Source organism: Syzygium oleosum, unplaced genomic scaffold (genome assembly GCF_021117445.2).
Source record: "Syzygium oleosum isolate NSW1041296 unplaced genomic scaffold, Sole_v2.1 Sole_v2.02, whole genome shotgun sequence".
Taxonomy (NCBI): domain Eukaryota; kingdom Viridiplantae; phylum Streptophyta; class Magnoliopsida; order Myrtales; family Myrtaceae; genus Syzygium; species Syzygium oleosum.
The window spans coordinates 12,573,983-12,646,067 of NW_026607486.1; the positions used below are offsets into that span (position 1 = coordinate 12,573,983).

A 72,085-nucleotide genomic window follows, 5' to 3' on the forward strand; every position below is an offset into this window, starting at 1 on the left:
TCTCTAAGAGAGTTGTATCTAAGCGATAACAAATTAAGCGGGACCATTCCAGAGAGTATTGGGCGACTATCAAATCTAAAGGTACTCCGAATTAGGAATAATTTATTACATGGAGTTGTAAGCGAACTTCACTTTGAAAATCTCAAAAGCTTGACTAGGTTAGACATTTCCTCTAATGAGCTCATATTAAATGTGAGCTCTACTTGGGTTCCACCAATCCAAGTTCGCGAGATAGAATTGTCATATTGCAAGGTGGGGCCTAAATTTCCAAAATAGCTTCACACACAGAGGAACATTACTAGATTGGTGATGTCAAATGCAAGTGTCAGGGCCTGAAGAATTGGATCGTTCCTGAGGTTTTTTGAACGATGGACCGTGACCGACCCTTGGACGAGAAAGGCGGGCCCCGAGTGTTCTAGTACTAGGGTTTTCTTGATGTCTTCTAGAATACTCCTGGGGGCGGGCGATACAGTAATTGTACCCTTCCGTAATAAATGCGGTAGGTGGGGTAGTTGGGGGAGTACGATTTCGACCGTTGAGATCGGGGAGAGATCTACGGATACGGTCAGCTCGATACTTGTACATAATGGGGTCTCCTCCCCCTCATTTTATCATCTCTCATTTCCAAGAAGCAATACAAAGTTCAGAGCTTCTCTTTCTAGAGTTTCTCTCTCTAAAATTCTTGTGAGTGTGAGTGTGGGAAGACTTACTTGGGGAGAAATTCCTAAGGCCGCATGGGTGTGGGAACGCTAGATCAATCGACCCGTGACAAGTGGTATCAGAGCAACGATAGGCAAAGGAGCGACGGAACCACGATCCGATGTATCGTCCCAAACTGAGAAAGGTGGAGGCGATGATCGTGGGAGGGCTCCCGAGAAGCAAGGCGCCAAGGCGAAGAAGGACCGTGCTAGCTCAAGTTCAAGAGATATGGTTGGTGATTTAGAGACCCGCATGGCGAAGGTGGAGATCGCCATGGCAGACGTCCAAGGAATGGTCGAGGATATGTCCGCACGCATCGAAGGAGGTGAGACTGGAACGGGGGAACTTGAGGCCGAGGTGCTGGAGCTCAAATCCGAGTTCGGAGAACTCCGAGGGGAGATGCTGGGCAACTTGACCGACACCACCAATGAACTTCAGCAACGGGACAATGCCTTGGAAGCCTTGGTGGAGGTTATGCACGCAGAGACGGCCGAACTTAAGGCGAAAGTTGCCGAAATGGAAGGAGCACGCGTGAACGAGGTGATCACCGTGTAAGCCAGTCCACGAATGAAAGCCCCAAAGCCAAAGGAGTTCAAAGGCTCACGGGTGGCCAAGGACGTGGACAACTTCCTATGGTACATGGAGCAGTACTTCCTAGCAATGGGGATCACCGACGGGGCGATTCGGGTAAGTACTGCGACTATGTACTTGTTTGATAATGTACTCTTATGGTGGCATCGTAGGAGTGACGATCGGAGTGGTGAACCGATCACTACATGGGAATTGTTCGTCGAGGAATTCCGACGACAATACTATCCTGCTTATGCGGAGGAAGAAGCTCGAGATGAACTCCGTCGCCTTGAGCAAAAAAGAGGAGTCTGTGATTATGTCCGGAAGTTCTCGGAGTTGCTACTCCAAATTTCATCCATGAATGATACAGAGGCCTACCACCAATTCATGGGTGGCTTGAAATCATGGGTTAAGCAAGAGTTAAAGCGATGTAACGCGAAAGACCTTTCAACGGCCATGTCCATGGCAGAGGCCTTGGTGAAGTACAAATCGACTCCCGTAAGCAAGCCGGACACCCGACCGATGGACAAGGGCGTTGGTGGGGGAGATCGTAACAAATTCCACCGCCCAGGTGGAAGCAAACAACCAATGGCCCCTCCAAGGGCGAGGATGGAGTCGAGCAGAGGAGAACACAAGAAGGGACGTATCTTCAAGTGTTTCTTGTGCGACGGTGTGCACATGGCTCGTGATTGCCCAACTCTGGGCAAGCTAGCGGCGCTTGTCAAGGCACACGATGAGGAGCGAGAGGGGACGTGACTCGGTTCGTTGCGAATCCTAAGTTCCATAAAGTCCAAGAAGGCAAATAAGCCTAAGGGCTTGATGTTCGCGTACGTGACGATCATAAGAACCACGATGAGTGCACTCGTCGATACGGGGACATCCGATCTATTTATCTCAGAAGAAGCCGCGAAGAAACTCAATCTTCAGGTTGAGAAGGGGGCCGGTTGGCTCAAGACGGTGAACTCCAAGGAAGTCCCTACCAACGGGTTGGCTAAGGATGCGGAGTTCCAACTCGGACAATGGAAGAGCAAAGAGATGATCGAGGTAATTCCACTTGACGATTATGACTTTGTCATTGGCTTGGGATTCCTTGATAGAATAGATGCTCTTATTGTCCCATTTGCCGATTGTATTTGTATCTTGGACGCACGTTGTCAATGTGTGATCCCGGTCAACCGAGAGTCGGGTCGTGACCAAAAGATAATATCGGCAATGCAAGTTACTAAGGGAGCAAGGAAAGGTGAAGCTACTTTCTTGGCAACTTTGAAGGTTGAGGATCCAAATGATGAAGGGAGTGATGTCCCGACGGAAGTAACCCGAGTCCTCGACTCTTTCAAGGACGTGATGCCCCCCAAACTCCCGAAGAAGCTTCCACCTCAAAGGGAGGTGGATCATAAAATCGAGCTCGTGCCCGACGCTCAACCACCCGCCATGGCACCCTACCACATGGCGCCTCCCGAGTTGAAGGAACTAAGAAGACAACTCAAGGAGTTGCTCGATGTGGGGTATATCCGACCATCGAAGGCTCCGTTTGGTGCCCCGGTTTTATTCCAAAAGAAGCACGATGGATCACTCCGGATGTGCATCGACTATTGGGCATTAAATAAGCTGACGATCAAGAACAAGTACCCGATCCCTCTCATTGCCGACTTGTTCGATCAACTTCGAGGAGCACGATGGTTCACCAAGCTTGATCTTCGATCTGGATACTATCAAGTGCGGATTGCAAAAGGGGATGAGCCAAAGACCGCTCGTGTAACGCGGTATGGGTCATGCCATTTGGCTTGACAAATGCTCCGGCCACATTTTGCACACTCATGAACAAGGTACTCCGCCCGTTCCTAGATCAATTTGTAGTGGTTTATCTTGATGATATCGTGGTGTATAGCCGGATACTCGAGGAACACATCGAGCATCTCAAACGAGTCTTCCGAGTTCCACGGGAGAATGACTTATATGTCAAGCGGGAGAAATGTGCCTTTGCACAACGGGAAGTTCCATTCCCGGGACACATCGTCGGGGGTGGACGTGTGCGGATGGACGTGGCCAAGATTAAGGCCATTGTAGATTGGAAGCCGCCGACCAAGGTGACGGATCTAAGGTCATTCCTTGGCCTTACCAACTATTATCGATGGTTCATCTGAGGATATTCAAGTATCACCATGCCACTCACTGATATGTTGAAGAAGGAGAAACCGTGGGAGTGGACGGCCCAATGCCAAAGGGCGTTTGATCGGTTGAAGCAAACCATGACCGAGGAGCCGGTGCTTGTGCTACCCGATCACACCAAACCTTACGAGGTAGAGACCGATGCTTCCGATTTTGCTATTGGTGCTGTTCTTATGCAGGATGGACACCCGGTAGCATTCGAGTCGAGAAAGTTGAACGATACCGAACGATGATACACGGTCTAAGAGAAGGAGATGACCGCGGTGGTACATGGCATTCGTACATAGAGGCATATCTCTTGGGATCCCAGTTCGTCGTAAGGACGGACAACGTGGCTACGAGCTACTGCCAAACCCAAAAGAAGTTAAGCCCGAAGCAAGCTCGTTGGCAAGATTTCCTGGCGGAGTTCGATTATATGTTTGAGTACAAGCCTGGGAAGGCGAACTCCGTGGCCGACGCTCTTAGTCGAAAGGCGGGGTTGGCGTCGACCCTAACTCGTCCCGAGAATCCATGGAACGAGCGGATCAAGGAAGGGCTCAAACATGATCCAACCGCCAAGGCACTCCTCGACCATGCTCGGGAAGGCAAGACCCGGCAATTTTGGTGTGAAGACGACTTGCTTTACACCAAGGGACGACGGTTGTACGTGCCCCTCCATGGGAAGCTAAGGAAGGAAATCTTACGAGAGTGCCATGATTCCAAGTGGGCGGGTCATCCGAGGATCCACCACACTATGGTGCTTGTGGAGGATCGATACTTTTGGCCTCACTTGCACGACGACGTTGAGGCATATGTACGGACATGTCTTATATGCCAACAAGACAAGCTTGAACAAAGGTTGTCGGCGGGGCTTTTGAAGCCACTTCCCATCCCGGAGCGTCCATGGGAAAGTGTCTCCATGGACTTCATTGTCAACTTGCCAAAGTCCGAAGGGTGTCTGACTCTTATGGTCATGGTGGATCGATTTTCCAAGTACGCGACGTTCGTGCCCGCATCGAAAGATTGTCCGGCCGAGGAGGTGGCCAAGCTATTCTTGAAGCACGTCGTCAAATATTGGGGAGTGCCACAAACGATCGTGAGCGATCGCGACCCTCGATTCATGGGTAGGTTCTGGACTCAACTCTTTAAATTATTAGGGTCGAATCTCAACTTCTCCACCAGTTTGCATCTCCAAACTGATGGACAAACGAAGCGAGTCAATGCACTCTTGGAGTTGTACCTCCGACACTATGTAAGTACGACACAAGTGAATTGGGCAAAGTTGATTGATGTAGCCCAATTCTCCTACAATCTTCAAAAGAGCGAGTCCACGAACCAAAGTCCGTTCGAGATCGCGACGGGACAACAACCACTCACTCCAAGTACGGTTGCAACGGGCTATAAAGGAAGTAGCCCATCCGCTTTCAAGTTCGCCAAGGAGTGGCATGAGCAGGCGGACTTGGCGCGAACGTGTCTACACAAGGCCTCGAAGCGCATGAAGAAGTGGGTTGACAAGAAGCGACGGCACGTGGAATTCCAAGTCGGGGACTTGGTGTTGGCCAAGCTACACCTTGTGCTCCGATACAAGCACGTACATAAAGGGCTTATATGTCCCTACGAGGGGCCATTCCGAGTGTTGCATCGAGTCGAGAAGGTCGCATAAAAACTGGAACTACCACCAAAGCTTAAGGTACATCCGGTATTCCATGTGAGTATGCTTAAACCTTTTCGTGTAGACGAAGAGGACCCGGATCGAGGGGAGTTGCAACGAGCACCGCTTGGAGCAAAGACCTCCTATGATCAAGACGTCAACTTCATCATGGTGGATCGAGTCATACGGAAGAGATATCGTGCGCTGAAGTGAGAATACTTGACCCAATGGAAGGGTCTTCCGGAGAGTGAAGCAAGTTGGGAGCCCGAGGAAGCTCTTTGGCAATTCAAGAAACATATCGATGCTTTCCATGCCGAAGATGCGACGAGGGCGTCGCCCGAATAGGTGGAGGAGAATGTCACGGCCCGAAAAATTGGATCGTTCCTGAGGTTTTCTGGAAAATGGATCGTGACCGACCCTTGAACAAGAAAGGCGGGCCCCGAGTGTTCTAGTACTAGGATTTTCTTGATGTCTTCTAGAATACTCCTAGGGGCGGGCGATACGGTAATTGTACCCTTCCATAATAAATGCCGTAGGTGGGGTAGTTGGGGGAGTACGATCTCAATTATTGAGATCGATGAGAGATCTACGGACTTGTATATAATGGGGTCTCCTCCCCCTCATTTTATCATCTCTCATTTCCAAGAAGCAATACAAAGTTCAGAGCTTCTCTCTCTAGAGTTTCTCTCTCTAAAGTTCTTGTGAGTGTTAGTGTGGGAAGACTTACTTGGGGAGAAATTCCTAAGGCCGCACGGGTATGGGAGCGCTAGATCGATCGACCCATGACACAAGCATCTCAGATGACATTCATGATTGGCTCTATGACATTTCCTCTAACATTAAATATTTGGATGTCTCAAGCAACATGCTTAGAGGCCAAGTTCCCCAAGATATTGGAGACAAGATGCCACGGTTAGTAATGTTGAGACTTTCGGGTGATAATCTCACCGGTGGCATACCAAGTTCTTTGTGTAAGTTAAAGAAGCTAAATGTCATTGATCTTTCAAAGAATCAACTGTCTGGGAGGCTTCCTCAATGTTGGAGAGCATCACAACCGTTGGGACCGTTTGCATTTGGGGAAAACAAGTTAAATGGTCAGATTCCAAAATCTCTGTGCCATTGTCAACAATTATTCGCTCTTAGCCTACGGAGGAATGGTTTTAGTGGAGTAATCCCAAACTGTTTGTCAAATTCATAGAGTATGGTGATGCTTGATCTCAGCGAAAATAAATTCACGGGTAGGTTACCTATATTTGGGAAACATTCTCAATCACTGCAAGTGATCAATTTAGAGAAAAATTGCTTTGTTAGAGGCAATCGTCCACAATTTTGCCAACTTCACAGTCTCCGTTTCTTGAGCCTAGCACAGAATTACATATCTGGATCCATTCCCAATTGTATTGACGGGCTCTTGGCTATGGTTGATGATGTGTCAGGTCCAGTATTTATTTTCCTTGTCGATGTTATTGCTACTACAAAGGGAATCAGCCGAACATATGATGGGACGCTTCGGTACTTCATCTCAATCGATCTCTCTACGAACATGTTGGATGGGCAGATACCAGAAGAGTTAACTAGGCTAGTCCAATTTCAAAATTTGAACCTCTCTCAAAATAATTTGAGTGGACACATCCCCTCAAACATTAGTGACCTGAAAAACTTGGAATCTCTTGATCTTTCCAGAAATAAATTGTTGGGTACCATCCCTTCGAGCATATCCAACATTGACTTCATTAGTCATCTGAATCTGTCCTTCAATAGACTCTCCGCTCCTATTCCATCTGGCAACCATTTGCGCACCATGGACGATGAATCTGTTTATCGCGGCAACAACGAACTCTGTGGACCTCCTCTTTCTAAGATTTGTCCAGGAGATAAGCCATCTGGTATTGACGGTGATAATTCGAGTGGAGATAAGCTTAGTGAAGGCAATTTGGACATCCGCAATTGGTTCATTGCAGGTTTGGGACCGGGTTTTACAATCGGATTTCTAGGATTTTGCAGCTTCTTGCACTTCAAGCGATCTTAGAGGGTTTTTAACTTTCAAGCGATGGACAGGGCCATCAAGAAATTCTCAATGACAACGATGATCGCCATGCTTTGGTTCAAGAGAACATTTCGACGACGAGAAAAGGAGCTTGTTTAGCACGTAAAACTGGCCATCTTCCTACTAATCGATTACTTGCATCTTATCTAGGTCAACGCCATTATTGATTATATTTGGCATATGTAACAGAAAAGTCGAGAGCTGGAGAGACTTGCCCAACTTTGATGTTTTGTGTTATCATATGGATAAAATATGTGTTAGGTATTCAGCTTATCTTTTTCTTTCCTTATCTTTGTTTAGTATGTGGAAGGATGATTGTGTTGAGTTGCATTGACCGGTCAGCTTGGAAGGAACTACTATGGAAGATACATTCTTCTTATGTTTGATGAACTTCACTTGAAATCCATATCATCTAAGGTTTGGGAGGGTATTAAGTGCAATACACATATAATGCACTGTCACAGTGAGTAACACTTTGATTTAGTAGCTAAAGAAGATAATATATTTTCGATAATTTCTTTGAGTAACTCACGAATCTTTTGACGATGCCATTAAGAAGTAATAGGCATCTTCCATTTTCACGCACCAACTTGAGGGCGATTACTAGAATAGTAACTTCCCTAGGTTATTTATATGTTTCTCCATTTTGAACAATAACTAGGATTGTGCCAGTATAAATCTCTATTGCTATAAACATGATGCTAAATATGTTATTCGATTTTTTCTGACACTAATACCATTAAAATGCCAAATTGGTATAGCATGCCACATTTATACGAAACTAATTTTCTTATTACAAAAAAATTCGAACTTGCATTCCATGACACATTTGCCTCAAGATAATTTTTGTTTCACAAAAAATTATAAACCTGTAAAGTTAATGATAAACTATTACCTCGATAAATTAAATAGAGTTAAAATTATCATTTCGAGAGACTAATGCGGGCAATAATATGTTATTGGACTTGACATAAATAAACTCATTATTTTGTTATCAACCTACTTATAATTACATCCATCAAACGGGTGGGTCGAGTCGAAAATGGCTTAATTCAAATAGACCCATTTAACCTGTTTTGACCCATTTCTATGCAATGCACATCCAGTGATTCATACCTGACCCGACACATACCAAATCTGTCACGACCTGAACCGAGATCGTGGCACTTGGCCCTGACCCGTTCCAAAGTCATGATCATCCTCGCTTCAGGGATATTATTGCGACGTCTCGTTCTTTTTATCTTTTGTTATGAACAAGCGGGAGCATTTACGCTCAACACCCAACAACAATAACAACAACAACAACAACAACAACAACAACAACAACAACAACATGAGCTAGGAAACATGTTTTACAAGCACACTACTAATTTACATGATACGTGCTTATGTTACAGGCCCTTCTGCCATGGGCCTTTTTTTCTCATTTACATCTGGATTGCATCCAGTGTCCTACATACTATCCGCGTGGTCAGGGTAGTCCTAGCTTCGGGATAAAGACACCAGAAGTGCCTTAACTTTTGTACGGCGCTCACTTGAGTGCCATAGCTTTTTTTTGGCTCACTTGAGTGTCAATTTCGAAAAAAAAAGATCAATTGAGTGCCACTTCCGGCAAATCATCCTATGTGGCTTTTTTTAATGTTATTTTATTTTATTTTATTGATTTTTTTTGAATTTTTAATATTTTTATTATTAATTTTTTTTTGCAACTTTTTTTTTCAATGCCGGCAAGGGTCACCGGCGACCCTTGCCGGCTGGGAAGGCTTCAACTAGAGTAGGCGAGGGCCTCCTTGCCCTCGGTTGCGAAAGCCCGTGGCGAAGTCATCGCGACCTCGCCGGCCACGATGACCTCGCCGGCTGGCGAGAGCCTTCGCTGCCTCGCCAAGGGCTTTTGCGGCTGCTGGCAAGGCAGCGATGGCCATGCCGTGGGCTTTTGCGGCCGCTAGCAAGTTGGTCTCTAGCAATGCGGCCTTGCCAGATTTGGTGAGAGCCTTTGCCGTCTCGCCCTCGGCCAACGAGGTCGCAATGACCTTGCCGCGGGCTTTCGTGGTTGTAGGCGAGGCCTTCACAGTCGGCGAGGGTCACCAGTGACCCTTGCTAGCATTGAAAAAAAAATTACAAAAAAATTCAAAAAAATTCAAAAAAATATTAAAAAATTGTCCATGTCAGCTTCAGTGAAACCACGTCGGATTTTCCGGTTGCCAAGTGGCAAATGGCACTCAAGTGATCTATTTTTGAAAGTTATGGCACTCAAGTGAGCGTCGTACAAAAGTTAATGCACTTCTGGTGTCCTTATCCCACCTAGCTTCTCTACCGCAGTTCCCTTCACAAAACACAAAAGTAGTCTTCCTCAAGCTTGGTTGGCTATCTACCGCCTGGCCGTGGTCCCCTTGGGCACAGCATCATTGCGGCCCCAGGTGGTTTGCCAAACCCGGGAAGGGGTCCAAGCAAGTCTCCGTCAAACCAAACAAACCAAGTCTTGTAATGATGGGGGACTAGGTTGTTGGCGTCCTCTTGCACCCAAATCGTGGTGGTGAACTTACGATATGTGACTTCCGACTCTACATCTACTATATTAGTTATGGACACATGCATATCTATGGGAAGCCCATGATAAACCGGAGATGGCGTAGCCATACCTACAAATCTGTAAAAAAATAAGGAGTGAGTCACAACTCAGTAAGTAAATTCACTAAACTCTGGTTAGGAGGATGTTTCGTCTTTGAACAAGAGATCAACCATTACCGCTTCGTTTGTTGATGGCAGATCAATAGTAAAGATGCATCTTACCTTGCTTATGCGTTATACATGACACACGCATCAACCAAGAGGATATCAAGCATGGTATTTAAACGTTGCATGCAAGAATCAACACACAGGACTAATTTATTCTTAACCGAATCCATCGATTTTTCTGGAATTCACCGGGCATCCGAAATCCATCGGGCAGCATCCCGAAATCAATCGGTGACAGCTTTAGTCCCTTGTGTGATCATGCAACAAGCATCAAATAATCCGGTTTATTATCTTATTATCAGTTGTCCATGCGTTCAAGGCCCAAAGGCGTGCCGTGCTCATGTAGTGAATGACTTATGATATATATATATAAACAACTAGCATGCCAGACACAGTTTAGGGCTCGTGCCTTGATCCGCCACACCAAGCGTCGACTTGGAGCCGAGCTTGGCCTGGGTCTATACGCCTCAATATCAACTCACAACCAAGCCAGACTCGGTCTATCACACCCTTACATGCGTACAAGTCCATGTGGTGCCCTGTTTCGTGGCCCGATTGTGCCTTGACTCACGGCCATCATGCAAAAATAGACAACACTCATGCAACACAAGTAACGACAAGTAAGGTCATCACTCAAGCCACACTACGCAACACAACACCCTAGCCGAGAAGTAGGGAATTCACTTACTACTAGTGTCAAGGGGTATTCCTAAAAGGGGTGTTCAGTGATGGCAAGTGTGCGGATTTGAGAGTGGCCGAAGGGGTGATAGGAAGAGGAATAGTGTGCATGATTGAAGGAAAGAAGAGAAAGGGACAATGACCCCTCCTATTTATAGCCCAAGCCTCAATGATGATGTTGCTAAATGGATCAATTATTGGCTATAAGTTGGTGCCTAAAAAGGGTAGGGAAATCTTGCAAGATCTTACACCTAATTATTGTTGGCTCACTTATCTTACTTGTGTCTTACTTGCTCTCCAAACCTCTCATTAGAGTCATCATGCCCTGAGTTTAGGGTGTATGAATCATCTTCTTCATTAATGGCTAGAAGACAACTAAGTTTCTAATGATGACTCTCCAATAATTTTCATTGACTTGGTCTCCAATTCTTCATGTTCTCCAAGCTTCTTGGGCATGTGGCATGTCTTGTCCCCTCTAGAACTCTCAAGAACACTCAATTATTGAGTAAGGATAACTAAACTTAGAAGATAAGATCTTTTTTTAATGATTAGCCTCCATTTATTGACCTAAGTTTGACTTGGTATTCTTGGCTTCTTGATCCCCAAGTTTGGGGCGTGTGACACTTGTTCTTGCCTTTCAAGGACACTCAATCATTCACTAAGGATAACTCACTTATGACTCACTTTTTTCATTAAGCACAAACCTCCAAAACTTAATATTACATTAGTAAAGGTGAACTAAGCTAAGGCAAAAGAGAGTTTTATGTGTCCATTAACGATTGACCACCTTATTCGAACTGAGGTTCGATGTAGAAATAGACCCAAATATGACCAAACATAGCCGTGCCAATAACCGAGCTGATTAGCACAAGTTCAGGCCAGTCGGATTGTCCAGGCGTGAGGCCTGTCTGGTCGGGTCTGACCGACCACAAGGTCGGACTGAACGGGCGCTAAGCCGGCACTCAGTCAGCCTGCATGGACGCTATGCCGGGAGATGAACGGGTGCGGGGCCAATCTGCACGAGCGAGGGGCAGTTGCACGGTCAAGTACATGCATTGGCACATGACCGGGCACAATGCATAGCCCATGGCCAATCCTAATCAGCACTAGACCAAGTTTTGGCTAGAACTGACAGGCACACGACCTGGCATAGATGTCAGGCACATTGATAGGCATAAGGCTAATTCACGACCGGCACAAAGCTTAGCTCATGGCCTAGTCCTGATCGGTTCTAGGACTGGGCACACGGACGAGGACAGGGCCAGCTCGTGACCGAGCGGCAAGGCCTTTGGTCGGTCCGTGGCCTAGTTCGACCGGCACATGAACTGTCACATGGCCAGGCACAGGGCTTGGCTCAGAGCCGAGCGACAAGGCCTTTGACCCGGTTCATGGCTCATCCATGGCCTATTCCAAATCACTATAAGATTCCATGGGCGGTTCACAATTGATCCATGTCCGATCATTACGACCCATGATCGACCCTCGATTATCACGTAGTTACGTGGAAATCGATTTGTGACCAAACCACAGTCGCATGGAGTTGGTCCATGGCCACTCGTGACCGATGCATGGCCGAGTGGAATTATCCACGATCGGCACATGTTCAGGTGGCATTGATCCATAACCTTCGGTTAGTCGGCTTGGTGCGTGAATGTGCCATTGCCAACCCTTATGGTCAAATGATCAATCCATAGTCGAATCACATTGATCGACTTATGTGATTGGAGGGTTGTTCCTATACCGATCCTGTAGCCAATTCTCAGTCATCCATTCCAACCAAATTACTTAGCCTGTGGCTGACCCTTGGGTCGTCTATATGCCAACTCTTTGGTCATTTCCTTTTGTCGTGCTGCGTTTTTTGGCACGCTAAGGAGGTACTTCCATTTGTCACAAATGGGGAAACTGTCCCCAAATGGGTTATTAAGGTCTGATACGGATATTTCACCTAAACGTCCCACAGACATCCTATCACTAGACAAACGAGAGCTTCTCCCAAACCATACCTCACGTAACGGTAGATTGTAATTTCTATCTTTCTATTCAATCTAAATTTTCGATTTAAAGTTGCCACTAGTCATTATTGGTAGGTTGACTAGAAACCTAATCGAGTTATGAGACAAATATCATGATTCTGCGAATAAGAGATTCTGAGTAAGGGGACTTGGTTATGCTAATGATCCCGAATTGCGATCTCTAATGCCCTTTCGGTACCTAAAATGATACGATGTGTTTAATGTGTCACACGAGTTTCCGAAATCTATCCACTAATTATAATCATTCTAATTGTGGGAAATCAATTAATCATCATTAACAACACAATCAATTGCAATCAAGCAAGGAAATCCTAAATTATCTCTAAAAGTATGCCAATCCAAAACACTCAAACCCTTGTAAAGCCCTAAAGGCTTATTCATTCAACGATTTGTATTGCTTTAGGGTTTTTTAGGGGTAAAAACCTCTTTTAATTCCTAAACTAAGGCGTTTTTAAAAATGCCATTTAGGCACTTCAAAAATTTCTACTTTCACTTGTGAGGCCACGGTGTTTCTAAGCCATTATGTGAATTTTTGAATTTTTTGAATTTTTTTTGAAAATTTAAAATTTTTATGGGATTTTGAGATTTTCCAATTTTTTCATTTTTCCGAAATTTTACATTTTTATTTGATTTTCTGAATTTTTTTAGATTTTTATGAAATTTTCATAAATTTTCCAATTTTCTTTGAATTTTCTAAATTTATGAAATTTTTGAATTTTCTGAAATTTCTATTGAATTTTAGATTTTTTTAAAAATGTTTCAAATTTTTTTTCATTTTTTTATTTTTTTAAAGGATTTTTACGTATATTTTATTGATTTTTACATTTTTTATTATTATTTAAAAAAAAATTCCCCCAAGAAAGCGAATCAGGCCAAACCGGGTTTAAATCGGTCTGACCAAGCCGGACCGACCGGCCACGGCACCGACCGGTGCTCCGATGGGCACGACGCCAAAACGGCGCCGTTTGGCTTCCTCCTTCTCTATGGCATTTTGCCGAGCAAATGGTGGGCACCATTTTGGGTTAAACGTTTTCAAGGCCATCGGTTTGGGCTCAACGCCAACGACCTTCCGATGACTTCCAAGACTAGATTTTAGGTTTTGCTCCGAGCCTATATCATCCTCTATCAATATCAGCTCACTGATTCATCGCCAAACCTTCGTCGGCCGGTGAAAATTGATCCGAAAAGTCCTAACCTAAAACTGATCAGTACTAACTTTTCTAACTTCCAGATAATCAAACAATTTGCCCTAGCCGTTTTCTAGCGATTGAATCAACAACAAAACAATATAAATGCAAGGAAAATTGACTTGAGACAGTTATTGATCGTTAGGGATGCTTCGGTGAGGTGATCTGAGGGATGATCGACTTGGTTTATGCAGATTTGATGGCGCAAAATGCAACAAACAACTAATATCGTGATTGAATCAAGTTTTTAGCATTAATAAACTCAACATCATAAAAAAAAAATTGCACGATTAAGCACGGTAAAGCTCAAACACGGAATCTGGAATTTTGTAAAACTGCAATTATGACTGAACTTTACCTACTTCAACGAAGGACCAATTGGAGTTTCCGAAGCAACTGGCGATTGTGGAGCTCTTCCTCAACACTTGGACTCCAAGCTGGTGGTCTCCGCATCGCCGGAGCACCTTTGAATCGATTAACCGAGGTCGATTTTCAAAGCTTCGTGACCAGATATGTGCTGGTCGCCTGAGGAGGAGATCCTCCCTGGATGATTGATTTGCCGGCGCCGATCACTCGATTAAGGAATCTCCACTCCTCTCTCTATCTTTGGATTTCTCTCTCTTCTCTCTCGAATATTGTCGAACACTTCCTCTGCGCAAGATAACGTTTTTTCTTTCTTTTCTAGCCCGATTTCCTGCCCAAAAATCGTTTCCACCAACTTCTAAATCGGTTATAACCAATTAGCTGCGCCAGCCGGAGATTCTCCAGCTATTAGCATGGTTTAACACGTGCTGATTTGGCTGGGGTAAGTCGGTAAAGTCACGGGTTGGGAAAGATTTTTCTCTTCTTTTCCGCGTACTGCCTAGTCGGGCGAAGGAAAAGGCCAACCTGGGTCAGGTCAGTCGATCCAGCCGACCCGATAGACCTAGGTTGGTCTAATTTTGCAAATTAGATCTCATTTTGACCCAATTTTTCAAATTTAACCTCAAAATTGAATTCCTTGACTCATTTTGCATCCAAATATGGGATTTTTTTTCCAATTTTTAGTACAATTAAACCCAAAATTCCCAAATTTGAACTTAGGTTAATCGGGATTTTTGTTTAATTCAGTATCCAGATGACATGATTGGGCAAAATTGATGCCAAAATTGAATTACCCATGCCTGATTAACCCTAGGAATGATGCTCTCTTGGTTCGAAAATTTCAAATTGACCAAGATTCCCAATTTGGGCTTAAAATCTGTAATTTTCAATTGATTTTTGGGATTTTTCAATTATTTTGTTAAATTGTAAAATTGGACCAACCAATATGCAATTCAAGGTCCTAGAATCATTTGTTGTGAAGACACTATGGCATAGAAATGACTAGAAATGACTCAATTGAATTTTTGGTTCAATTTGGGCATGATTTTACCCAATTTTGGCAAAAACATATTCCCAATTTAAATTTTTCAAAATTGAAGCTACGGTAATGAAATTTGATTTAAAATAAGACCAATGGTTATTTTTATGGAATTTTTGAACTCCATTTGCTATTTTTTTTATTTTCTCTCTTATTTGGGCTCAAAGAAATTAAGGAAAAATTCAGAAAAATTCTAAAAAAATTATTTTTGGTTTAGAATTAGGTTCCTAAGCTTAGCCAAGGTTCCTAATCCTAATTTTGTGATTTTTTAGAAAAATTTGAAAAATATGTTAAAAATCAAGTGTCAACACCCTTTGTGGATGTCACAAAATTCATACCCGACCTGATTCATATTGTTAAAAGACTTTCATATTTAACCTAATCTAGGAATATTCATACTCAAACTAATGTGAGAGTGCAGAGTGAATGAGCGCGAGATCAAGTAAGGGTAAGAGAGAATGAAAAGAGAGCCATTAAGGTAGGTTGGATCTAAATAAATTGTAAACCTTTTTATGATCCATTTCACACCCATATTATGTTTAAACTTGTTTATGACCCATTTACTGAATTTAATTAACTCATATAACAACTCAGCACGCTATATATAAGTTAAGAAATGGATTAAGACCCATTTTGAGAGGTCTACTTATAATTAAACGGCCAGATAATGTGCCCATACATTTTTCTTAGCACGGTTTGAAACTTACTAACGCCTGTTCAAATTTACAATCGCACACAGTTTGAAACTTACTCCATCTCTTGCCTCTTCTCTCTGTCCCCTTGCTCTCTTGCTTCGTCCCTGACCTCCCCCGCAATGGACCGCACCGAAGACTCACTCCGCAAAACCCTCGCCGACAAGCAGGCTGCTATCAATGCCCTGGACAACGCTATCCATGCCCTCAAGGCCAGCAACATGCCAAAGCCGGAGATCGATGCTGCCATCACGGCCCTCAATGACCTCCAGATCGATAAGGCCAGCATCAAAAAGGAGCTCCAGGGCATCGTCAACATGCTCGAGTGCCGCCTGTTCTCCATTCCCTCGTTCAAGATTTACTAGGGTAATGCCAGGGTCTACAACTGCGGCCTGCCCCTGCGCCGTCAAATTGAATGTCTTGGCGTTCTGGCATCGGTTAGTCATGAATTTGAGTTAAATCGATCTAGCCGGTAGAGTTTGTCGTTGTAAATTGGTGTTGAAGTTTTTGTTTTCTCTTCTCGACCTAATTTGAATTTACGAGTATGATGTGTTCGATTGTTTCCTTAATTTTAGTTAGTTAGACGAAGGGAATCGTTTGATGACATTTGTGAAGCGATTTGTTAAAATTCACATCGTCTAGAGCTAAAGAGGAGAATCCGAGTGAAGTAACGGGAAAATACGACCTTGACGGCAATTTGGGTTCAGAAGTGACCATTTCCCAGACTTCAAGGTGAAAATGTGTGATTTGGTTCAATTTATGTGCCCACCAGATTGGTACAAGGGCTGTTTACAACACCGGATTGTTTGCATCAGATCGGGTTTAATCCGAGATTGTGCACCTCCAACAACCTCATATCAAGATCGTCGAGATTGAGATCTATTTTGATAAAGCTTGTCTTCAAAATATAACAATTATGTACACTTAAATTTTTTTTGGAAAATCATCAAAGATTGGTAGGAAAAATACATGGCTCTTGATAATTAGTCATTTCTTAAGAGGACAATGCAATATAAGTATGGGCGCAAAACTGAGCCTCCCGGGGCTCGTTTTAATGTTCTTCCATCACGCTTTCTCACGTCACTCCGTTAACCTAATTAACAAGTCTCCGTTTTTTTGGTTTGCTCATGTTTGTGAATGTTGAGAAAACTTCCAAATAGATTTTGATGATGACAAAACTATCCATAAAGTTTGACATATACTTTTGAAGTATTCTAAGTCCAGGCAATTACATTCTGGAAGTCCAGACTTTAAGAAGAAATCCAAGTTCTACACTACAAAAGACAGAGTTTAAACTTCATACGAAGAAGTTGAAGTACCTCAATTCATTTATTGGAATCAATATATTCAAAATTTACCGAATAAACCACTCTAATGACAAGTTTAGAGCGCAAGAACCTTATTAAGACTTTATCGCTTACTCAGAACGTAAACAACGACTAGTGATCTGGTTTGGATTCCACCAATGGAAAGAATTGATTGATTCGATCTTAGAAGGTTATTTTGCAAGAAATATTTTATAGCAAGATATCCAAAATTGATTGACATTCAAATCCCACGACAAGTTTATTTCTAAAATGGAGAAGCTCTACTTATGGAAACCAAATCTTTGATTGTATGGCCGATCAGATTTAGCGGGATTATGATTTTATCACTCAACGGCTACTCAATTCTTTCTATACTAATCTGTCCAAGATGAAGATTGGAAGATGATCCTCTGAAAACTGTCCAACGGCTAGTTTAAAAGTGAAGGAGTATAAAAGGAGACACATTGTCGAAGAGCAGCAGAAGAGAGAAGAAATCCAAAATTATCAATTCCAAAGTATGAGTAAACTCTGATAAGTTTTTACTTGTCTTAAAATTGTGATCTTGAAAAACTTGTTATAAGAGATATTGAGCGATCCTTCTGAACATCACTCATAACTTGTAATCTCTTGATTGATCATCTAGTGGAATCCAGGCAGTAGAATATTAGCATGAGAGAGTGAATGTAGGCTTGCTATAAGCCGAACCACTATACATATGTGTGCATATTCTCTATTCCCTAAATCTTTTTATTGCATATTTGTCTGTTTGTCAATCAAAGCCTGACTAAAATTTGAACGTTGTTCAGACTTTGACTGAGATCAATTACTTCCGCATTAAAATTGATCAATTTGCATTCAAATCACCTATTCACCCCCCTCTAGGTGATATTTGCTAGTCTCATCAATTGGTATCAGAGCAGGTTGCTTGTTTATTAAAGTATTTTACTGAGCTAATGATCTTTATGGCTAGCATGAGTGCTCTTGGTCTCGTGGAAGGGCAAAGCAATACTAGACTACCATACTTTGATGGCAAAGAATTAGTGTCTGGAAAAACAAGATGAAGGCATTCATCAAATCCATTGATCAATTGTAATGGGATGTTAGCATCAAAGGAATCAATCTGACACCTCTTGCAACTGCATCAAGTAACCAACAAGATGGCGATACACTTGTTGCCACACTATCTCAAATTGAGATAGCCAAAAGAGAAGCTGCAGATTCAAAAGCAATTTATTCATTCTATTGTGCCTTGGCACCTGTTGAATATAAGAAAATTGCTTCTTGTGATACAGCAAAAGAAATCTGGGACAAGCTTTACACCACCTATAAAGGAACAGATCGAACCAAGGAGACTCAGATAAACATATTGCTCGGACAATATGAATCCTTCAAAATGAAGCCAGATGAATCTATTGCTGAAATGTATAACAGATTCACAGAAAATTGTGTATGGTCTCGTATATCAAGGAAATCTAGTTTCTGGACCAATGAAAGTAAACAAGTTGTTGAGAGGACTTTCGGAGGAATGGAACAACATCAAAACATCACTTCGAGAGACTCAAAGAATCATGCCATTATCTGTTGATGAACTCAGTGGAACTCTCAAATCTTATGAAATAGAGCAAATCAATGAGGAGAATGAATCCAAAGGTAATAAGTCATTAGCTTTAAAATCTAACATTGATTCTGATAATGCAGATTTAGATGAAGACTGATGAAGAGCTGGCACTTATCATCAAGAAATTCAAGAAAATGAAAAAGAAGGGAAAGAAGCTCAAAGCAAAGAAATTCAATGAGAAGAAGAAGATTCATGACGAAACAGATGTAGCAAAAGATGTGATCTGCTTCCATTGCAGAAAACATGGACATATAAAACCAAAATGTCCACTTCTGAAGAAAAAGAATGGAAAATATGAAAAAGTGAAGAAAGCTCTCAAAGTAGAGATATTGAGCGACACAGAATGTGAAGACAGTGATGAGGAATATGCAAACATTTGCTTAATGGCAAAGTCTATCTCAGACTCAAATTCTGACTCTGACTCTGACTCTGACTCATAAACCGAAACAGATATTGAGGTAAAGTATCCTGGTATTCCAATTGAAGTATCAAATTATATTGATGAGTTATGTTCCGAATTCAAATATGCTTTTAAGAGGATCTCCGAATTGAAAAAGGAAAATTCATTGCTAAGGCAACAAGATGTTTCACAAAAGGATAAAATAAATTTTTTAGAAAAGGAATTTCATCAAATCAAAGAAAATCGAGATTTACTTGCCAAAGAACATACTGTCTTGAAAAAGGAATTTTCGGATATTACTTCCAAATTTTCGAGCGGACAAAAAACTTTGGAACATAGACTTTCCATACAAGTTCCTTACTAGAACAAGTCAGGACTTGGTTTTATTAAGGAAAGTGATTTTTTGATTGATTTCCCAAAAGTCAAGGAGAGGCTTAAACATAGACCTCCTAGACAAGCCTACAAAAATCATTTTCAAAAGAATTTTGTAAAACCTATTGGCCGAAATGCACTCAAGTGTTCAAATTGTGGTGATCCACAACACTTTGAGAAAGATTGTTCTAAAGTCTGGAGACCAATTCAGAGAAACTGGATTAAGACAGCTTATACTACTAACTTCAAAGAACCCAAAGAAAGCTTGAGTTTCTCTAATTCTTGCAGGTATCCAATAGAAAAAGGAATAAATGGTATCTAGACAGTGGATGTTCAAGACACATGACGGGAGATTCAAACATGTCTACCAAGCTCCACAAATTAAATGGTGGAAGTGTATCATTGGGAGGAAACAACAAAGAGAAGATCATAGGCAAAGGAACTATCAAAATCGGAAGCCTAGTGATAAATGACGTCTCCTTGGTAAAAGATCTAAATTACAATATAATCAGCATAAGTCAATTATGTGATACAAGATTCAAGATCAACTTCCAAGAAAATATTTGTTCTGGCTCAAGCAAAGATTGTTCTCAATCCTTCACCGGTCGAAGACATGGTAACATTTATCTTATTGATGTAAAATCTGACATTGCTCAATGTTTAGTTTCCACCAAAGAAGATACAGACTTATGGCACATAAGGTTGAGGCACATTAGTGTGAAACAAATTTCAAAGCTATCTACAAAAAGACTTGTTTGAGGACTGCCATAATTGAAATTAAAAAAGATAGAATTATGTGTAGCTTGCACTTTGGGAAAACAGGTCAGAAGCTCTTTTAAATCTATATATCACGTTTCTACTAACCGTGCTCTACAACTTCTTCTTATGGATCTATTTGGTCTTACACGGAACAAAAGTATTGGAGGTAAGAAATTATGCCTTGTGATTATTGATGACTATACAAGATTTACATAGGTATTCTTCATTACTCATAAAAGTGAAGCTTTCTCATATTTTTGAAATTTTGCAAAAAGAATTCAAAATGAAAAAGGTTATGCAATTTCTAGCATCAAAACAAATCATGGGGGAGAATTTGACAACCAAAATTTTGCAGATTTTTGTGATGAAAATGGTTTTCAGCATAATTTTTCCTCTCCATATACACCAGAACAAAATGGTGTTGTTGAAAGGAAAAAGGGCACTTTATAAGAAATGGCAATATCTCTGTTGATTGAAAGCAAAATTTCATATCGTTTTTGGGCAGAAGCTGTGTCTATCACCTGTTACGTCATTAACAGAATATTCTTGAGACCAATTCTTGAGAAAACCCCCTATGAGCTTTACAAAGGCAGAAAACCAAGCATTTCACATTTTCAGACCTTTGGATGCAAATGCTTTATTCTTAAAAATGCAAATGACCATGTTGGTAAGTTTGATGAGAAAACAGATAAATGAATTTTTCTTGGCTATTCAACAAGCAAAGCCTACAAGTCTTCAACAAAAACACTCAGATGGTGGAAGAGTCTACGAACGTCAAATTTGATAAACAGAAGTAGATTCAAGATGATGAATCTGAACAACCTCAAGTGATTGAGCATATAGAAGAATCAAAACAGAATTCATCATAAGATGCTCAGCCTGCAGAAAATGACAAAAACAATGTTCAGACTCAGCCAACATCTTCAGAGGCTGATGGTGAGGAAAATGATAAATACAACAAAAACTAAAAACACAAATCTAGTCATCCAAAAAATCTCATCATTAGAAGAGTAGAAGAAGGCATCAAGACAAGGTCAAAATACAAGGAGAACGTCAGTACATTGGCACTTATATATGAGATAGAACCAAAAGGAATTGATGAATTACTCTTAGATGAAAGCTAGATAGAAGCAATGCAAGAAAAACTCCATCAATTGAAAATCATTGAAGTATGAGAACTTGTACAAAGACCAAAGAATCAATCTGTGATTGGAACTAAGTGGGTTTTTAGAAACAAACTGAATGACAAGGAAAGGTGACCAGAAACAAGGCAAGACTAGTTGCAAAAGAATATGCTCAAGAAAAAGGCATAGACTATGATGAAACCTATGCTCCAGTTGCCAGGTTAGAAGCCATAGGGCTACTCCTTTCCTATGCTTGTTTTCATAACTTTAAATTATTTCAGATGGATGTCAAGAGTGCATTCCTAAATGGATATATCAAAGAAGAAATATTCATGAAACAATCACCTGACTTTGAAGAACCAAGAAAGTCTGACCATGTGTATAAGCTAAAGAAAGCTCTATATGGTCTGAAACAAGCACCCCGTGCTTAGTATAAATAATTTTCTTACACAAAATGGCTTCGAAAAAGGTAAAGTAGACATAACTCTTTGCATCAAAAGAGAAGGTAATGTCATTCTTGTGATATCCTGGAAATTCGACCTCATTTGGTGATTTATGAAATGGTGATTTCGTCAATGCTCTATTAGTTAATTCTCACCTTGACCTGATCACTTAGGGAATACTAACCAAAGGGAAAAGGCTAACGAGGAATTTACTTCCAACAGCCGCCAGTTAGTCCGAGATGAATTATAGTTGCGATTGATCAATTTCAACCACGAATTATGATCCGATTTGGAGTGTTGAATGCTCAAGGATTTCACACCCGAACCATAGGACGTCACCTCATAATTTTTATGAATTGGCCATTGAAAATTTCAATTTCAAAAAAGAATCGAAGAATCGGAAATTGGACGCGAGAAACGGAAGTGTATCGAGCAAAGCTCGTTGGACCTTGCGCTGGAGGGGGGGCAAGCCATCAAGGCCCGATAAGGTTAAGTCGGTCCGTAAATTGGTACATGGGCCGAGGACAAGTGGTAATTTGGGGGACAAAAAAATTGGAGAAAATTATAAAAGAAAATGGAAAATTGTGGGAAGATATTTTTTTGGGTAATGATTAAACCCATTTTCTCTCTCTCTCTCTCTCTCTCTCTCTCTCTCTCTCTCTCTCTCTCTCTCTCTCTCTCTCTCTCTCTCTCTCCACCCACTCCTTCGGCTGACCTACCTTGCTGACCACCCCACCCACTCCGTACCAAACCTCATCATTTTCCCTTCTCTTCCCTTCTTCTTCCCTTCTGTTTCTTCTTCGCTTCTTCGGCTTCTTCTCTTGTTGCCACTTGCCAGCCCATTTTCTCGCCGAAAACAGCCCCACCGAGCGCCACTCCTCCTCGCCATCACACCACTGCCACCCCAGCTCCCCTATGGTCGAGCAACACCGCCAGCCGTTGTCGCACTGCACTTTTTTTTTTTTGGGCCTTCGGGATTTGCGCGCTAAGGAGGTATTTCCGTGTAAGAGTCTCTCCCAGACCATACCTCACGTGACAGTAGAAGGTGATTTCTTATTTAGTCTAGGTTTGTGATTTTGGAGTCGCCACTAGTCATTATTGGTAGGTAGACTAGAAACCTAATCGAGGTACAGGAGAAATACCACGATTCTATGAATCAGAGATTCTGAGTACGGGGACTTGGTTACGTTATTGATCCCGAATCGAGATTCCTAACGCCCTTTCGGTACCTAAGAACGATATGATGTCTAACATGTCATGCGAATTTCCGAGGCTTACCCCACTAATTCTATCTGTTCTAATTGCGGGAGAGACAAAACAAGTATTAAACGCACAATCGAAGTCAATCAAGCCAATCAATCCTAAGTAGTCTCTAAAATAAAAATCAATCAAAAGATCCCAAACCCCAATGAAGCTCTAGAAGTTTATTCATTTCATGATTTACATTTTTTAGAGTTTTAGGGTTTTATAGGGGTTATAACCCCTTAATTTGAGATTTTCTAAAAATGCCACTTGGGCACTTCTGAAAATTCAAATCTCACTTTTTATGGTTGGCCACGGTGTTTTTGGACCATTCTATGAATTTTCAAAATTTTTGAAATTTTTTTTCTAGAAATTTTTTTTAACCGAGAATTGATTTTTATGATTTTCTGAAAATTTTTATGAATTTTCCAATTTTTAAATTGTTTTTATTGATTTTCCAAATTTTTCACATTTTTTATTTGCATTTTCTGAATTTTTGGAATTTTTATGAATTTTTTGAGAATTTTGGAATTTTTATGAATTTTCTATTTATTTTATGAATTTTCTAAAAAAATTTGATTTTTTATGAATTTTCTATTTATTTATTTATTTATTTTTGAATTTTCCCGCAGGTTAGTAAACCGGGCCTTGCCGGCGCCGATCGTCCCTTTCGACGAGCACAGTGCCCAAAACAGCACCGTTTCGACTCAACTTCTTTGGGGCATTTCCCCGAACACTTGGTATGCATAATCCATGTGTTATAGTCTTCGAGGCGGCCGGTTTGAACCTTTTTTCGACAACTTTTTTATCCATCATCAAGTTCATATGTTCCAGTACCGATTTAGACTAATTAGATTGCCGCCGGATGTTCGCCGGCCGGCGAAAAAATCGGTCCAAAAACCCTAACTTGTAAACTATTTCAACATGGATTTTTCAGAATATAAACCTTGATCTCAATCGTCCTAGCTGTCTAGATCGATCACAATCAACATAAAATCAACAAAGAGAGTCTAGGGAGTCTAACTTGGACGGCCTACTACCGAAAGAAAGCTCCGGCGAGGACCTCTGAGCTCCGGCGAGGGGTTTCAATGACGACTGACTCGATCAACTGCTTTGTAGGGCGTCAAATGAGATTTTCAGGACCTCCGACAACCGTATAACGCTTCCTTGGCACTTCAGCTTCAAGACGATGGCTTTGGATTCGCTGGAGAGGCTCTGAACGCTTCTGCCGAGGTTAATTTTCAAGCGTTCGTGGTTAACTTCAATTCTAGTTCGCCGGTGAGGAAACTCACCGGCGAGACCGATTTGCAGGCGCTTTTCTGGCTGGAAAAGCGCCGGTCGCTCAGCTTCAGGGAGTCTCTACCCACTCCTCTCACTAGAAATCGCTCTTTCTCCCTCTATCTGTCTTCTCTCTCTCTTCGGTATTTCGTCGAACAGCTTCCTCTCTCAGATAAGTTTTTTTCTCTTTTTGTTGATCGATTTTTCCCGCCCAAAGTTCGTTCCATCGACTTCCGATCGGTTGGAATGATTATCTGGGTTAAAACGTGTTAAATTGCTCACACAAAGTCGGCAAAGTCCCAGGCACAACTAGTTTTTTCTGGGTTTATTGTGTTTTGGGCAAGCCGGGTGAAGAAGGTGATAGACCCGGGTCGGGTCGAGTTGACCCAGTCGACCCGACAAACCCGGGTTGGTCTAAATTCACAAATTCGACCCGATTTTGACCCAATTTTTCAAATTTAACCCCAAAATTGAATTCCTCATCATATTTTGAACCCAAATATATAATTTTCCCCAATTTTTATTATAATTGTGTCCAAGATTTTCTTATTTTTGTATTCGGGTTAATAGGGTTTTGTTCAATTTGATGTCCTAATGACCTGATTAGGCAAAATTGATGCCAAAATTGGATTACCCACATCTTATTAACCCTAGAAATGATAGCCTCATGGTTCGGCAATTTCATATTGGGCACGATTCCCAATTTGGGTTCAAAATTCTTAAATTTCAATTGAATTTTGGGGATTTTTTTTATTTTTATGCCAAATTGTGCAATTGGACCGACCATTATGAAATTCAAGGTCCCAGATTCATTTGTTGTGAAGACACTATGACTTAAAAATGATTAGAAAAAATTTAATTACATTTTTGGTTCAATTCAAGTTTAATTTTGCCTAATTTTGGGAAAAACATATACCCGATTGAGATTTTTCAAAATTGATGATTTATTCATGAAATTGGATTTAAAATAAGACTAATGACTATTTTTATGGAATTTTCTGATTCCATTTGCTATTTTTCTTGATTTTCTTACTTATTTTGACTAAAAAAAAAGGAAAAGTGAGAAAAATGCTAAAAAATATTTTTTTTGGTTTAGAAATAGGTTTCTAGGCTTGGCCAAGATTCTCAGTCCTAATTTTGAAATTTTTGAAAATATGAAAAAAATGAGTTAAAAATTAGGTGTCAACAGCCGTGCCCTACAGCCACCTGTTATCAGCCCGTTTCAGCCGGGCGCGAGAAACGTCTCTTGCTGGACAGTGCCGTTGTTCGTCTCCGCCGCTTACCGCCGCTGTCCAGCACTCCAAGCTGCCACCACCGGCCATCATTTTCCGTTTGGATCAGCCCTGAGCCGCGCCGAAATAGCCACCGGTAGCATTGCCCTCTGTCATGCCCGTTCGCCTCTCGCCTGTTGACACCTAATTTTTAGCTAATTTTTTTTCATATTTTAAAAAATTTCAAAATTAGGTCTAGGAATCTTGGCTAAGCCTAGAAACCTATTTCTAAACCAAAAAATAATTTTTTAGCATTTTTTAGCATTTTTCCTTAATTTTTTTTAGTCAAAATAAGCGAGAAAATCAAGAAAAATAGCAAATGGAATCATAAAATTCCACAAAAATAGTATTTAGTCTTATTTTAAATCCAATTTCATAAATACATTGTCAATTTTGAAAAATCTCAATCGGGTGTATGTTTTTCCCAAAATTGGGCAAAATTAAACCCAAATGAACCAAAAATGCAATTAAATTTTTTCTAGTCATTTTTAAGTCATAGTGTCTTCACAACAAATGATTCTGGGACCTTGAATTGCATAATGGTTGGTCCAATTGCACAATTTGACATAAAAATAAAAAAAATCCACAAAATTTGATTGAAAATTAAGAATTTTGAACCCAAATTGGAAATCGTGCCCAATATGAAATTGTCAAAATGTGAGACCATCATTTCTAGGGTTAATCAGATGTGGGTAATCCAATTTTGACATCAATTTTGCCTAATCAGGTCATTAGGACATCAAATTAAACAAAACTCTATTAACCTGAATATAAAAATGAGAAAATCTTAGGTACAATTATAATAAAAATTGGGGCAAATTATATATTTGGGTTTGGAATATGATGGGAAATTCAATTTTGGGGATTAAATTTGGAAAATTAGGTCAAAATCGGGTCGAATTTGAAAACTTAGGCTAATCCGGGTCTGTCGAGTCGAACAGGTCAACCCGACCCGACCTGGATTACTCACCTTCTTCGCCCGACTCAGTCATGGCACACTAAACCTAGAAAAATCGAATCAAACCTACGACTTCACAGATCATTTCCAGCTATTTTTGGCACGTGGAAATCGATTGAGCCAGTTGGAAAATGTCCAGCTGGCACCAGTTAACCACCTTAACCGATCGGAAGTCTGTTCCAACCAATTTTGAGCGCGAAATTAATCAACAAAAATGAAGAAAAGCTGAAAGGAGAAGCGGGGAGGTATTCGACGAAATTTCGAAGAGAGAGAGGAGAGAGAACGAAGCAAAACCAAAGAGAGAGAATCAGAGAGAGAGAGAGGGTTGTAGGTCCTCCCATGAGTGTCCGGCGCCGCCCTAGACGGCGGAACCCCGGCGAATCGTGAGTTGATCGAGACCTCCCCTCTCCAATCCAATCGAGGAAGCCTGATCACGAAGGCCTAAAAACGAGCTCGGTTTGGCCAATCCAGACCTGTTCAGGCGAAGCCAAGACCACCAGGGTAAAGATCAAGTGTCAAGGAACAACTCTTGTGGTGCGGGACAATTCAAAAATTTCATTTGATCACCGAACGAAGCAAGCAAAGTCGGTTCACGGTAAGTTTTTTCAAAAATTTTCCAGAATTTGGTTTTGTCCTCAATGTGCATGTTTGAGTGATTTCATTGACGAATCTTGGCATTTTGATGTTCATTATTAGTTGCTAATCATTTTTTATGTTGTTTGATTGCATTTTGGGCATTAAAAACCTCATGAACTGAGTCGGCCATTTCTGGAAAATCTTGCCGGAGTTCCGGTGACCTTGCCGGAGCATTGCCATGGCTGTAGGGCCCTTCAAGTTAGTCTTCCTTGACCTTTGCTTGATGTTTGTTAGTGATTAGAATCAGTGTAGACGGTTAAGGCGCTTAAAATTAGGGTTTAAAGCTTGGAAAAGCTTGGTTTGGTTAGTTGTGGCTTAGGGTTTTACAATTGGTTTTTCACCGGTCAATAGTAGTATGCCAGTGTTCCGAATATATTAGATTGAAAATAAAACGTATGGAAATCACAATGGTGCAATCGGAATGGTGAAACGGTCACCAAAGCTTCATCGGCAACGGGCCCGAATCGGTGACCTCGGGAACGTTAAACTCAGAACAGTGCACATCAATTGTTCGTTAAAATGTCTAAATGAAAAAAGGCAAAACGGCGCTGTTTTTGGCGTTGTGCCCGCCGGAAGGGACGCCGGCGATGCCCGGTTCGTTTTCCACAGCGGGAAATTTAAAAATTTTCTAAAAAAATAAAATATCATAAAAAATCATAAAAATTAGAATTTTTTTAGAAAATTAGAAAATTTCATAAAAATTCATAAAAATTTAGAAAATTCATAAAAATTCACAAAAAAAGTACAAAATTCATAAAAATCCAAAAATTTCAGAAAATTCATAAAAATTCAGAAAATAAAAATAAAAAATAAAAAAAAATTCAAAAAAATCAAAAAAATTGAAAAAGTTGGAAAATTCATAAAAAATTTCAGAAAACCATAAAAACTCAATTCTCGGTTTAAAAATTTTTCGAAAAAAAAATAAAAATTCAAAAATTCAAAAATATTTGAAAATTCACAGAAAGGTCCAAAATCATCGTGGCCAGCCATAAAAAGTGAAATGTGAATTTTCGGAAGTGCCCAAGTGGCATTTTTGGAAAATTCCAAATTCAGGGGTTATAACCCCTAAAAAACCCTAAAACCCTAAAAATATGTAAATCATGAAATGAACAAGCTATTAGAGCTTCATTAGCGTTTGAGTTGTTTTGATTGATTTTTGTTTTAGAGATCACTTAGGATTGATTGACTTGATTGATTTTGATTGCGCATTTAATACTTGTTTGGTCTTTCCTGCGATTAGAACGGATATGATTAATAGGTAAGCCTCCAAAATTCGCATGACACGTTAGACATCATATCGTTCTTAGGTACCGAAAGGGCGTTAGGGATCTCAATTTGGGATCAATAACGTAACCAAGTCCCCATACTCAGAATCTCTGATTCGTAGAATCGTGGTATTTCTCCCGTATCTCGATTAGGTTTCTAGTTTACCTACTAATAATTACTAGTGGCGACTCCAAAATCACAAATTTAGAAATTATCTTCCAATATCACGTGAGGTATGGTCTGGGAGAGATCCTTATACGGAAATACCTCCTTCGCATGCAAATCCCGAAAAACCCCCTCGAAAGCGCGGTGCGACATTGCCGAACACGTCCACCGCTGCAGTCACTTAACCGCCATTGTCCAGCATGCCTAGCTGCTGCCATCAGCTGCTGTTCATGCCTAGAGCAGCCCCTGAACAACCCCACAGCAGCCGCTCCCTTCGCCGCGCTCGTTCGCCGCCGTCTGCTCTCCGACGCCCACCGAACGCGAATCGAAAACCACTGCGGACAGCCACATCGTTGCTATCGTGCTCGCGTAATCGCCGTCGTTAGACGAGTAAGTTAACTCCTAATCCCTTGTTTAGGGTGTTAAACTTGCTTAGGGTAGTTTAGATTAAGTTAATGATAGGTTAGTGTTTATTTAAGCGCGATTAGGGAAAAGGTTATCAATGAATTATTAGATAACCTTTGGTGATAGGCTATCATCGATTGATAAGTTATCGTGGATGCGTTGATAAGCTATTGGTGAAGGAACGATAAGTTATCAGTGTTTTAGCAGTAGGTTATCAGTAATTGTTCGATAAGTTATGATTATTTGCGTGATAGGCTATTGTTGTGTTTGCGATAAGTTATCGCGTATTTGATGATGAGTTATCAATTATTTTATTATTATTGATTATTTTATTAAATAAATTAATTTTCAAAGTTAAATAATAATATTTTATTATTTATAAAAAAAAATTAAAAAATAATTTACTTTCGAAAATTAAATATTAATATTTTCAGATGATTTTTATTACCAAATTGCGATTGTTTTATGTTTGAATTGAGACGCTAATGTTGGATTTCGCCGTATAAATTAGAATATATGGCCAAATGATTCAAACAATTGATTTTCAAGAAAAGATTTTGAATCTTTGAAAATAAATTATTTTATAACTACGTTTGAGAAATGAATTTGATGCCTTGAAAAGAAAAGCATGTTTCGAAATGATGTTTTTACAAAATCGAGCGACTGTTTGTATATGTGATCACGTGAAATTGTGGCGTGGTATTGTTACGAGCATGATTTATGTTTGCCTGGGCTAATTGAAAAGATAAGAATTGGCTTGAATGCTCGAGTGCTCGTGTAGTCACATCATGGAGCCATCTTGCTAGATACCGCTTGACGATGCCTAACTTATCGGGGACTGTTGTGTATAGTGCTTGATTTGTCGGATGCCTGATTTATCGAGGACTACTGTGTATCATGCCTGATTTATCGGATGCCTGATTTATCAAGGTCTACTGTGTATCGCGCCCGATCTATTGGATGCCTGATTTTTTGAGGTCTGCTGTGTATCATGCTCAATTTATCGGATACTTGGAGATTATCTGGATTGCCGATACTCCGGATGCCTTATCGCAGCCTGAGGCCAGACTCGATGCTCCTTACAGGATACCATCTTACTGTGTATCGTTTGATGTTATCATATGGAATGCCATCTCGCTGCGTATCGCTTGATGATGCCATACCCGACGGGGTGGGACGATGCTCGGTTATACCGGAAGACTGCCATCTCGCTGTGTATCGCTTGATGTTATAGTGGACCTAAGTGATCATGAGAAATTAAGAAATGGAACACGCATGTTGGATAATGTTTGATTATGGGGCGAATACAGCTAGGCATGGTATGGGACGTGCCTAAGTGGTTTTACCTTATAATCGAAACACGCGTGAGTATGGATGCATGATGCATGAGAAATCTCTTTATGTGTTCCGAGTACGTGTTATGCTGGGTGCATTGTCGTGATATTTGTGACTAATGTCATGCATGACACGTGTGCCAAGGCAAGGTAAGGATGCTTATATTTATTTATCGGCTTGTCGATGATCCGTGTGTGATGTGTGGTTGCCTGACTAGGAACCCCTGAGGTGAGTTGGCCTTCTAAACGGGGCTTTGGCCGTTAACTTATTGAGATCTTTATCTCATTTGTGGTTGTTAAACATTTTCAGGGCCTTAGCAAATCGATGCCCCAGCGCGGGTCGAGGTACCTCAAGAAATGGACACTTTTCGGACTAGTTTGCTATAGACAAAGTAGATTGATCCCCAATCTGGTATTTTTTTGTTGGCTTTTGTGGTAATGCACGAAGTGGGCTTGAGAAAATATTTCCGAGGGGTTAATCAAGTGAATATTAAAATGGTGCTATTGTTTGATTGTTGTGAATTGTTTTCCTATCTATCCCTATTTATTATTGTTGTCTGGGGATTGTTGTTATAGCTTCCGCATGCGTAATTAAAAAATAAAATAAAGGGTCGGCGACGAATCCTGGGACGTTGCATCATGACGACCGACGAAGGGTGTTGCACGCGTTCGTTGTGATGTCAACTTACCTCCATTTGTCCCAGTGTGGGATGGTTCTTGACAGGGGTAATTGAAAGGAGCCTCCAAGTGTATGAGCTCAAAATGGTTAAACAAAGGATCACCAGTAGTATATGGGGCAGAGAAATGAATTGCTTCTCGTCATTTTGGCTATCATACCTTATGCGAGAAATCCCTTTACCTTGCAGATGTAGAATCTTTTCACTTGTCTTGCCGAGGATCAGTACATGGGGATGATGTGTATGGACTAAGGATTGCCTTTCGTCATCCTGACACATCTTGCTTAGCATACCCGAGCAATTCGACACCATTCGTCGAATTTGTCAAAATTTTCACATGGAATTAGTGAATTAAATAGGTAAAATTACTGTGCAAAATTCATTTCCAAAAGACATGCGATGCATTTGGGGGAGGATTAAGCATCTATTTGCTATAAATGTTTCCTTTTTCTTTATTTAGTTCTACTCTTATGAAAGGAGTTTTAGAGAAAGAAATACTTACATGTGCTGCAGCAGCGGTGAGGCAAACCTACAAGGCAATAAGAAAGACCGTATTAATGAATGGTTCTTTGAGGGACATAAATTGGGAACGATACAACATTACCCTTCGTGTCTCCCTTCACTTGAGTTTAAATTAACAACTCCTTGAGTTTTCTTGAATATTGACAATTTCTGTCGAAAATAGCATGAACTCATGTTAGAAATGAAATCATTGAGGGTAAATTGGAAACAGTACCAAGTTACCCTTCTTCCATCCTGTCGCTTAGATGCGACTTCACTCTGGCTCGTCCTAAAGCCTGGACGAAGCACTCTACAGCCAAGGACATCTCCAACTAGGTAGCTTTTCCTCGATGCATGTCATGTTAATGCAATTCCAGCATGTTGAGGAGCTTCTCAAAGAATCATCAGATTCCTGATCGCGCAGGGCATGTGCAATTGCTTGCATGAGGATCTTCGCAGCAAAGCTAATCTTTGACTTTAAATGTCTTCGACTGATATGGGCATCATAATCCTTTTTAATGACTACTGTCGAGACTTCCATGACTATCAGAATTAGGATCAGTGCTATCTTGTCATATGCATATCAGGCACCCTATAATAGATCCAGATGTGCGATCAAGCTTGATTACCCAAGTTCAAGCTCCGACTTTGGGAAATCTCTAATAGGTCAAGCTCGATTCAAATTAACTCGATTAGTGTATATATTATTGTTTGGGCTTGAATTAAGCTACATAGTTTTAACGTCCGTTCCAACTAGGCTGTGCTTGTATGGAGGATGTTATTATACTGTAAAACCTTCTTCTTCTTTTTTCCATTTCTCAGTGTTTAACATGGAAAAATAAATTGGTCAAAGGAAAATGACTTCACTTAACAAGAAAACCCTAGATCCAATCTTCAATTTGGATGGCAAATGATTGCGACTAAAGACAAGGCATCAAATGCACATGTAATTGTTTTTTCTCCTTTTGTCAACTAACAAAAAAACAACACACGTTGTTTGTGGACAAAACAGTGAAAAAGTTTTAAATAAAGAATGAAATAACTTTTCAAAATTTGAGATCTTTCAAGAAAAAGATATACTAAATCATCGAGATAGATTACATTTCAGAAAGGTAAGAAATTTTCCGTATCAACTTGAATTTGATTTATTTGAAAAGAAAGAAAGTATATTAATTTTTTCCGGACTTGGCATATCAAATTTTGAAAGATATAGACAAAATAAATATTTAAAAGATATAAAAAAAATTACATGATTTTTTATAGTATAAATAAAGATATTTATTTGAAAAGAAAAGAAAATAACAAAGAATATTAGATCGGCGAAGTGTAGTTATAGAATATCAAACTCTAAATATTATTCGTATACTAGTTTGCCTTGTTTGAGCTGTAGAATGTATTGTCTTAGTTCTCTTAAAATATTATTACATCTCCATTTCGTGCAATTTTTATCCAATATCTTAGTCTACAGATTCATCTTTTTATATTTTTTAATAATGAAAGCACATATTTGAAATACTATTTTTTTCAAAGGAGGTTCCAAGACCTTCGAATTTGGAAACATTGAATAAAGCTGTTCTATTGCCACTCCTTGCGCACTGCTTCACAATTTCGAAAATGTTTTCCTTTTGCTCTACATATATCGAGAAAGACCTATAAATGAATTCGTGTGCAGTATCGTAACTTATCTCAAAAGCTTGATAAGAGGTCGGAGAAGGCAATGAATGTGCAAATGTTATCAGGACATTCAATCAAAATCGTGATCTCTAGTTTCTTAATTTATTGCGCCGTTGTGATCGTGACCATACACAAAAAAGAAGAAAGAAGCTTTAATTAAAGCCTTGACCTTGCAATTTTTAAACCCTTTTGCAGGATTTTAAAGCCTTTTGTTGTAAAAATGACAATTCGATAATAGTGCGACGTCCCGTCGATCACTGTTCCCATCTATCAGTGCCAGCTTTGCCATCATAGTCTGTCAACTCTATCTCCGTCGATTAGCGCCATCTTTGTCACATTCTCATTCACTTTGGATGAGCGGGCAAAAAACATGAAGGCTGAACTCCAATTCCAATTAGCCAAATTCCAATTAATTCGTTCAAAAAGGAAATGAAATTACTGTTCCACAAAAACAACAAGAAAGAAACAAAATGAGACCTAAGGATGGTGTTGGTGTTGGTGTTGGTGCCTTTGTCGGTGTCGGTGTCGATGTTGGTGTTGGTAATGGTGGTTTGGACGAGTGGTGGTGGATTGAGTGGAGGTGATGGTGGCTTCCACAAGTGGCGGTGGATTGAGTGAATGGTGAGGTTTTGATAAACCTAAGGTTATTAAAGGTCTGCATAGCAACGTTTCTGTTCTCATAAATAATTTCTGATCAGAAATAGTTTTTTCTCGATTTCTGCAACAAAATGAGGGAGGGATTTTCCTAAATATTTTAAACCCTTAAAAAATCTAAGATTGAATCGTGGACCCCCATCAACCATGTGCTCCTCCTATTAATCTATCATGTCCTCTATATAAAATTTATCATTTTTCAGCTTTTTTTAATCTTTAGCAGTACACCTGGCTAAATAAATAATCAACATTATTGCTACATTTAAAACTTAGGAAATCAGCTATGGCTAATAAAATCTAATTTTATATTAAGGCTCCGTTTATTTCGTGAAAAATAAATAATGTGAAAAATATTTTCTTAAAATTGATTATTTGTGTTGCTTGAAATAATTAGTCGATGAAAGATATTTCATTTTCTTGAACAGTGAAACTTTTTTTCGTTCTATCATTTTTATAAGCGATATAAATTAATTATTTTAAGGATCAAATCATTCATTTTTTACGAAACGAACGTATTTGAATGTAGTAAATTTTTTTTCAATGCTATTTAATAGAGGAGTTTATTAAAAAAAGAAGAATTTCATAAGAGGAAAGCTTCATTGTCAGTGACTTATGTGAGTCATCGTCAAATCGATAGTGGGGCTATCCTTAAATATTGACACAGATCTGATTTTGTCTCCTTGATTATATGTCAGATCACCGTAACCATTAATATGGAATTGGTAATTTCAAAGTTAGTACACTTAATAATCTTAGCTAATGATGCGTCTGCTGCTGCCACTAAGATTTGTCATTAGTATTATATTTTTACAACATTAAATAGCGTGCGCGATCCCAAAAGACAGTTTTTGTTTAGCTGGGAACAGAGAGTTCTAATTCAGCCTGTCTGCTCTTCTGAGCACATAACGTACAGAAATTAACGGAAAATCAGCAGCTTCCCAGTTGAAATTGAAGGTCGCCTGATGGCAAGGTTATTGAATATTTTGTAATTAACAAGAGTGTCTTTAAAGTTATGTCTTTTCAGATAATGTCCTTTCCGTTTTTTGCAGCAGTTATGTCTCTCGGATCATTCCTAAATGTTGCAAGTATGGGTTAATGGCTCAACAAATGGGAGCATAACCGACATGACTTTTGAGTTCACGTCATTTTAGATTTATGCAGTAGTTTTCTTTGTCTTTAAAAGGACATGTCTCTTTAGTTCTTAAGGAGTGGTTCTCGAGATGTGCCAATTTCAAAAAATGTTCGATAAAGACCTGTTCATATAGTACTATTACAAATGGTGTAAGGTGTTGTAACTTGAGAGGCATAGTTTGCAAATCTACAAAATTCCGTTCGCAGGAACTAATTGCCTTAAGTAAATTCGGTAATCCGTACATCACCTCGTGTTTTCGATGTTATAGCATCTAGCAAGTCTATATTTGCTGTGTAATTCAGTCATGTCTATTTGTTAAGATTATTTAAACATTGATTTAGTCGTTATTAATTTTGTTATCGCTTTCTTAGAGTTATTATTTCTATTTAATTTTTCTGATCAACAAATAGTACCATGCTACGTATATTATTTAGAACAGAATATAGTCCTAAAATTACATGAGAAAAGCATATAATAAGTGGAAATTTTATATATATATATCCTGTACTGGCTTTAGATATGGTTACATTGTGCAACGCACACAATCATTAGTCAATAGATTTCAAGTCTAATACATCTGCTGCCGAATTTTGTCACACAAAGCCATGAACTGATGAATAATTATTGATATGGGATAGTTAGTGCCCACATAATGATGCCATTAGGTTTCATTTATTTCACAGAAAATGAATGATTTGGAAAATATTTTCCTAAAAATGATGGCTCGTATTGCTCAAAATAATAAGCCAATAAAAACTATTTTCATTATCGACAACAAATTATGTCTAAACAACTTCATGGACGATGAGAATAATTTCATTTTTATAAGTAATGCAATTAAATATTTTTAAGAAAATATTAGAAGATGTGCACCTATACTTCTGTTTTTTTTTTTTTGTGTGCGCTTATATTTTCTAGGCAAAATAAAGAGTATATACATAATCAAAATTAAGGGTGTATTTGTTTCGAGGAAAACTTCATGGTAAAGGAAAATGCTTTTCGGGAAATAATTTTCCAGGATAACAACGATTTCCCCTTTTAAGGTAGGGAATTCATTTTCTTAACTTTAATCATGGATATTTTTTTTATCGTAAATGATTTTTCGTTGACTGATCATTTTAGTAAATCAAATGCGTGAAAGTTTAGAAAACTAATTTGCGGAAAATTCTTTCACCTCAAACAAACACACCCTAAGTATACCAATAGGTTTAGTACACGAAGAGAAGTCGGAAATCAAATGGTTAATACAAAAAAAAACCCCAAACTGATACATCCGTAATAAATTTACCCAAAACTAATTTTTTGACCATAAAAAACCCCAAACTGGTATACCTGTGATAAATTTACCCTTCTTTAATTTCCGTTAAATTTTACCGTCAAATTGCTTAGTTGGATGACACGTGACAATTTATGGATATACCAGTTTTGGATTTTACCCTCCGTATGTCACATGTGTACTAATTTGTGATTTTTCGTGTTATAAATCCAATTTAACGAAACTAATGGAGGGTAAATTTGTCACCAGTGTACCAATTTGGGGTCTTGGATGGTAAAAAGTTCAGTTTTGGGTAAATTTATCACAAGTGTATCTGTTTGGGGGTTTTTTTATCAGAAAATAAGTTTGAGGTGAATTGTCACACGTGTACCAATTTGGAATTTTTCGTGATATTAACCCGAAATCAAATAAATTACAAACGATGGAAAACTCATCGTGTGACATGATTGATAGATTTACCATCTTCATGGTTCATCAACAAGAGACTGGGGGCGCACATGATAACCATTTTGTTTCTCTATTTTTCTATTTTTCTATTTTTTCTTTCCAGGAACAAGTTTGAAACAGAAATCCGTTTGGTAACGTAATTTCATTTTTCTATTTCTACAATAAATTTCTACTCCAGAAATAGATTTGGAACCGAAATCAGAAGTAAAAAATTTTTACTTTTCTATTTTTAGAACAAAAATGAGAAATAAAAACTCTTCTCGTCATTTGCCCCTCACTACTAGTCAGCCGCCCACCCGCCGCTCCACTGTCACCATTGGTCACCTCCCACCGCCGTCGGTTATCGTCCTCCGCCGCTTGCCGGCCATCGTTCGTCGTCGTCTGCCGCCATCCTCCATCGCCGGCTGCCTCCCGCTACCATCTCCGGTCACCCACCATCTGCCTTCCTTGGCCGCCCAATGCCAGTCACCTCCCATCGTCGACCGCCTCTGACCGTCCTCCGCTGCCGCCCAACCCTGGCCATCTCCTGCTCCCATCCGCCTCCCGTTGTCGTCCAACATTACCCACCTCCCGTCACAGCCCAACATCACCCACCTCCCGTCGCTGCCCACCCTCCGGCTGCCTCTCGTCATCCTTTGCCTCCTGTCGCCGGCTGCAGTCCTCCTCCGCCGACCACCGTCCTCCTCCGCCGCCCAATGCCGGCCACCTCCCACCTCCCATCGCGGGTTGCCTCCCGCCACCACCCGCTGTACGCCGCCTCCAACTCGTCAGCTGCTCGGGAGAGAAAAATTTTGTGTTGTTATCAAACGAATTTCTATTTCAGAAATAGAAATTTTGTATCGTTATCAAACGTATATTTTGATTCAGAAACTCGTCCATAGAATAGAAATAGAAAAATCTATTTCTTGCCAAAAATTGATTTCTGGAACAGAATGGTTATCATTCGCGCCCTGGGTGACTGAGTGGGCCTATCGAGGTGGTCTTCGGTGCAAGCTGGGATGGGCGTTGCAGTATCTTTGGTCCAATTTGGCAACGGCTATAGCTAAAAGCCAGATATGTTGGACATTCTCATGAACAAATTCTTGGACTAGATCACTGACAATGTTCAAATGATTTAGAGGTCGAGAATGTAATTATTAGCTTGGTCCAATATAGGTATGATCTATAGAATACTTGCTTAACCGGAAGTAATCGATGCTTATATGATCCAACAATCATAAAACCGGTTAGAGGAACTATACTCGAAAAAACACAGATGGCAGAAGATATGGATATTCCAATTCCTCCCTTTCGTTCGGTAATGTGAGGATCATGTGATGAGGGCCGGTAATTCTGTGTCTTCGTGTCGTAATTTATGTTGCCTCATAATTGCGTCTCGCCCCGTTTATTAATTGTCCCACAAAATCAAAATCAAAATTTCGAGATGTTTATTAGCGGGTTACACAACACAATAGTTTCACGCATTTGTGATATGGACACTTATACGTAAACATGCAAAATGTGTATGAACGCATCGGAACATGTCTAAAAGTACCATGTTGCACGAGGAATATATTATATCCGTATTACTAAGCATGCCTAAACATGTCATAGACGGATTAAAAGGGTCGATTCGCACACAACACGTTAATTATTCATATATAAGCAAGTTGAATTGTTTACGGCTGGGACTATTTAAGTTTGACACGAACGCACTCAATTATATGTCGTGTCAACGGGTGGTGCCGAAAATTATCAGCCTTAGATGTGATCATAAGGTGTGCTAACTTACTAACTTGTTACGATACTTTCACTTTAGGATAGAAACTTCAAGAGAGCAACTCGATGATCAGCTCCTCCCACCTCTTCCTTCTCTTCCGTCACCGGCAAAGCGCGAGGCAAAGGAGATGATGGCGTGGAGGGTGTCGTCCTCGGCGCCGGAGAAGCGGGAGGTGAAGGAGATGACGGCGTGGAGGGTGTCGTCCTCGGAGCCGGATCTGCACCTTCTTCCTCATCTCTCTCGATGACGAAGGGACACGCGTGTCGCCAGCTTGTCCGGCACGTTGACCGCATGTCGGATCTCTGACACGCGTTGACCACGTGTCCGAGCATGTCGGACGCGTTGATCACATGTCCGAGCGTGTTGGACACGCGACACGTGTCCAACACCGACTCGGATGGCTCCCCAGCGTGTCGGTGCAACTTAGCATGAAGTCTTGTCGTAATGAAATAATGGTCAATCCTTAACGATGGTCGATAATCAGACGCTTCTAGTGAGCATCTCCTGGTAATTCTTGAAAGACTCCATCTTCTGCAACCTCATCTGCCGATGGAACCTCTTTATGAACAGATCAGCGACGTGGTCGATCTCGTTCTCCAGCACGAACTCCTCTCCTCTGTCTTCCTTGGAGTGCTTCACCAACTCGATTACCGACCCACCCAGCGACGAGTCCTCGATGTCATCAAACAACGTGTGTCTCAAATCTGGGTACTTCTCGTCAACTTCATCATCATCATCATCTTCTTCTTCTTCGTCTTTGGCCGGCTTGCAGTGAGTCGGAATGGGCACAGACTCGTGCGCCAGGGCTTTGCTGTTGTAGTAGCTAACAATGGAATTCTCGCTTGGCTGCTCCGCCGCCACGTCGGCATCTTCGGCCTCCTCGTGGGGCTTCTTCTCGTCTTGGTGGTGGTGGTGATGCGAGAGGAGGTTCTGGATCTTGTGATGGAGGGTGCTGACGAAGAACTTCTTGTTGTGGTGCAGCAGCGAGAAGATGATGAGGCGGGTCCGGAGGGCGTTCGTCTTCCTCCTGAGAGCCATTGACTTCGATTTGGCCATCGCCGACAAGGCCGTGAGCATCTGCTTCAGCATGGCAGATACCTTGTTCTTCATCTTCTCAGAATCGTCTACCAAATTTGGAAGAGGATAGAAACTTCAAGAGAGCAACTCGATGATCGGCTCAAGAAAATGCAATGGTGGGTGTGCGAAATTAAAGAGCGCTTGCCAATGTGTGCTGAAGAATAGTTCAAGAGATAAGCTGTGGTTGGGCATGGAGGAGAGCAAGAGGGGTTGATGGGGGTTTATATAGAGAGCGGAGTGATGCGTAAGTTTGTTGCGACTTTAGTTGGTGGAGAAGACAGGAGAAGAGGAAAAGAGCGAAAGAGTAGGGGCTAAGGAAAAGAAGGAGCTTCGAAAGTGGAAAAGAGAGAGGACCAAAAAGAGACAAAAGTGGATAGGCGAGGACACGTGGCAAGATTTGGGAGGTTGACAACTGGAGAGGTAGGGTTAGAAGCCAGAGATCTTGGTGGTTTTGGTTTTGGAGAGTTACAGTGAATGAATAAAGGGGGTGGTGGTTGGGGTGGTGGGCGGTGGTGGGGGAGGGTGGTTTGTGCTTTTTGGCCTTTATTAGGTTGGAATAATATCTTGGTTAACCCCAAATGAATATGATAGAGACGGTCGTTGGGTGAAAAAACTTGATGCTGAACGGGAGCCTAGGGCCAATAGAAAAATGTAAAGGAACTGTCACATTATAAATTTAGGGTTGCATGCATGTGTGGTAAGTGCTAACGGATATGGAATCACAAGACATAAGAAACGAGAGATAAAAGTAGCTTTAGGCTGAGCATAATTGATTTTGGCACCTGGTGCTAAGCATAGAATTCCACTTTTTTAGAGCGTCTTTTGTCTGGGATTGTCTATGATTCCTTGAGAAATCGTTTTCCGGGAGATGGGTTGGTATGTGTTCGATGGACTAGTTATAAGTAGAGCAGCGCTGAGTGTGTTGAAGCTTTGGTGATGTTGGCGGTGGCGGATCAGTGCTAATCTACTCAAGCATGCGGTGGCGGAGCTGAGCTTTGGTGCTAGTATCTGAGCTTTGTCGAGTTTGGTAGGAGTGGGAGGAGATGTGTGAGCTTGATGGAGGTAGCGAGTGATGGTGTTATTTGACTCCAGATGGACAAACCACACAAACAAATGGATGCATGGTAAGTTACGAGGTTGACGTCTACGTTAGTTAATGCCATTAGGCTTTTTCAAAATGAAGGATTAAGATTGGGTCGACTTTTGAAAACTCTAAAATAGAACTGAACTAAAAAATAGGTTCGGGGACGATCATATAACGATGAAAAAACATTAAGGGACCAATTATATCAATACACTTAGTACAGAGTATCTTCTCTCTTTGACGAGCTCATCAAGAAAAACTTAAAAGAGTTTTGTCTATGCAAACACTGCCCAAGAATAATAGTGTTCTTATTTAATTACCAGTTATCCATATGCAGTCACGTGCTTGTACATGAAAAACAGATATCTATTGTCTAGGGCAGTGTCAGGAATGGAAACCCAGCTCACGAAGCATCACCAAAAGTTGCTATTGTCAGGTCTCACTTTAGACTTTATTCCTGTTTCTTGGCAATAGACAAAAAGGAAAAACACCACACAAAAGCTAATTGCAGCGTGTCCCACACGATTAAACCGTTTGAATTCGAAAAGTGCGAGTGGTGGGTCGGGTGGGGTCAGAGTTCTTGGAATGCTCAGTTGGCAATTGCTTAACGGAGTTGTGTTGCTCCTTTTCATGCTACACAAGCACAATTAGCGGCTGAAAAGTGACTAGGGTTTGCGTGAGATTATAGTCCCTCTCAATGTCATTCTAGTATAATAATCTAACAATTAGAGAGACCATTCCTCAATATGGAGTCAAAAAGGGGAGTTTTGAAAACCTCCCCCCCTTTCTGGGTTTGATCAAAACAAACAAAACACTCCCCTTTAGATGCGTTTACTTGCATTGCTTTGCCACTTTTGAGTGGCCGGCAGACACGATGTACGGCCCGGGCCGAGTCAAGTCAGACGAGCTCCAATTTTTGAACTCGAGAAGTCTTTTTTTTTCCAAACTCTATACCCACTTGTCATGGTAAACTATCTACATAGAGAAAAATCACAAGCTTTTGCAAGCTCAATTTGAGTAGGCTCATATGCGGAACATCCTAAAAATAATATCTTCGTTGCGGGTAAAGCAGCTTGGTAGCTTGCAATTCCAATGCTAAAGCTCTCTAGCTATGACCACGAGCATTTCAATGACGGATGCACACCTTGTGGCAATAACACGTGGTGTAATCAACTAATTACAAGTGAGATGCATACGGGCATTACATCAAGTAAGGATGAGTTTCATAGAAAATGAATAATGGTGTTTCATCAGTTACGTCGATTCATTATTACCATGTGGTGTATCCTTCACATCATGCTTTTTTTCATTGTCAAGATGCATAGTCTCTAATCAGGTCTAGAGATTGGTGTAAAAAGGTTAAAATCGATAGTATATATATGTTAAATTTAATTCAAATTTGATATGTTTATATCAAAGAATGGAAGCAGATATGATCCCTCCCCATTTTATTTTAATCTGCTACCCCTCTTTGATTTTAGATTTTGAATTTTGACCGTGATATTCGAAACAATAATAAATAAATAGAAGCATAAATATTAAGACCTTAGAATAATGCACAAAGGCCCACAAAAGGAAGAATCTCCCTTGTAATTGGACTACTAATCTTCCTTTAAAGTATGATCTGCGCATTTGAAGTCAGATAAGCATAGGCAAGGCACGACTGAGAACGACTCTATTCTAGGTTTGTGGAAAGACGACGAAAGCGAAAGGTGTTGGGGAAAATCAAGCAATCAGGAAAAAGAATTGAATTAGACTTTGAGGCGTGATATCTTTTCCTTAAGAAATTATTTTTCCCACAACGTTGCTAATGGTTACTGATAAAAATCCTCTAAGATACAACAAAATCTTGATGAGAATTACCTTATAGGAATTCTGGTATTTCTCCAAGAACTCTCAAAGGGACATAATTGAAAATGATGTTTGTATAGCTTTTAGAAAGAAGAATTGAAAAGTGAAAAATTAAGACGTAAAACTAGGAAGATATATATCAGTATTTTGGAACTAATAAGTTGCATTATGAACATCTACGTACTTGAAAGACATATCAAAAAATTCCAACTAAAATAATAATAAATAATAATTTTTCTAATTTTTCCATTTATTTTTTATTATTCCGAATTTCATAAATTCTAAAAAATAATCTTTGAACGAATACATCATTTTAAAGATTAAGAAGTTACGTCCAAATAGACCCAATTTTCCAATAATAAGAAGGTATGTCCAAAAGAGAAATGACATTCGAAAAGTTGTAAGAGTGCCTAATAACCATTAGGCAAAAATAATAAAATTCGGAATTAAATAATAAAAAGGTACCGCATCTTTATTTTGAACAGTCGCACTGCTTCAATAGGATAAGACAATTATTTTATAATAATAGAAGCATAAATATTAAGACCTTCCGTCCAAGTAGAACCCAAATTTCTCTCAAGTTTTCACCTTTAATTCACCTTCACACTTGGCTAGCCAAATCAGTCGAAAGCACATTGGCTTTCAATGACTAAACAGCGACAACATGAACAGTTGAAGGACAACTCAACAAAACAGTCTCATTCCAATCATGCATTCGTATTAAACATATCAGCACTGTCGCAAAGAAGCTATTGGCTCATCCTTAACCAAACCTGAAAATTGCACGTAAACTGAAAGGCCTGGGGAGTTGATTGCATACTATAAAATTGCACGTAAGATCGATTTCTTCTGCTATTGCTTTGATAGGTTTTTGCCAATCTCATGTGTGTTCATATCAGGGCATTACAAATGGGCATTGGATGAATTATTCTACAAACATAACTTCAGTCGAGTAATCGTACTTGAAGGTGAGGATGTTTTTTTTTTTTTGCTGGGTTGCTTTCACTACATCTAAAGCGAAGTGCCTATTCATAATCTTTCACCTGAACGCGGATGATATGGAGATTGCACCTGTTTTTTTTTTTTTTAGTATTTTGAGGCTACAGCAACTCTCATGGAAAAGGATAGGTATGAATTCTGGAAATCCTAAGCTATAATTGGATATTTGAATTAAAATATATAATAACTAACTGTTAGAGAATACTTCGAATTTTAAAAATAAAATTATTGGGCCTAGGCTCGAACCTGAGTTCTACGGAGGAAAACGCACATTATGAGCTTTACTGCAATTTTCCATCTCGAACTATGTCAGGACCATTATGGCTGTTTCGTCATGGAATGACAATGGGCAAAAGCAATTCGTGCATGATCCAGGTAAATTCTCATGAACTCTGCCTCTTTAGTTTCCCACCAAGAAATAAGAAACGAGGTCTATGCCGCAAACAAAAGAGATCTTTTGCAGTCCGTGGTTCTGAGTGCTATATTAAACATCTTCATGCGTGCACACGATCTTATTTCTCTTCCTTTTCGAATGTGCTCGAAAGCTTTGGAACTTTGCTTGGGATAAATGGACAATGACTTTTACGTAAGTGGCAAAGATAAGTACTTACACACTGCCTACCACATGTGAAAATATCATTTGAAGATGCTGCTGAAGTTAAGTGGCTGAATCAATAGTGTGGGGAATGGTTTTATTGTTTTGGTTGTTATTTTACCATGGCTTCAAGTTTGAAGCTTCGTCTATTCATCTTCACAGCCTTATCAAACGTTTCTTGTCTAAGATGTGTGTTTCCTTGTCCGCATCTCTCTTTTCTCTTTTCTTGTAATCTTTTAATACATTTTGCAGAAATCCTTTACCGATCTGATTTCTTTCCTGGACTGGGATGGATGTCGACCAGAACTACGTGGAAAGAACTATCCCCGAAGTGGACATAGGCATATCCTTATGGGTTTGATATACGTCGTTTTTAGATCACATATGCACGCTGATAACTTACTGGGACGACTGATTGAGGCTACAAGAGAGCCACAAAGGTCGACAATTCATTCGACCAGAAGTGTGAACTTACAATTTTGGTGAGCATGTGAGTGGATTTTGTACACGCATACTCTGATTTATGGTCATTTCGGTCTTGTGCAGCAACTCTGCAAGTTTTGTCAGTATCATCTAGTATGTAAATTAATAATTGATTATTCACGGCCGTGCTCATGGTAGAGGCCTTTTAATGGCTTTGCGGAGAATGCCTCATCATGTACCTGCCGGGTTACTGTAAGATGAATTCGGCAGTCGTGTGTTGGATGGCTTGGGGGTGATATGGGAGACGATAACGCATGTCATCTACAACTTTGGCAATGCAAAAGATTTGATTTGACTACTGACTCCATGTTTGCATGTCCATTATCTGAGAAGTTGATACCATGCGAGAGAACGAGTACTACTCCTTTAACATTGGCAACAATTTATTTCCGTTATCAAAACCGGCATGAGCAAAGACCACAGAGCTCTAATAAGAGATGGCCAACACAAATCCAAAACCAATGTCAACAAGGGACGTAGCAGGCGCAGGCGTGAAACCCGCGATTGCTAGGATTACGAATGCATTTTGCCTTGACCGAACCGAACTCCTCGGAACAGTGCCTCGTGCAATTGTAGAACTCGCAGCCGCGTTGTTCGATGATCTTTTCGCACAACTTTTGCGCATCAGCACGTATGCGGTTGCTGCTGCAAGGACCTGCGGGGGAGCAACTAGGGGCATCACACACTACTCATCAACTCGTGCCTTTGACATGAACAAAGGATCCCGCACTATAAAGACACGTCCGGTCGGCCCATCACGTTAAAATACCGCCTTTCCGAACGGCGATCCACCCGTGCATGGTGATGTTACATGAAGGAACTAAAAAAACTATGCCTATCATACACTCTACCACATCATGAGCTATAGCTTTGAAATAGCTAAATACATGAAAGACATGAATGTAAGCACGTATTCGATGCACCGTAGCCAGCGAAACGGAAGAAGAGATCACGTAGATAGGAGAGAGAAGAACCTGAAACAAGCATCACCAGGACGAAGAAGAGCGAGAGCTTCACCATCTTTGCAGAAATCACCAACAGATAGTGTCGTAGCCGCAGCTTCTGGTGCTTGTGTCAATTTATAAGATTTGTAAGGGCATTGTTCACACATCCGGAATAGGAAATCAATCGGGTTAAATATTTCTTCGATATATTGTGCATATTCTAGCTGACTTTTCTTCTAAAATTGTATCTCTGTAAATAAGTAATTTCGAAAATAAATCTCTTAGAAAATTATTTCCCAAATTATAAATCTTCTCATGGCCACATTACACCTAATGGTTGCCTAGTCATTATCATCTTCCTATTACCTATTTTATTTACAATAAATTTTTTACGTTTGGCACAAATTTTTAACTTTGAGAATCGATCTGTCATAAATAATTAGTACCGCGGATGAAGCTGCGCACCTTCAAACTCTAAATTTTAATTTATTGATTGTCACTCAACGGGTCAACGTATTTAATCTCTTGTTTATTATAAATTCGAAATTTGTATGAAAAATCATTTTGGAATCTTTAAAATGATAGCCATGTTGAATATATATCTATAAATATCGTAAAGTAAATTCATTTAATTTAAAATTAAATTATGAAGCCATGAGAAAAAAAAACGATTAAATACTTTTCTATAAAATTCATTCGCTACAGCTACATTTGCTAAAAGAAAAGATATATTGATTTCTAATTAGTTCGACAACGCCGGTTGGTATCGGGATCTCAAATCTTCCAAGTAAGTTGTGGCTTAACAAAGGAAGAAGTTATTACCCTGATCTGCCTTCAGGATACTTACCCCCAAAACGACTTAATGCTAAATGGGGTGGAGACAATCCAGAAATACTAAAAGATTCATATGCATACAGTCCATGTAGCTGCAGTCCTCTACAGAAACAGCATGAGGGAAACACATGCTTATTAGAAAATTATCGCACCTTCTAGGTCCACAATACGGTGTTGTCGCATGCTTATCTGATCAATTAGTATTCGCATTTGACTGGTACGGCGAGTCTCGGCTTCAACTTGTAAAATGAAAGATGTTATCTAAGAAATCTATGATGATTTCTAGCGGATGTGGGTTAGGAGAGGGGGGACGCACGCATTAGATTTCTGGTTATAGAATGTTAGTATGTCTTGGGATAGTAATACTGTAATTCTTGATGCTTACTTGTTAAGTAAAAATTCATGAATGAGGCGTCCTTTTCCAGAAACCAGAACAGCAGACAAAAGAAAAACTGAGTTTCACCTTAAATACTACCACCAAAGTACCCATATGTTACCTCTTCAATCAAAGCATCTATCAATTTTTCCGGCAGATTTACCTAGAATTGGATCTGAAAACAGAGCCCAGAAGGCGACGGCCATAAAAAATTACTGCACCTTAAAGTCTGCAATTAATAGATGCCACGCAGTCAATACAATTTTAACAACCTCTTCTGATTTGTCCTGCGTCGAACGCTTCATTTACATGTGAGGACCAATCCTTCTATTCCACATGATTTTGTAAGTTAGTTTAGTTCAGCGATTGATTCAAGCACACGAAAAAGGAACGAACTCTCTGGTTCATATGTGGTGTCAAAATACATAAACCTAAGATAAAGCTGTATTTGAAGTTGTCCGGTCTTTTCAGTCCATTAGCACTAGCGAACTGAAAGTTCAGCCGAGGAAACAACTTTTTTGCCCTTTGTTCACGTCAGTCTTAGCTTTTCATCGAGACAATTATTTTTCTTTTGGTCGAAGATGGAGTCAATTGACTTTTGCTTCAAGTCAGCGGAGATGAGATGGTCAGCCGCTTGCAAGTGTTCCCTTTTCTTTTTCTTTTGGTGAGCTGATGATAGTTGTTTCTTCCTCGTTCGAAGTTTAAACACTATGTTTTTACCTTCACCAGAAGGCACGTGATATAAAACAACAGAGAGCGAAAGCACCCAGACATCTAACAAAAACTGGAATAAGTTTCAGTACGATTTTATTAACAAATTCGAAATGAACTCCATAACTTTCTGCTCCGACCTTATGCACCGGATGGCATTCCACTAATCAACTCACTTCATCCATCATAACAAGCGAAAAAGGTCGGTTCGATCCCAAGCAGGCGAGGACATTCAAAATGTAAATGGACACCAAAAGAAAAACATAAAAAGGAACCTACACTGCTCCAACTCTACTATTCTCCTCCTCTGTTTCTCCTCCACTTTACTCTACTCTACTCTACTCTGTGTTTCTTCCCCAGTCATCCCTGCGCGTTCGCCTCCATGTTCGGAAGGGCGTACGTGTTCCTGCAAACAAAATTAAAAAATAAAAAAGAGAATGAAATACAATGGAACAAAAAGAAACAAGAGAGCGAGAGCACTGCTAACTATACCCATCCGCGAGAAGGGATCCTTGGACCTACGGAGGCCCTTACAAAGAAATTCTCCGGTATGGTGGAGAGATTTCTCTATCTGTATTCCCTCTCTACCGGGAAGAAGGGAAGAAAAAATCAAAGGCGGGAACTTACCCTCCCACGAGAGCGAATCCACGCGCCTCTAGACTCTGCCTCATTTGTTGAACAAGGGGGTCTACATTATCTTCATCCGGGACCGGACCATTAACCGTCACCCTATAAAGCAGATAGGGCGGTTCAACTTCATCCAGTAACTCAAGTAAAGCGCTTATCTGCTCCTGATTATGGACAGTCAGTCTGCTTCTGTTCAGCACTCGGTAACCTTCAGACGAGTAAGCTTCTTTAGCTTCGATGAAGGCACTTTGCGCTTCACGAACCGCTCTGAAAAGAGAAAGCAAATAAAAACAAAGCCCGAAATTTAGAATGAATAAACATGGCGTTGCGATTGAAATTGCATTCTGGGTACCTCTTCGCATTTCTCGTGGCAGCTGAAAGCGCGCGGCTGTGCTCGAGATCGCGAGTCCTCCGCTGTTCGGAGAGTTCCACAAGCCTTGCGAGAGCAGCGGGAGGGTAATTGGCCATTTGTTTGGTCTTTTTTTTTTTTTCCTTAAGCGGAGGAAAATGGCAGTGCGATTTTCACGGGAAGGAGGCTGAGCTTTATACAGTGGGCGATGGCTTATTGCCCGTTGGATGCGCCCAACAGATCGGGGCCATCCATGAAAATGAGGAGCCAAAACTTACCCGTTTTAATGGTGCCATCGCAGTTCTCCCGCAGGGGCGCCTGCAAGGCAAAGAGAACCATTTTATGGCCTTTGATGGTGTTTGCCATGGGAGCCATTTGCAGTCCTCCGGCAGGAGTGCCTGAAAGGCAAAGAGTTGAAGAGAGACTCCGGATGATGATGGAGACTTGCGATGTGGATCGAAGGGTGGTTCTTCCATTTCTTTAAAAGCAGACTTGCGTGTAAGGGTGGTTTTTCCCTGGCGCGTTAAAGGTTTAGACAGAGAGGGAAGCTACAGCTAGGTGATTATAAAATTATAATATTATAGACCATTATAAAATTATGTGATTTCAGTTTTTTTGCAACACGCGAGATGAACTCCATCAACTGATTATGGTAAATTTAAAGAAAATAAAAAAGAGGGAGCATTGAACAATTTTAGTAAATCACTAACCGACCGCGTTTCCAGAGAATTAATTGAAGACACGTTGATTTTACTTGCATCAATCGGCATTTTCAATTAGTTATAGATGTCCAACCAAAAAAAAAAATAGAAATAGATGGGTGAAAGATGCAGGGCATTATTAAGAGAATAAAATTTTTACAGAGAGTCAAACTTATCTTCCGCAGCAAAATCTTTTCCGCAAGACACAAACCGAAAGAAAGGAAAGGTTAAAAAAGGAACATCAGTTCTTTTCCTTTTTTCCATCCTCAAGTCAATGTCAAGGTGCACCCGTTCTCACTATAAGCCTAAGTTTGCTCTTGTTCTGAGCACGAGAACATATTTGTGGACACTTTTGCGACAATCAATTTCGAACAAAACAAGAGCGCCTTACATCAGACAATGATTTACAAGTCATTATATTGCAAATCTGTGAAAACTGGAAGTTGAAATACTTTTAGCTAATTGACTTCCGATTAATTTGTTTCGGGTTTTCCCACTTTGTTAAAATCTTCGATGAATGATGCTTAGTCCGACATTACAGGCATTGATGAATGACAACGATGTAGCGTTCGCTTAATTTTGAGTCTGTCCCCGTGGTACATTACACGCAAGTCGCTAATGCCCAATAGCGTGGAAAGAGCAAACACAAAAGGCAGAAATTAGATTAGCGGACAATGGAGTGTAATTGACTTAAGCTTTTTTCTTGGTCATATAATGAGTCAAATTGAGTAAACCTCAAGCCTGACAAAACCCGATTATCAAGCGCCCTATAATAGATCCAGATGTGCGATCAAGCTTGATTACCCAAGTTCAAGCTCCGACTTTGGGAAATCTCTAATAGGTCAAGCTCGACTCAGATTAACTCATTTAGTGTATATATTATTGTTTGGGCTTGAATTAAGCTACATTGTTTTAACGTCCGTTCCAACTAGGCTGTGCTTGTATGGAGGATGTTATTATACCGTAAAACCTTCTTCTTCTTTTTTCCATTTCTCAGTGTTTAACATGGAAAAATAAATTGGTCAAAGGAAAATGACTTCACTTAACAAGAAAACGCTAGATCCAATCTTCAATTTGGATGGCAAATGATTGCGACTAAAGACAAGGCATCAAATGCACATGTAATTGTTTTTTCTCTTTTTTTCAACTAACAAAAAAACAACACACGTTTGTGGACAAAACAGTGAAAAAAGTTTTAAATAAAGAATGAAATAACTTTTCAAAATTTGAGATCTTTCAAGAAAAAGATATACTAAATCATCGAGATAGATTATATTTCAGAAAGGTAAGAAATTGTCCGTATCAACTTGAATTTGATTTTATCCTTTGGTTAGGGAATTAAGCTGAAATTCATGACGACAACTTTGCGTGGGCTTGTATGGAAATTCTTGAAAAAAGATTGAGGTCGAAATCTTTCTTCGATTTACTTTACATATGTAGTATATTTACACATGTAGTAGAGATATGGCTTGAGCTACATATATATATTTGTCTTTCGCAACGGGTAGACTCTACTATTTAATTGAAAAGAAAGAAAGTATATTCATTTTTTTCCAGACTTGGAATATCAAATTTTGAAAGATATAGACAAAATAAATATTTAAAAGATATAAAAAAATTACATGATTTTTTATAGTATAAATAAAGATATTTATTTGAAAATAAAAGAAAATAAGAAAGAATATTAGATCGGCGAAGTGTAGTTATAGAATATCAAATTCTAAATATTATTCGTATACTAGTTTGCCGTGTTTGAGTTGTAGAATGTATTGTCTTAGTTCTCTTAAAATATTATTACATCTCCATTTCGTGCAATTTTTATCCAATATCTTAGTCTGCATGTTCATATTTTTTTTTATATTTTAATAATGAAAGCACATTTTTAAATACTATTTTTTTTCAAAAGAGGGTCCAACACCTTCGAATTTGGAAACATTGAATAAAGCTGTTCTATTGCTACTCCTCACGCACTGCTTCACAATTTTGAAAATGTTTTCCTTTTGCTCTACATATATCGAGAAAGACCTATAAGGGTACGCATGGCAACGATTCTATGCCCAGGAACTGATTCTGCTTAGAAATAATTCTTTTTGATTCTATGCCCGGGAACTGATTTTGAGCATTTGAAGGCGTTTGGTAACGACCCAAAATTTCCATTTCTAAAATAGAAAAAGAACATAAATGCGTTTGGTAACGGCACAAAATTTCTTTTTATTAATAATATTTTTAAATATTTTAATATTTCTTTCTTTCTTTTTTCTTTTTTTTCTTTTCTTTTTTTCTTCTCCTCCTTGGCCATGGCCAGTAAATATTTTTTTATTTTTTTTGGCCATGGCAGGTAAAATATTTTTTGTTAATAATATTTTTTTATTAAGACATTTTATTGAAAATATTTTTTCTTTTTTTGGGCCCTGGCCTGGTCGCAAGCCATGGTCAGTAAATTTTTTTTATTAATAAATTTTTTTATTAAAATATTTTAATCTCGCCGGATCCGGCGAGGGCAGCCCTCACATCGGACATTTTTTTTTTATTCTTGATTGTGTTCCAAAACTGATTCTGGGAACAAATTCTTGCAAATTTGTGCCCATAATCAAAAAATTAAACAACCGAATTTCTGTTCCCAAATTGATTCTGGGAACAAAAGAACAGAAATTTTTACTGTTTGGCATGTTACCAAACGGGCCCTAAATGAATTCGTGTGCAGTATCGTAACTTATCTCAAAAGCTTGATAAGAGGTCGGAGAAGGTAATGAATGTGCAAATGTCATCAATCGTGATCTCTAGTTTCTTAATTCACTGCACTGTTGTGATCATGACCATACACAAAAAGAGAAGAAAGAAGCTTTGATTAAAGCCTTGATCTTGCAATTTTTAAGCCCTTTTGTTGTAAACATGAAGATTCGATAACAATGCGATGTCTCATTGATCACTGTTCCCATCTGTCAGTGCCAGCTTTGCCATCATAATCTGTCAACTCTATCTCCATCAATTAGGGCCATCTTCATCACGTTCTCATTCACTTTGGATGAGCGGGCAAAAAACACGAAGGCTGAACTCCAATTGCAATTAGCCAAATTCCAATTAATTCGTTCAAAAAGGGGATGAAATTACTGTTCCACAAAAACAACAAGAAAGAAGCAAAATGAGAGCTCGATTAGTTTTTTTAAGAAATGTGTTTTAATAATAAGAATTGTAAAGAAAAATTATCGATCCGGTTCATAAGAATTGGGAACCGAACCGATTATCACCAGTTCGAAATTTTAGGCACTAGGAATCGCCTACAATCGGCCGATCCAGTCCGAGTCTAATGCTCACCCCTAATGAATATACATAAAAACATGGCATGATCACTTAGTGTGCGGAATCTCTATGATTTACAATTGGACAAAAAAGATCTCATGGACGCTAGATGACAAATCATGAAGTGTTTAACATCTATTATCCGAGCTTTAATTTAGGTGTTAATCTCGCTGTGGTGTGTTTTTGTCTCGAATTATCTGTTGCTGTGGATACAGCTTTGGGACAATAAGTGCATGCACCTGCCAATCCAAAACAAGAATTGGTTCATGAACTATCATCAAACATCAATGTCTTCCTTCATGTTTCTTATAAGACAAAAGAATCTTCTCTTGATGATCCATCAATACGATTATGTCATCTTGGAAGAGTAGCCTATCTAAAAGACAACAGTCTATGGGTATACTAAGGGTGCGTATGGTAACGTTTCTATTTCTGAGAACAATTTCTTTTCAGAAATAGTTTTTTCTATTTCTATTTCCTGGAAGAGTTTCTGAGCAAAATAATGCGTTTGGTAACTGCACAAAATTTCTATTTCTAGAACAGAAATGTGTTTGGTAACTGCACAAAATTTCTATTCCTGGAATAGAAAAAGAACATAAATGCGTTTGGTAACTGCACAAAATTTCTATTCCCAATTTTTTGCATTCAAATCTATATCTTTTATTTAACTATAAGTACAAGTTATAAGTGAAAAAAATCAATAAGCATGATTTATTGGTTTGTCTAATCCTTTTTAGGGGTTTAAAACCCCTTTTAATCCCTCAACTAAGGAATCTTCAAAAATACCACTTGGGCACCTCAAAAATTTAAATTTCACTCAAAGTGGGTGGCCGCAGGTATTCTAAGCCATTATGTGAATTTTTTTATATTTTTTGGGGTAAAATTTATTAAAATTTTTTACTTTCCCTAAATCTGTTTCTTTTTATTTTTCCGAAAATTTTTTATGAAATTTTTTTAATTTTTTCAATTTCGGAATTTTGCAAATATTTAAGGATTTTCTGAGTTTTTCTGATTTTTATGGATTTTATGAGAATTTTTCTGATTTATATGAATTTTGGGAATTTTTTAATTTTCTAATTTTTTATGGGATTTTTCTGAAATTTTTCTAATTTTTATGAATTTTCGGAATTTTTTAATTTATTCTAAGCCATTATGTGAATTTTTTATTTTTTTTTTGGGGAAAAGTTTATTAAAACTTTTTACTTTCCCGAAATTTGTCTCTTTTTATTTTCCAGAAAGCTTTTTATGAATTTTTTTTAATTTTTTCAATTTTGGAATTTTGCAAATTTTTATGGATTTTCTGAGTTTTTCTGATTTTTATGGATTTTCTGAGAATTTTTCTGATTTTTTTTGAATTTTTGGAATTTTTTATAATTTAATTAATTTTTTTTATAATTTTTTTATTATTTCCGCCGAGAATGGACCGGACCGGTGCTTTGAGACGGTTTGCAGACGACGGAGGATGGAGGAGGAGCTGAGGTCGCAGCTTGAGGACCGGACCTTTCTATTTCTATTTCTATTTCTAAGAACAAAGAAGTAGATTTTTTCTACTTCTTATTTATGTTCCAAATCTATTTTTTGGCCACTTTTCTATTCCAGGAAATAGAAAAATAAAATGCGTTACCAAACGGATTTCTGTTCTTTTTTTGTTCCAAGGAACAGAAGAACAGAAAAATAGAGAAACAGAAGCGTTACCAAACGCGCCCTAATTGACAGATTCTTTGGGTTTTGTTTTTTTATAGATTAGGGTGAGAGAGAGAGTTATGGCGAAGTATAATGTAGCGGAATTTTTTTTTTGGTCTGTATGTAGTGGAATTGAAAGGGTGTTTATTTTTTAGGTGTGCTTTTTATTTATTGCACATAAACTGTTAGAGTAATTAAATATTAAATAACCCATTCATCTAACAGCTTAAATTTTTAGAATAGTTAACAGTGGTCCGACAAAATCTCATGTAAACGAAATACAAAACTAGATTAGATTGCACTGAATTGGCTCATATCTTCAATTTCCCAAGGAAAAACCTTTTGAAATAAAAAGTTAAAAAAAATGGGAAATATTTTTAATTTCAAATGAAGAGATGGCGACGAATGGGAATCACATCCACATATATGTTCATGCAACAAAAATTAATCATAATTAGTAAAAAGAGGTAGAGCTTGTAGGTAGATGGTTTTCAACTTTCTGTTTATGTTTAAACGTATTTTCTTTTTTGGTTAAGACCACAAAAAACCTCAAACTTGTATATTTATGACAAATTTATCCCAAACTAATTTTTTTACCACCAAAATCCCCAAACTGGTATATCTGTGACAAATTTACCCTAACTAATATTTTGACCACCAAAAACTCCAAATTGATACATTTGTGACAAATATACCCTCCTTTAGTTTCCGTTAAATTAGATTAATATCACGAAAAATTACAAACTAGTACACTTGTGACAAACAGATGGTAAAACACCAAACTGTACACCCGTCAACTGTCACATATTATCCAACTCGGCAATTTGATGGTAAAATTTAGTGAAAACTAACGGAGGGTAAATTTGTCACAGATGTACAAGTTTGAAGTTTTTGGTGGTCAAAAAATTACTTTGAGGTAAATTTGTTACAAGTGTATCAGTTTGGAGTTTTTCGTAGTATTAACCCTAACTTTTTCATGGACGTAGGTTTAAGAAGAATTTTCGAATTTCATATCACTAAATTTTTTAAAGAAAGGCATTGATATTCAATTTTTTTTATCGATATAACGATTATAGTCCTTAAAACATAGTGATTTTTCTATTTTCGCGTAATTTGTGTAACATAATACAAATTTTAATGTAAAAAAATAGACCAGTCATGATTTCTACAATGTATTGACATCTAAGTTTTGAGAAGGATCGATCTGACAATATCTTGGCCGTTCGCCAGCAACTCCACCAACGACCGCGATTGACATCTCCAAGCGCCTCTCTTCTCAAGCCTCCACGCCTTCCTTCCATCGTAGACTGACTGAAGGTGTATTTTAATTCAGGGTTAATATCACGACAAATCCAAAACTGGTATATTTATGATAAATTTACTCCAAATTAAATTTTTTGATCACCAAAAATTCAAACCGATACACTTATGACAAATTTACCCTCAGTTAGTTTCCGTTAGAATTTTACCGTCAAATTGCTGAGTTGGATGACACATGACAGTTAACGGGTGTACCGGTTTGGGATTTACCCTCTGTAAGTCACATGTGTACCAGTTTATAATTTTTCGTGATATTAGTCCAATTTGAAGGAAACTAACGGATGGTAGATTTGTCACAAATGTACCAGTTTGGGGTTTTTGGTGGTATAAAAATTAATTTATGGTAAATTTATCATAAATGTACAAGTTTGGTATTTTTCATGGTATTAACCTTTTAATTTATTAATTTATCATTTGGCAGAAAAAATTAGTAATTGATGTGCAAGTCGGACGATTGTTGGCCCCCCAGACTTGGTATTTCCCCTAAAACTATATAATTTAACTATTTTAATAACAAAAAATCCAAAGAAATTTTTTTTCGAAAATTCTTGAAATAATAACAAATTAATTGATGGTCAGACGTTTTCATTAATTGTCCTAGAAAGTGGAAGAGCTTTAGTTTTGACTTCCAATAAAACAAAAGGAATGACAAGAGATCGGGAGAATATAAATAATTCACTTATTTTTGGTTAAATCATTTTTAAATGGGGTCATTTTAATTTAACAATTTCTCAGTTTAGATAAATTTAAAATACAATAACTTGGAAAATGATAGCGGAATTACACATATTCAAGGCCAACTGAACTACACATTCCTTTTTTTTTTACAGGAAATTTTTTTTATTGATTATTTCGTTTCCATATATAGGAGAAGAGAATGAGAGAAAGATCTTAGTTGAATATGATATTTCAATGTAAAATACAATGGGAATTGGGTGAAATTTTTATGTTATATTTTGGTTATCAAGCGTGCCCTTCTTTTAATGTTAGAGAAAAGTGAAAAGGACCATTACCTTAAATAAATTAAATGGAAATTGAAAAATCACTCTCTTTATTATGTAAAATAGAAAATCAATTACAAATACCTTGATTTTGAAAATTCAAGCAATAGTGCGAAATTCAAAACTCTTGTAAAACTGACGTCCATGGAAAAAAATAAGAAAGAAAGAAAGAAAGAAGAAGTATTTGTTGGGAGAGAGAGAGAGAGAGAGAGAGAGAGAGAGAGAGAGCTAAGGATGGTGTTGGTGTCGGTAATGGTGGTTTGGACGAGTGGTGGTGATGGTGGCTTCCACAAGTGGCGGTGGATTGAGTGAATGGGGGGGTTTTGATGAACCTAAGGTTATTAAGATTTGTGCAAAATGATAACTAGACCTTCTTTGTTTCATCGGTCTTCTTTACATAAGAAAAAGGCATCGACATATCATACATACATACATATATATATAGCAAGTTTCTTTGGAAAAAATCTATCATAATTTGTATTAGTAGGCTCACGCGATCACATGTGGTCTGCATAAGGCAAAGTACTTTTCCTAGAGTAGGAAGTGCGATCGCACGATTTTCGTGTGCATGAAATAGTACGTAAAAAGTGTACAAATACGCTGCAACGTAAGAATTGGTACGGCAATTACCTCGGAACTCATGTCACGCAAATAGACGTGACTCCAACATATAACATGAAGGGACAAGTGCACTACAACCTTAAACTTGTCACAAAAGTGCATTTGAGTCCTAAAACTTGCAAAAAGTGCAATCGAATCCTAAAACTTGTTAAATTGGTTCAATCGAGTCCTAAAGTTAACACCGTTAAATTTACTGACGGAAAACGCTGACGTGGCGCTTATTAATCATTTCTCTCTCCTACGTGAAAAATGGTTTAAGCAAAAATATCCAAGTATGCAAAACAACATCGTTTATGGACGTCCCTCTTTCTTCTTGAACGTCTCTCTTTCCTTTCCCCTTAGCGTCGTCTCCTTCCTTATTCCTTATCTGAACAGTATGCTCCGATTCAACCTCTGCTGGAACATCTCTTCTTCTTCTTCCGAATTAAAGTCGTCTGAACCCTATGCCCAGAGTCATCGTCGTCTTTCTCTCCCTCTAAATGAAATTAACACTCAGTCTCCCTTTGAACCCTAAGCCCCAAATCGAGTTTGATGATCTCGAGTTCCCTTGCGTTTTGGATCTCCTCGAGAGTTGGAGTTCGATGCCCATTGTTATCTGGAGTTTAATCGCGATCTGGAGTTCGTAGAGTTCGAGTTCTCTTCTTCGTTGATCGCGAGTTCGTGTGAAGACCTGTCCTACGAGAGTCTCGACGACGGATCGAGCGACTTCGACGATGGAGACGGCGACGGCGACGGGGACTCCTCCTTGTGCAGGTCGGTATCGCTCTCTGCATTATAGCATTTAGGTATCGAGCGGCGTGTGTTTCTATTCTAGTTCGGTCAAGATCTGTGTGTTCGGACCGATTCGATTTGTGTTGCGATTTGCAATGAGGTAGGGTAGGGTAGTTGCTTAGGTTCCTAATTTTAATTCGCGACCACGTGAGAAATGGTTCGTGTCTTCGGTTCTTGATTGGTTTATGTGGAGCTGAGCCTGGACTCGTGATATTAGCTCTAAATGTTTCTCTTCTGGTCCTTATTAGTGAGTTGCTTTACCACATATATGGTGGAAATTTTGTGTGCCGAAAGATTGAGAAATTTTGATTCACTTTTTGTGGTGTATACTGCCTGTCAGATTCTTCCTGGTTATATATGAAATTTTCGAATTTGTTATCGTTTCCTAGAATTTCTTCTCAATTGCCATATGATGCCAAGCATCAACCATTTCGAGAAAGATTGTGCTAAAGTAGTTCATTGTCTGGAACATGTTGCAACCAAGCAAGCAAATTTTTAATCAACAGTTGAAGTATGACCTTCATAAATGAGCCATCATCATGTACATTGTAGTGTTAACTCTATAGTACAATGGAGTTTGTTTTCTCATTTGTTTTTATGCTCTTTTCTCTCTTAGAATATTTATTTGTGCGGTTAAATCATCAATATTTTTCTTCTGCTCAGGCAAGTTTACTCTTTATTTTTGTCCCCTTGTAGGTCTAATGGCCGAGAACAAAGTTTATGTCACTGTTTTCTTTGGAGGTAAGTTTCAAGTTGGATCGCCATTGGAATACGTAGGTGGAAGGGTTGATGTTATCGAAATAGGCTTAAATAATGGTTCATTGTCCAATATAATTGAAGCTATTGAGGCTTTGAGTGTGCGTGAAATAGAGAAACTCTTTTACAGAGTTCCTGGAAGTACAACTCTTAAAGACGGGCTAACTTTTAGGTATTTATGGGATAACTCTGATGTGATAGATCTATTTTATCATCATCTGCGTTTTGAAAATATTGACCTATATGTTGAGCATGTTGATGATGAAGAGACGAAAACTGAAATGGAAATTGGAGGTCTGTATAATGTGATTGGGAATATTGATGATGACGAGAATTAGCTTGAGGTTGCTAATAGGGATCTAGATGAGGGGGAGGATGATGATGCATGTAATTTGGTGGATGTGGAACAATTGAGTGACGGTGATGATTTTGAACTGGCTGATGCAAGGGAGAAAATTAAAGGAATTTTCAGCGAGACATAGGGTAAAAAGTGGCGCTTATAGTGAGGCAACTGGCACTTCCCAAACACTGATTATGGATGAGGCTCGATCGGTAGATGCTTCTGGGTACGAAACAGAGTACCGTTATTCAGATAAGGAAGAAAGTCTTCAATCAGGTTTGAATGATAAGGGCGACGAGGAGGTTGATGTTGCTATTTCAAGGAGGAGAAGTAGGTTCCCATCATATGAACAAAATGGTACAAATGCGGTATTTTTTGTCGGCATGACATTCGGGGATGCAACTGAATTCAAAGATGAAATTTTGAGGTACTCTGTGGTTGAGTAAAGAGCAATCAAATATACCAAGAACACAACTAGATTTGTAAGAGCTAGGTGTGCCTAGACAAATTGTAATTGGATGATTTATGGTGCTCTTGATAGCAAGACTGGGTCATTTCATTGGAAAAAGTATATAGATGAGCATATATGCAGTGTCACTTTCGAGAATAAGAGAGTGTCTAGTGCTTACTTAGCTAAACACTTCATGATTCTCATTTCTGCAATGCCTAAAATAAATGCACCTAAGTTGAAGAAATTAGTTAGAGAATAGCTGGGAGTAAATGTTACTTTGAGTCAGTGTAGAAGAACAAACCTAAAAGTATTAAAGGAACTGTAAGGCAATTATAAGAAAGAGTATGCACAGATATATGACTACTTGTGGGAGTTTACACTGAAAGCCACGCAAACAATTTTAAGATAAAAGTTGAAAGGTCATTGCCAGATTCTCTACCATTATTTGATAGGGCTTACATTTGCTTTGATGCCTGTAGAAAAGGTTTTTTGGCTGGATGTAGGAAGATCATTGGATTGGATGGATGTTTCTTGAGGCATTTGATCAAGGGTGAGTTATTGTGTACTGTAGAGAGGGATCCCAACAACCAAATGTTCCAGTGGCATGGGCAGTGGTAAGAATCGAAAATAAGGACACGAGGACTTGATTTATCGAATTGTTGAAATCAGACCTTGATATGTGTAATGGCAACGATTGGGCTTTGATAAATGACTAACAAAAGGTATGCAATGCTTCTTTATGACTCATTTGGAAATTGATTGCAACATTGTATGCAACGCTTATCAATATTAATGTTTTACTTTTGCTTTTGTTTTTGTTTTTATATTTGTCAGGGTCTCATTCCTTCCGTAGCTGAACTTTTGCCAAATGCAGAACATAGGATGTATGCAAGGCACATATATTCCAATTGGGGAAAAAAATACAAAGGAAAGCAGTTGACGAGACAATTTTGGAAATGTGCTAAGAGTACTAATATGTCAGATTTTGAGGTTCATAGACAGAGGTTGAAGGAAATGACTCACCAAGGTCATGACGATCTATTCCGTACTGAGTCAAAACACTGGTACAAAGCCTTCTTTGATACTAACATTAAATGTGATGTTATTGATAATAATCTAAGTGAAGCTTTCAACGGGAGGTGCGTGGAAGCTAGGTGCAAGGCCATTATGAGCATTCTAGAGGATATTAGAATCGTGATTATGAATAGAATGCACACTAAAAGAGATGGATGTGCTAGGTGGACTAGAAATTATGATCCAAGGATTGACTGAAAGCAAGTCCAACTGGAAATATTGATGGACTCGAATTTGGACTCCCTCTTGACGATTAAAGCTATTGGACTTTTGCCGCATGCTCTGAACAAAAATAAGAGTAAGCTTGATACCTGTAAGCTCAGTTAACATATTCAGTTGGACCGACTCCACATCCAACAATTATCCCATGCAAGGCTATTCTAACACGCTCAATTAGAAAATGGGTCAGATTCTACATGATAAAACCTATTGGACTTAATTTAAGGAATCATGGAATGGAATAAAATAAATAAATAAATAAGAGAGAGAAAAATAAAAAAAAAGTAAAAGAACCCAGATTTTAAACAAACAAATTCAAATTTGAAAAAGATATGTCTAATTCTCGAGGCAAGGAGATTTGCCGAGAATCGAAAAATGCTTCTCTCATGAGTTAAAACTTGCACTCTATTGTACTCGTTATTATTATTCCTCCTTCCTCGATGGTGCTTCGTAACCGGACTACATGTATGAACAATTAAGAAAGTTGACTAAGGGCCTCAACTTGGTTTCGTCATCTAAACTAGGGGTGAGCAAGATGGATCGCCCGAACCGGGATCGGACCGGACCAGACCGGACCGATCGATTTGGTCCGGTTCTTGGAAATATCGGTCCGGTTCTCGATTCCTAAAAGTGGAACCGGTTTCCAGGCGGTCCGGTTCTCAGTTCTAGGGTGGGAACCGGACCGATAAATATATATATTTTTCTAATTTTTTAAATATATATTTATTTACTTTCTAAAATTTTTGAAAAAAATAGAAAACCTAATCTAATTTTCCCAATTCCCTCTCGCCTTTACCAATAAGTGATTGGTCCCATTGGAATTAGTCCACAGTCCTAAGACTAGCCAGTCCGGTCCCCGGTCCTAGAAACTGGGAACCGGTCCTCCTCGTCCGGTTCCCGGTTCTTGGGTTGGACCGGACCGGACCGGACCGGGAACCGATCATCCTTAATCTAAACAACGTGAAAAGTGACAGAAAGCGACATCTCCTATATATTTTCTCAAAATCATTTCCATTTCTTCTTTTTGTCTTGCATTATTTTCCGTTCTATATAGTCAATTACTCCGAAAAAAAAAAGTATCTAGACGGATATTTTTTATGTCTTAATAGTTAGATCGGAAGATCTAGATTGCCGCCCCTCGTATTATAATAAACCTCACAGTCTATGACCAAAGTCTAACTTTTGCTGTAGAGATTGTACAGTTGAATTCGCAATCTTCTATTATTTTTCATATTAATGAACATGAAATAGAATATTGAATGCGAGTTGTTTTTTGTTCATATTGGTGCTAGTCAAAAAGAAGTGATTCGGTCACATTGGATTAAGTGCATGTCTGCTCTGGTTCGTTGTCATGGGACAACACAAATGAGGTACTTATTGTTAAAAAATTCAACCCAAAAACTTAAAGTGGTAGGTGAAGGGAAACGACATGTATATAAGTAGTATGCAAATGCTGTAAATAAGTGACGTGAAAAAATTTAACATCCATCTCACGTGCAAAATGGATTGAGAATGATGCGTGGATTGGACGAATGGAGGGCGCTGCACATGGGATGAGATAGAATATAACTCTGATATCATGTAAAAAAGTTCAACCCAAAAATTTAGCAATGTGGAGGGAGACAATATATAAATCCCATAAACAAGCGAAGTGAGACATTTAAGTATACTCTTTCTTGGGAGAGTGTTAGAAAAGTTCTAAACTTACTGCATTTGTGTCAATTTAATCATAAACCTTTTAATTATGTCAATTTGGTCCTAAATCTTTTAACTTAAAGCCAATTCAGTCATTCCGGCTAATTTTGGTCAGATATACTGACGTGGACGCCAACTGACCTACGTGGCACGGCCGGCGCTTACGTTGGCATTTTTTAATAATAATTCAATAATTTTCGAATTTATTTTTATTTTTATCTTTATTTTTACCTCTCTTTTTTTAATAATATCATTAAAAATTGTCCACGTTAGAGCCGACCAGCCAAAATTGGCCGATTGGCCGAAAGGACTGAACTGACACAAATATAACAGGTTTATGACTCAATTGGAAAAAACAAATGTTTATAACCGAATTGGCACAAAAACAAAAAGTTTAGAACTCAATTGGCAAAAAAAACAAGTTTAGAATTTAATTGACACAATCAGATTTTGAATATAGCAACAAGAAAGTATGAACATCCTGCCGAACATGCAGCAATTACCTGAACCACTCCACATCTCCCAGTCAAATTTTTCATCCAGGCTGTCCAGAGGAGAGCCATGTAATATGATGCAATGAATCGTACTAATTGAGCGCTCGATGCCACAAGAAGTGGTAAATCAATCACAAAGACATGTGATACGATGTAATGAATTGTAATAATTATCATTATGTTCTTAAATTCTAAGCATTTTTTTGGCATTTAGAAAATTTACCAACAGTTTGATGCTTAGTTAATTACTAAGAACCCTTTGTAAGAAACAGAAAACCTAATTATGTTGTACATCATCACAACCTAAATAGATCGTACATGCTGAACCATTAAGAATTGTAAGATTTATTAGCGGAAGTGTACCTGAATCCATAGCGGGATTGATATGTAGAGTCGTGCGGACGGCCTTCCAGATCTACGCATTCTCCTAGAGAGTCCTTTATTATTTCTCTGGGATCTCTCTTTCTCAAGTGATGGATGCCAGAGAAAGAATACGTTATGTATTCTGTGATATTGTGATCTGGGGACCATAACCGCTTTTTATAGATAACTACTATGTTATCCCTTCTTTTTGGTATTTCTATTTTAGCCCATCATAAAAATAGAAATTACCCTAGAGTCTCTACACATTAAAGGCCCACACCCTATCAGATACATTAAAACCTAATTACCTTACTAGATCACTTTTAATTGGCTTAAGTTCACATGACAGTCTGCAACACATAATTATTTTACATATAAGCCCAATGTTGGATTAAGGATCCAACAATCTCCCACTTGGGCTATGTGTAATACCTTATAATTATGCTTTGCCAAAATAACTGTATGAGCTCAACTTTCTGTCATGACTGTTGTGTATCTATAACCAATCCGGTCCAATAATCATATCAACATAGGATCAAAGCGGCCTTTGTTATAACTATCGTAACTCGACCCTTCAATGGTCACATATGTTGATACAAATAAATGGCACATATTATGATGTGGATGTGTGGCATGGTAATTTCATGTAATGTGATCTTAACATGCCTATTTCCAACTGGTCCTCCTTAAACCTTAATGAGATCAAACTATAACAAGAATAGAGTGTGAATTGATCAAAACTTTATTTCTGCAGAAAACAACTTTCCAATATCCATAAACTGAAATAACAAAAATTTTCTATATCAAAAGCATCTAAATGTACAAACTCCCACTAAAACTGAGCATCCTCAATCGACATGACACCCATGCGAGCAGTGTGCTCATGAAATACCTTGGGTGGTAATCCCTTAGTAAGCGGATCCACAACCATGGAGTTTGTACCGATGTGCTCTATAGATAGCTGTCCACTATGAACTCTTTCTTTAACAACTAAGAACTTGATATCTATATGCTTTGACTTGGACGAGCTCCTATTGTTGTTGGAATATAGAACTGCTGATTTATTGCCACATAGTAACTTGAGTGGTCTTTCAATACCATCCACTATGCACAGCCCTATGACAAAATTCCGCAGCCATATTCCATGATTAGATGCCTCATAACATGCTATAAATTCTGCTGCCATGGTAGAAGAGGCTATAAGTGACTGTTTAGCACTCTTCCATGAGATGGCAGCCCTAGCTAGCAGGTAGATATAGCCCGATGTAGATTTCATACTATCTTGGCATCCAACAAAATCGGAGTCAGTATACCCAACGATCTCAAGCTGATCTGACCTCCTATATGTGAGCATGTAGCCTTTTGTTTTCTGTAAGTACCGCAAGACTCGTTTAGCTGCTTTCGAATGGTCTACTCCTAGATTGCTCAAATATCTGCCCAATATTCCCGTAATGTACGCAATATCTGGTCGCGTACAAACCTGAGCATACATTAGACTCCCTATTGCTGGTGCATAAGGAATCTTCTGCATTTCTCTTTTCTCAAAGTCATTCTTAGGGCACTGGCTGACACTAAACTTGTCTCCCTTAGATATAGGGGTGTCACCTGGTTTGCAATCTTGCATGCCATACCTTTTAAGAACCTTTTCGATATAGCTCTTTTGTGATAATCCAAGAATACCCCGAGAACGATCCCGGTGTATTTGTATGCCTAATACAAAAGAGGCGTCACCAAGATCCTTCATCTCAAAATTCTTAAATAGAAATCTCTTGGTTTCGTGCAATATGCCTATATCGTTGCTGGCAAGCAAGATGTCATCAACATACAATACCAAAAAAATATACTTGCTCCCACAGAACTTATGGTATATACAATCATCGACCAAATTCACCTCAAAACCAAATGAGATGATAACTTGATGAAATTTGTAATACCATTGTCGAGATGCTTGCTTGAGCCCATAGATGGATTTCTTAAGTTTGCAGACCATATTCTTTGAGTCTCTTGACACAAAGTTTTCTGGCTGCACCATATAGATTGTCTCATCAATGTTACCATTGAGAAACGCTGTCTTTACATCCATCTGATGCAACTCAAGGTCGAAATGTGCCACTAGGGCCATTATAGTCCTAAAAGAGTTTTTCGAAGAAACCGGAGAGAATGTCTCTTTATAGTTGATGCCTTCTTTCTGTGTAAAGCCCTTTGCGACAAGACGAGCTTTGTACCTTTCCCCATCGCCTTTTGAATCCCTTTTGGTCTTAAATATCCATTTGCAACCAATGGGTTTCACTCCTTTTGGCAATGGGACGAGGTCCCACACGTCATTGTCCTTTATGGACTTAATCTCCTCATTCATGGCATCGATCCACTTTTGAGAGTTAGAACTTTCCATGGCTTGATGGAAGTTGATTAGATCATCTTCCATCATTCCAATGTCGACCTCATCTTCCAAAATCTATCCACCATGTGTGTCTAGGTACCGAAGTTAAATTAACCTCAGAACAAACCAAATTAAAAAACACACCTTTCTTAGCACGCCATGCGTGATAATTTGTGCATTGCTTCTTCCTATGTCCTTCAGCTCCGCAGAAGAAACAACCAGTACCTTCCGGATTATCCATTTTCTTTTGTTGTTTCTTATTAGGCGCTTTATTCGTAGCTTCCTTATCCCTTTTCCTTTTGTGTCCCTTGTCCTTAGAGGTTGAGGCCAGGTAAGCATATTCTGCCTTATCTTGCTTCAGCCTTTCCTCCTCCCGAACACAGTGTGAGATGAGCTCATTTAGAGACCAAGTCTCTTTCTAACAGTTGTAGCTCACCTTAAACTGATTGAACTGTGTTGGAAGATATATTAAAACTAGATGCACCAGCAAATCCTCAAAGAGGTCTAACTTAAGTGCTTTTAATTTAGAAGCAAGGTGAGACAATTCCATGATGTACTCCCTGATGTTGCCTTTCCCCTTATAGCGCATTGAAATTAGATTTGTCAAAATCGTACCAATTTCAGCCTTTTCGTTCTTGACAAATCTCTTTTCAATGTCTGCGAGGAATTCCTTAGCTGTGGTGATCTTTTCAGACATTGTGCCCCTGAATGCTTCTGGAATGGCCTTCTTCATGATCATCATACACATGCGATTCGATCTCTCCCACCTTTCCACATCCCTTATTTCATCAGAGATACTCTTGTCAGTGAGGGGTGGAGGAGAATCAGTCCTTAACGCAAGGTCGAGATCCATGACTCCGAGAACTATTGAAAGGTTCTCTTGCCATGATTTGAAGTTAGTGCCATTCGTCATAGGAATAGAATTGGTGTTGGCAGTAATATTAGCAGGAGTGATAGCTATATCAAAAAACAACAAACAAACAAACCAAACTCACATAAGTTTCATGAGAAAATTGAATTCAAATTAAGGTAAATCCCATCTCAACATACTGGGCACTCCATTAATATCTTATCTTTGGACAACAATATTAACTTGTAAGTGATATCTTGGTGTAGCAATCAAACATTGACGATAAGGACATGTCAAACAACAAACCTTCCTTTGGGTCGATTTATTGTTCACATGCGAAAACCGAATAATCATCACGCGTTTATTACAACAGGTGTATGTAAAATTTTGTTGAATATCAACCTTCCTTTGGGCCGATCAACATCCACAAAAATTATACATACGCAACCGTTTATATTCTAAGACAAATTAATTTCCACAAAAGAGGTCACTTTGGTGACATCTTGCTTTAATTAATTCATCTCAATATATATATATATATACACATGTTAACATACCCAAATTTGAATTTGATTGGACTTAAAATTTTGACCCCTTATTTTATTTATTTATTTATTTATTATTATTATTTTTTAACTGCAAGGTTCCCTATGCACGCGTGTAGCGCACGCGGGTGTTTAGCGCCGGGCAAGTGACACCCACGCGCAGCGCGTGCGGAGCACGCGCCGGACCGCAGCATTGGCGCGTGGGATCTTTCGGGCAGAAAATAAAACCTACGCCCGCGAACCGCCGCCTATTCTCCTCCATGCGGCCTTTTTCTAGACAAATTAACCGATGGGTCCTATTCTCCTCGCCGGCACGACCATATAGGTCCTAAAATCGGCAAAAAACGACCCACAAATTGGCCTTAATTTTGGAGATTTCTTTCCCGGCGCAAACCCTAACCACCGAAACTTCCACCGCCCAATTAGCCTCCAGCGAACACCCAAATGCCGAATTACCTTAGGGCTATTGTTACCTATGGCGGTGTGACCGTCTAAGTCCAAAATCGGATTGTGGGTCATCGGAATTTGGCCAGAATCGGCGATTTTTTTTTTTTCACGGTCAGATTTGCCTAATTTACAATTAACTTAATTCCTAATGATCCAACATGAGTAAGTTCTAATACCAATTGTAAGAAACAGAAAACCTAATTATGTTGTACATCATCACAACCTAAATAGATCGTACATGCTGAACCATTAAGAATTGTAAGATTTATTAGCGAAAGCATACCTGAATCCATAGCGGGACTTTAACCAAAAAAAAATCCATAGCGGGATTGATCTGTAGAGTCGTGCGAACGGCCTTCTAGATCTACGCATTCCCTTAGAGAGTCCTTTATTATTTCTCTGGGATCTCTCTTTCTCTGGTGATGGATGCCAGAGAAAGAATACGTTATGTATTCTGTGATATTGTGATCTGGGGACCATACCGCTTTTTATAGATAACTACTCTGTTATCCCTTCTTTTTGGTATTTCTATTTTAGCCCATCATAAAAATAGAAATTACCCTAGAGTCTCTACACATTAAAGGCCTACACCCTATCAGATACATTAAAACCCAATTACCTTATTAGATCACTTTTAATTGGCTTAAGTTCACATGACAATCTGCAACACATAATTATTTTACATATAAGCCCAATGTTGGATTAAGGATCCAACACCCTTTACCATCTACAAATCTAGAAATATCTTCACTAACAACTACTATGACAGTTGGTGTACTCATACAATCATACTTCGTGTATAAATCATATGACTGTGGTTAATTTCCACGGAGATGTGTTGAAACTCGAAACTTGAAACCCAAGTGCAACCAGAAGATAGAAGATTATGAAACCACGAGAAGAAAAAGAAAATGATTATATACAAATTATAAATTTCATTCATTATAGTTACATTTGTTAAAAGAAAACGATATATTGATTTCTAATTAGCTCAACAATACCGGTTGGTATTGAGATCTCAAATCTTCCAAGTAAGTTCTAGCTTAACAAAGGAACAAGTTATAACTCTCCTTTGAACATGAAATCTGCCTACAGGATACTCACCCCCAAAAGGACTTAATGCTAGAGGGGTTGGAGACAATCCAGAAATGCAGAATGCGATATTCTTGATGCACAGAGCCAGAAAAATATTAAAAGATTCATATGCTGCAAGCTTGCATACAATCAATATAGTTGCAGTCCTCTACAGAAACAACGTGAGGGAAATGCATGTTTACGAGAAAAATATCGTGCCTTCTAGGTCCACATTATGGCGTTGTCGCATGCTTATCTTATCAATTAGTTTTCGCATTTGACTGGTACAACGAGTCTCGGCTCCGGCCTGTAAAATGAAAGATGTTATCTACGAAATATATGATGAATTCTAGTGGATGTGGGTTAGGAGAGGGGGGACAACATATTAGATTTCTGCTTATAGAATATTAGTATGTCTTGGAATAGTATAAATACCTAAGTTCAGGGACCCATATGTTACCTCTTCAATCAAAGAATCTATCAATTTTTCCGGCAAATTTGCCTAGAATTGGATGCGAAATTCCCAAATTACTATATGTCCATGGTCATCAAAGCAAAATTCTCCAGAGGTACACCAGAGCAGAGCCTGGAAGGCAACTGCCATCTAAAATTACGGCACCTTAAAGTCTGCGATTAACAGACGTCCCGCAGTCAATATAATTTTAACAACCTCTTCTGATTTGTTCTGCGTCGAACGCTTCCTTTACATGTTAGGAAAGCAGCCTAAATCCTTCTATCCCACATGATTTTGTAAGTTAGTTTAGTTCAGCGATTGATTCAAGCACACGAAAAAGGAACGAACTCTCTGGTTCATATGTGGTGTCAAAATACATAAAGCTAAGATAAAGCTGTATTTGAAGTTGTCCGGTCTTTTCAGTCCATTAGCACTAGCGAACTGAAAGTTCAGGCGAGGAAACAACTTTTTTGCCCTTTGTTCACGTCAGTCTTAGCTTTTCATCGAGACAATTATTTTTCTTTTGGTCGAAGATGGAGACAATTGAGTTTTGCTTCAAGTCAGCGGAGATGAGATGGTCAGCCGCTTGCAAGTGTTCCCTTCTCTTTTTCTTTTGGTGAGCTGATGATAGTTGTTTCTTCCTCGTTCGAAGTTTAAACACTATGTTTTTGCCTTCCCCAGAAGGCACGTGATATAAAACAACAGAGAGCGAAAGCACCCAGACATCTAACAAAAACTGGAATAAGTTTCAGTACGATTTACTAACAAATCCGAAATGAACTCCATAACTTTTTGCTCCGACCTTATGCACCAGATGGCATTCCACCAATCAACTCACTTCATCCATCATAACAAGTGAAAAAGGTCGGTTCGATCCCAAGCAAGCGAGGACATTCAAAATGTAAATGGACACCAAAAGAAAAACATAAAAAGGAACCTACATTGCTCCAACTCTACTTTTCTCCTCCTCTGTTTCTCCTCCACTTTACACTACTCTACTCTACTCTGTGTTTCTTCCCCAGTCATCCCTGCGCGTTCGCCTCCGTGTTCGGAAGGGCGTACGTGTTCCTGCAAACAAATTAAAAAATAAAAAAGAGAATGAAATACAATGGAACAAAAAAATACACAAGAGAGCGAGAGCACTGCTAACTATACCCATCCGCGAGAAGGGATCCTTGGACCTAAGGAGGCCCTTAAAAAGAAATTCTCCGGTATGGTGGAGAGAGATTTCTCTATCTGTATTCCCTCTCTACCGGGAAGAAGGGAAGAAAAAAATCAAAGGCGGGAACTTACCCTCCCACGAGAGCGAATCCACGCGCCTCCAGACTCTGCCTCATTTGTTGAACAAGGGGGTCTACATTATCTTCATCCGGGACCGGACCATTAACCGTCACCCTATAAAGCAGATAGGGCGGTTCAACTTCATCCAGTAACTCAAGTAAAGCCTTTATCTGCTCCTGATTATGGACAGTCAGTCTGCTTCTGTTCAGCACTCGGTAACCTTCAGACGAGTATGCTTCTTTAGCCTCGATGAAGGCTCCTTGCGCTTCAGAAACCGCTCTGAAAAGAGAAAGCAAATAAAAACAAAAGCCCGAAATTTAGAATAAATAAACATGGCGTTGCGATTGAAATTGCATCCTGGGTACCTCTTCCCATTTCTCGTGGCAGTTGAAAGCGCGCGGCTGTGCTCGAGATCGCGAGTCCTCCGCTGTTCGGAGAGTTCCACAAGCCTTGCGAGAGCAGCGGGAGGGTAATTGGCCATTTGTTTGGTCTTTTTTTTTTTTTCCTTAAGCGGAGGAAAATGGCAGTGCGATTTTCACGGAAAGGAGGCTGAGCTTTATACAGTGGGCGATGGCTTATTGCCCGTTGGATGCGCCCAACAGATCGGGGCCATCCATGAAAATGAGGAGCCAAAACTTACCCGTTTTAATGGTGCCGTTGCAGTTCTCCCGCAGGGGCGCCTGCAAGGCAAAGAGAACCATTTTATGGCCTTTGATGGTGTTTGCCATGGCAGCCATTTGCAGTCCTCCGGCAGGAGTGCCTGAAAGGCAAAGAGTTGAAGAGAGACTCTGGATGATGATGGAGACTTGCGATGTGGATCGAAGGGTGGTTCTTCCTTTTCTTTAAAAGCAGACTTGCGTGTAAGGGTGGTTTTACCCTGGCGCATTAAAGGTTTGGACAGAGAGGGAAGCTACAGCTAGGTGATTATAAAATTATAATATTGTAGACCATTATAAAATTATGTGATTTCAGTTTTTTTTGTAACACGCGAGATGAAGTCCATCAACTGATTATGGTAAATTTAAAGAAAATAAAAAAAGAGGGAGCATTGAACAATTTTAGTCAAGCACTAACCGACCGCGTGTCCAGAGAATTAATTGAAGACACGTTGATTTTACTTGCATCAATCGGCATTTTCAATTAGTTATAGATGTCCAACCAAAAAAAAAATAGAAATAGATGGGTGAAAGATGCAGGGCATTATTAAGAGAATAAAGTTTTTACAGAGAATCAAACTTATCTTCCGCAGCAAAATCTTTTCCGCAAGACACAAACCGAAAGAAAGGAAAGGTTAAAAAAGGAACACCAGTTCTTTTACTTTTTTCCATCCTCAAGTCAATGTCAAGGTGCACCCGTTCTCACTATAAGCCTAAGTTTGCTCTTGTTCTGAGCACAAGAACACATTTGTGGATACTTTTGCGACAATCAATTTTGAACAAAACAAGAGCGCCTTACATCAGACAATGATTTTACAAGTCATTATATTGCAAATCTGTGCAAACTGGAAGTTGAAATACTTCTAGCTAATTGACTTCCGATTAATTTGTTTCGGATTTTCCCGCTTCATTAAAATCTTCGAGGAATGATGCTTAGTCCGACATTGCAGGCATTGATGAGTGACGACGATGTAGCGTTCGCTCAATTTTGAGTCTGTCCCCATGGTACATTACAAGCAAGTCGCTAATGTCCAATAGCGTGGAAAGAGCAAACACACAAGGCAGAAATTAGATTAGCAGACAATGGGGTGTAATTGACTTAAGCTTTTTTCTTGGCCAAATAATGAGTCAAATTGAG

General features: G+C 39.2%; 5 protein-coding genes and 1 long non-coding RNA gene across 6 annotated transcripts in view; 3 read left to right on the forward strand and 3 right to left on the reverse strand.

Moving 5' to 3' along the window:
• The window catches only part of LOC130137307 (receptor-like protein EIX2), a 2,439-nt gene extending 1,185 nt beyond the window's left edge, over positions 1-1,254 (forward strand). The window contains exons 1-2 of the mRNA XM_056308091.1: positions 1-81; positions 754-1,254. The exon at positions 1-81 is cut by the window's left edge and continues 1,185 nt beyond it. Of these exons, the coding sequence (XP_056164066.1) occupies positions 1-81; positions 754-1,254 (582 nt within the window). The remainder of the gene's footprint in view (positions 82-753) is intronic.
• Positions 1,255-6,269: 5,015 nt separating this feature from the next.
• Positions 6,270-7,097, forward strand: LOC115694599 (receptor-like protein EIX2). Its single transcript, XM_030621687.2, has one exon. It carries the CDS (start codon positions 6,270-6,272, stop codon positions 7,095-7,097), a length of 828 nt encoding a protein of 275 aa, XP_030477547.2.
• Positions 7,098-38,974: 31,877 nt separating this feature from the next.
• LOC115665964 (uncharacterized) lies at positions 38,975-39,813 on the reverse strand. Its single transcript, XM_030587775.2, has one exon. It carries the CDS (start codon positions 39,649-39,651, stop codon positions 39,022-39,024), a length of 630 nt encoding a protein of 209 aa, XP_030443635.1. The 5' UTR covers positions 39,652-39,813; the 3' UTR covers positions 38,975-39,021.
• A 5,176-nt stretch (positions 39,814-44,989) lies between these two features.
• On the reverse strand, positions 44,990-45,691 carry LOC130135323 (uncharacterized). Its single transcript, XR_008814751.1, has 2 exons — positions 45,605-45,691; positions 44,990-45,285 (listed from the first exon to the last, which is right to left on the reverse strand). It is a non-coding gene; the product is annotated as an uncharacterized LOC130135323 (long non-coding RNA).
• Positions 45,692-57,790: 12,099 nt separating this feature from the next.
• On the forward strand, positions 57,791-59,064 carry LOC130135352 (uncharacterized). Its single transcript, XM_056304288.1, has 2 exons — positions 57,791-57,850; positions 58,565-59,064. Exons 1-2 carry the CDS (start codon positions 57,811-57,813, stop codon positions 58,960-58,962), a joined length of 438 nt encoding a protein of 145 aa, XP_056160263.1. The 5' UTR covers positions 57,791-57,810; the 3' UTR covers positions 58,963-59,064.
• Positions 59,065-69,960: 10,896 nt separating this feature from the next.
• Positions 69,961-70,772, reverse strand: LOC130137308 (uncharacterized). The gene is made up of 3 exons (XM_056308092.1): positions 70,657-70,772; positions 70,304-70,570; positions 69,961-70,078 (listed from the first exon to the last, which is right to left on the reverse strand). The coding sequence occupies exons 1-3, from the start codon at positions 70,770-70,772 to the stop codon at positions 70,033-70,035; spliced, it is 429 nt and encodes a 142-aa protein (XP_056164067.1). The 3' UTR covers positions 69,961-70,032.
• Positions 70,773-72,085: the final 1,313 nt, after the last annotated feature.

What these genes read in the sequence shown, in the direction of transcription:
- LOC130137308 (XM_056308092.1), bottom strand. Translation starts at nt 70,772, where the DNA reads ATGGCCAATTACCCTCCCGCTGCTCTCGCAAGGCTTGTGGAACTCTCC. An exon ending in GCCACGAGAAATGGGAAGAG is followed by an intron (nt 70,571 to 70,656) that starts GTACCCAGGATG and finishes TTCTCTTTTCAG; the next exon opens with AGCGGTTTCTGAAGCGCAAG. An exon ending in GGATTCGCTCTCGTGGGAGG is followed by an intron (nt 70,079 to 70,303) that starts GTAAGTTCCCGC and finishes ATTTGTTTGCAG; the next exon opens with GAACACGTACGCCCTTCCGA.
- LOC130135352 (XM_056304288.1), top strand. Translation starts at nt 57,811, where the DNA reads ATGGAGACGGCGACGGCGACGGGGACTCCTCCTTGTGCAG. An exon ending in GGGGACTCCTCCTTGTGCAG is followed by an intron (nt 57,851 to 58,564) that starts GTCGGTATCGCT and finishes GTCCCCTTGTAG; the next exon opens with GTCTAATGGCCGAGAACAAA.
- LOC115694599 (XM_030621687.2), top strand. Translation starts at nt 6,270, where the DNA reads ATGGTGATGCTTGATCTCAGCGAAAATAAATTCACGGGTAGGTTACCT.
- LOC115665964 (XM_030587775.2), bottom strand. Translation starts at nt 39,651, where the DNA reads ATGAAGAACAAGGTATCTGCCATGCTGAAGCAGATGCTCACGGCCTTG.